Below are 54,723 nucleotides of genomic sequence, written 5' to 3'. Positions count from 1 at the left end.
AAAATGTTGCATGGACATTGTCGTGGTAACTTTTGCCAAATTCTACCCTAGCATTACCCAGATATTACCACGACACTAACAAGGCAACCCTTCTACCAGACCGCAACTCTGGTAACATTCCTTTGATACACTCGAGCTGCATGCGCAACATTGCAGACAGAGAATGACCGACATGCCACGCGTCGATCGCGTGCATGGATTATAACCACAGAGATCAGTGATTGTGTGTGCACAATCTAGATCAATAGGCGGCGCTGGCTGGTCGGTGTGATAGTCATCAGTGGACACACCCCCTTCGTTGAAACCTACCCGAGTAAGGTTTTCGGTGTGTGTCTGTTAAAACGGTACCCCTTGCTCTCCCCTGCGGTTTTATAATGAACTTTTGGAGGAATTTTGTTCTCCGGACGTTGTCGCGACGTTGCCACGGTAAGGTCTCTTAAAACAGGGCTTTGAGTTGTATGAACCCGACAGTATGTGAATCCCCCCTAAATATTGTGTGTGTGGAAAATCACTTCTTTCAGAATTGCCCAAGTGAAGTATCCCACAGCGCAAGTTCTGCTGATGTTTGGTGTTTTCAGACACTAAAATATTACAAGACGCCATGGATATTACTGTAACCTGGTAACTGCCTGCAACATCTTGTTATTCCAAGGGAAATAAAGCATGGAGCAATCATAAATGAAATCGGTTGTGTGCCTTGTCTTCCTTCTTCCCGGTAGTAAGAGTTGCCTTCCATATTCACAAATAACTGTTTGCAAAATTTCAAATATGGAATATAGAATGTATGTATGAACCTCTGGCACTGAGTTAGTTTAAAGCTAGCTTGAACTGGTTGAAGCACTCTAAAAATCAAAATACACTGTACAATTCAATGCCATATTCATACTGATTTGAACAAGTACGGTGAAATTAAACATGCAAGAGTAAAAATTTCTTCAAAATTGGACTTACAATAAGAAACTTTTAGAATCTTAAAAATTCTCATTATATTTACCAAATGCATGTACTAATGTAATGATACATGTATTTGTCACAACCACACATGCCAATGAGCTTAGATGAAGTAATCACCTTGCAACTACAGCGCACTCCCGTTATAACGAACACGGTTATAACGAAATTCTGGTTACAACGAAGTAAAATTTAGGGCCACAACATTGTCAACTCTATGTATTTTTGTTTATTCATTCGGTTATAACGAAATTTCGATTAAACGAAAGAAAATAGCCGGTCCCGAGGACTTCGTTATAACGGGAGTCCACTGTATCCCATTACATAGTCTAAGAACAAGGAATATACATGATATGTATTAACAAAAAAAAAAAAAAAAAAAAAAAATTGGTTTACACAGCATTGTAGTTGATGATTAAGCAACTACACACTGCTCACCCATAGAAATCATCGCTTGTGCTTGTTGCCACACATCCAAAATTTGATGCATAGGGATATGTGTGTGTTCTTGTTTTCCTTTTTATTTCAATATTGTAGCCATTTAAAGTTATTAAAGACGTGTGTAGGTTAGTGGCAACTTGTGAGACTGTATTTAGGAGACGGCCTGTCCACAACCAATCATATCTTATCATCACTTTGGCAGCCTGGCATGTTATACAACTTGCAAGACAGTATGAGACAGAACACACCTCCTCACACAAAAGCACACGGCTAGGCGACTGAACACAAAGAACAAAGCTGGGCAGCTCAACACAAAATGATACGAAGAAAGAGAGAGAGCGCATTCTCATTATGGTTGTCAGAGTGTATGTTTGCTTTATTATATCATACATACAGTTCAGTGGCAAGCATTTCAAAGGACTTTTACATGGCACTCTGAAGTATGTGAAACAGTACCATTTTTAAACGTTTCATATGGCAAAACTTCCCTCAGATACCAAATTAACCCGTTGAAGACGAGTCCAGACAATATCCGAGCAGGCCTCTATGGGAAATGCATGTTATAGTAAAATCAGTCCATCCTCAACTGGTCAACTGGTTAATATGGCCTCGTCAAGAGTTGGAAAGCAATTAGTGTCTTTGATTCATGGGCAATGGATAGTCCCATTCATTTAGCCCCCCCCCCCCCCCCCAAAAAAAAAAAAGTAACCACGATGAAATTGAATAAACACTGCAGAAGGGAATGCATTGCTATTACACAGACTACTACATGATAACTTCTTCAACTATTGCATGAAGAAACACTACGAAAACGTTGGTCAATGCACTATTTCAGAGGGACATTCGCATATCTTCAGTTTACACTGGCAATTGACTACGTCGGAAAGTGTTTTATAGTATTAGCTGACACAATAGGGTACTTCATACTGGTCGAGTAACAATTTTGCAATTCACAGCCGGGTTTAGACTGTACAATGGCTCAAAACAGCTTCATACTGATGTAGTTTAATGACCACTCCAGTCCCTGATATCAACATACACCACCATGGACTCCCTAGATGCAATGAGGCATTGTCGTTTTCATTGATACTTGTTGAAACACACATTGCACACTTCTTCATGTTTTAGTACAGAAATTCAACTGATATTCTATAACGCTGCCTCAACACACATGCAGACATGGGTGTGGGAAAGAATCAGAGGATATTTCCTAGCATTAATCCTCTTATGACACCATTACAGTGCACTCCACGAACATGATTATTGTAACGAAACTCTCGTTTACAACAAAGTGAAAATTCAGGTCCCTAAACTATTGTCTGTATATCTATACTTTATTGTATTGTCTCTTTATCTTTACATAATTTATTGTTATGCCGTAATAAAATCCCAGTATAATGAAAGAAAACTGCCTGTCCAGAGGATTTCGTTACAACGGGAGTCGCCTGTACCTTACAAAAGTACCCCCAAATCTTACTCAGTGAAGTAATAACAAGAGTCAGCAGAGAAAGTAAAGCCTTGCCACTGCACATACTGGCACTTTATGATCTTGATAAACAACCAGACCTGTCAAATGTCCACTTTCATTTCTTCAATGTGTAAGCTTCATCCATATTATCCAGATCCATTCTTTAATCACTGTTCTCTTACTCATCGCACGGGAACGCCCTTAATTCAGTGACGCCATTATGCACAGTGGCATTTCTACACATGGAATGCAGATTGCACATTTCAGTTGTCGCTTGCACACACGGACACACCCAGATGAAATGTCTTTGATCATGCATTAGGGTTTGCAGATTATAGCTACATTGTGAATACACTCAAGAAACAACCTAATGATGGCTATAAATGTGATTGCCCCTAATTTGATTTAGACAGCATAAATCTACAAATATCTTGCCTATATTTTTTTTTTCAATTCTTAATGGCATTTACGTGCAGGACTACCAGCGTCAAAATAGGAAATGAATGTGTGCTACCTGCATTTCAACATGTGATAGTAAGTACAAAATACATGAAGGGCTTTGGCATTCCTTTGTCAGGACACCTAGAGATCATCAATTTTTTAGAGAGCATCCGACAGAATCGGGGGAAATATTGCAGCTGTGCATTGAGTATTATTCAAAAAAGTTGTTTTGCATTTAGTTTCAACACCACAATCCAGTAAAATACAGCTTGTATCATGAGCAAAAATTATACATTTTTCACAAAGTCTATTCCCACACACACAGTTTGAAATCCACGCACCATTCATGGAATTCTAACGGCGTCTGTGTTAATCATGACTCTCCCTCATCTGAAGTGTTCCAGCTAGTTTGTGCCATTATTTTGAATATTTTTTTTTTACTCCAGTTTAAAGTGTAATACCACTCTGTGTTCAAATTTTAACTAAAAGAATCACACAAACAAATTGGCAGAGGTCTCATTAAAATCAGACACAAAGACATTGTGGAATTTGAAACTCAACGTGTTTCAAAAAAAAAGTGACATCTGCTACAACCACATTAATTAATACAAATTCAAAAGAGTGATGTCACAACCCCAGTATTCTTCCTTTGGCTTGTACATAATAACATATATCAGAAATCATGTTGTTTAAGGCTTGAAGTCAGCAACTGCATACCCTACCCCTAATATCATTATTGCTTCAGATATGTGACAATTCTGTAATCATTCATAATGGATGTAATACACTAATTTTTATTTTACTGCCAAAAAATAAAAAATAAAAAGATCATGTAGTGAAGGTTAGTGTGCAGGTCAGAGGAAAGTGAGAAAATGACATCATCATTTTACTCTAATCTGCGTAATCTGTGTAATTTTAATCTAATCAGCACGATGTGACCATGAAAGACATTATCGTTTCAAGAAAGTGTGTCAAACTTCAAAGTTCTTTACACTTTTGTATTCAAACTCCAATTCTAATCAAACCAACCATCACCATTATGTTTGTGTGATTCCTTGTTTTTTGTTTTTGTTTTTGCTTTTTGACTTATCTATTGAATGAAATTTGAACATGGAGTGGCATTCAATCAAAGTACACCATATGATATATGAACTATGAAAAAGTAGAATAGAATAAACGTGATAGAATCTCATATGTTCCATATACTTGGATTTCTCTTGGTTATGTACAAAACACACATGCTCCTAACACTCTTGAGCCACATAAAATAAGGTTATAGAATGCTATACAGTGCTATAGATACAGGAAAAATTTCATGTTCTGAAAATATTTCGAGATCGTACAAGACGGACATGTACAATATCTACAACATGCAAAACAATAAATAACTTTAGGCTTTTCAAACAGAGGGTACAGAACATTCCAGAATACAGAGATTACAATGTTTGGACATGTTCTCGATATCACATTTAAAACGAAGGGAACAAATCTACCCTAAACCTACTATACAAGTCCACCTTTTGGGTCTACTGTTATCAAAACTAGTTTTTGCTCTCCTGTGTGGGCAAGAACGTCAGAACATCATCATTTTTAAATAACTGCAGACATATAACAATCTGATAAATGTATGCAGACTGCAAGAGAAAACTAGCATGATTAAATCATAAAAATTCTAGATGTGTAAACAATGGCATTTGCAAATATCAGTAATGTCTCTACCTTATTCTCATATATTTTTAAATGTCGCTATTGATGAACAGATATTTCATGGTCCAATTTGAGCAGGTAAGTGGGACAAACAAGACTTCTATGATGAGCACATCAAAATGCAGGGCCAGAACATTTGGCAACTAAGACAGCAGTTATGCACATGACTGGATCATCATCATCATCATCATCATCATCATCATCATCAAAATCACCATCATCATAATCCTGCTCATCAACATCAGTAGCACGCAAGGTGCTGAAAGCTCACTTTCACGAGCTGGATCGCAGTGAGTGGAAGGTGAACAAAGTTTTATAGAGATGATTCAAATCCTACCAGTCCTGCCAGAACTAATGTTAACAGGAGGACATTCCTCCATTGAGCCGATACCACGACGACGGGCGACACCTTGCGAGAGACCCACCTCGGTCTGCAAGAGTCAGCTGCTGCCTTCGGCGTGATGTTGCCCTCGTGTGCAGCACAGTGGCGCCTTACTTGCTGGAGAGAGGGGGGACGAGCCCCCTGAGCTGCTTCAGCACCGTGTCCATCAATTTCTTCCGGTCCCGCTCGTTCTTCTTGAAGGTTGTGAAGAGATTCTTCTTCTTGTCCGTATCTCTCATTCTACAGTATTGGAAGAATGGAAGAAACATCGGACATTGTCACTTCTTAATCTTTTGAACCGTCATACTCTTTCCCTATGTCGAGATAGCTGCTTCAGTTTAATATCAACAAACGTTACAATCAAGGCTTGGTCATAGACACCCATGATTCAGAATGCAGTCAATGACTCGACTTTTTTTTTACAACTCATTCTTAACCCGTTGAAGACTAGTCCCGAGTATACTTGGGCAGGTGTCTATGGGAAATGCGTGCTGTAGCAAAATCAGCCCGTCCTCAACGGGTTAAGGGAGTATTCAGACAATGAAATATGGGAAGTTTAGCTTTAAGGATCTTGGCCGTCTCAAGTTAATTTGTGAAAATTATCTTGCGTCAGCAAATCATTCTTCATTGATCAGAATGCGCTAGATAATGGTATATGTTATGTATGGATACAACTTTATGACTATGAGTTTCTTTAACTATATTGGGTTATGCTATTCTAGTTTCTATATATACTACAAGTACTTCTCATCAGAGGCTCAAGTAATGCAATGTGTGCTCACATTTCTTTCATAGGCCTGGCATCTCCATAATACATCTTTATGATTTCAAACTTTGGAAATAATTAAAGATTTCAAACTTTTGAAAAAGTGATTATCATAGAGTGTCATCATCCACAATGGTACACAGGAAATATATAAGTAACAATAATAATGATAGAAGCGTGAGTATCATTCTTATTTAATATCAACATCACTGCTCATCTGATATTTTAAGGTAATACGCATAAAGATGTAATATTATATTCCCGACATATTTTGCATGAATGAAATGCTCCGATGCTATCAATGCTATCAATGCTATCTACATGCAACACAACACTGCACAACACTCACTTCTCAAGAACGGTGATGGCCGTCTGTGCATTGACCCTGTAGTACTTCCCAGTGGACTGTCCATAGTCGGCAAAGTAGGATGACCAGTCCCAGGCCATGAAGAGGTCCAGCAGCTGACGCAGTTCCAGGAACACCATCTGGAGGGCACCATCCCGGAAGCCTGGTACAGGTTCCGAGTTGGCAAATTCTGTTGTTGTTATTTTTTTTTTTTTTTGGGGGGGGGGATAAAAAAACGGATCAGATAAAGTGAGATGTCAGCAAAATCAGAACTCTGACGACTTTGACAGCCGTGGCATTGATCCTGATGATGATAAGGAATAAATGGGTGATGATGAGAACAAAGAATGCATTGGTGACCATTATAACAATGATGACGGTGGGACTGATAATCTTGATGATGATGAGAATGACAAATGAATCTCTGATGATGATGACGATGAAAAAAGGTGGAGAAGGGACAGACTGATGACAATGATGATGATGAAAATGACAAATGAATCAATGATGATGATGATGATGATGATGGTGATGATGATGAAGGAGGAGGAAGAGAGGACTAACATTGACAGTGATGCTGACATTTAATGACAATGACGATAATAATACGCGATGATGGTAATTAAGAAGGGACTTGTGATGGTATAGATGATGATGCTGATGATGATAGTCAGACTGATGATAAAGATAATAAGAATGATAATGACAATGATGGTCATAGGTGTGCATGTGTGATGATAATGCTGTTTAATGATATTGAAACTACCCTGCTGGCATTCATTGCAACAGTGATGGAGACGATGAGCTATGCACTCACGGCACTTATATAGCTTGATCATATTTCCCGAAAAATATCTCAGTAATGAAATGTGTTTGAAAACAAAACACTCACGTTCACACTGTATGACGTCAAGACTAAACTGCTGCAACGCTCCCATGGAAATGAAGCGAATGTTGGTGTCCAGTAAGAAGTTCATCATAGCCGAAGCCAGGTGCTTGCAGGTGGACATACAGGCTGTCTGTGCTACCTTGCCCTGTGGGATGAAATAAGATTACAAAAAGGGGGGGGGTGGGGGTTACACTCCGGTTCTAACTCAGCATTTGAATTGATGCCTGGATTGCATTAGGGAGCTAACAATTTTGGCAAGCTTTAATAATTGACGTTTACCACAACTGGAATACTTGCATCTGACCGGTTCTTGCTCAGCAGTGGCTATGGATTCTGTAACTACAGTATACTTCATGCCACAATCTTTAAATCCACTCTGTACAATGGCAAACAGACATTGCAATATAAAGCACTCTCTCAGACCTGTCTTGGCACAAAATTGTTCCCACTCGTAACATCTCTGCTACGGGAAGTTACCCCCCCCAAAAAAAAAAAAAATAATAATAATAAATGTTTTGAGCTGGATGTAAGACACGTTAGAACTGACTGAATAAGAGAATTGTATCATTACATGTTTACGTCACCAAAGCCCTGTTGGAATCTGTGCAGTTTGACACAGATTTGGTAATAATTCTTATGGTTAAAAAATATATTTACAGCTACACAACAAATCATCTTGCTTTAAAGTGGTCTAGTCTGTCTCATATTTCAGTTTATACAGTCACATTAATGCTGTCACTGATTTGTCCATGACTGAAAGAACACTATTCTTCAAGATAAAAAAAAAGCTCTGCAAACTAAAATCATTAGCACAATGCCCTCAGCATTATTTCTTTACTCCTTTCTGAATACATATGATTGTCACAAAACATACTTTTTAGTATACAAACATCAAATATTGTGCAACTCTTGATCTACAAGATACAATTTTCCTCAAAGTCTTTGCAGAAGCAAGGGCACACTGCACTTTCTACAGCTCAATACACGAATTCATAATGCAAAACTGACAATTTTTACAGGGCTATGGACATCCCATTATTCATCCATGGTCAGGTACTCAAATAGAAAGGGTCAGTCCACTTCCACTTTAAATACCACCAATGCCAGTACTCTGTGTATAAGTCACACAAAATGACCACATCATCTTAATTTTTAAACTCGGTAGAGAAAGCATTCCAGAGGTATTTCATACTTACTGTTGATATACATACGTATTTCACATGATGATATTTTCTTTTCTTTTGAGGGCTTACACAAAAAAAAAGAGGAAATTTTTAGCACATGCCCCTTTTGACTCAGGAGCTCATCTTGTGGATACAAGGCATGTTACAGAGTAACTTGTCTTACAGTGAAGTCGCTTCCATTAAAAAAAAAAAAAACAGAACAGCAACCAAAAGCCTCCTACAATGTAATCCCATCTATGTTTCAGGAAAGCGCAAGTACACAGGAATGGCATTTGGTACATGATGGCATGGGTTGGGGGATCATTTGCCATTTACTGGCAAGAAGCAGGCATTAGATTCCACATTGAGGAAAATAATCTGAAATTAGTGTCTTGCGCTTTTGTGAATCTACATCAATTGCCACTGCTTCCTTGTTGCAATATCATCATATTCAAAACCAGAGTATGGTGTTCAGATATGACCACTTCCAATTTTCTTTACAATCAATCAAAACAAGATAATGTCCGGACAAAAATGGAGCAAATAAAGATTGTTGTTTAAAAACCACTTCTGTTATGATATTCATTCAATTTTGACCCCCCCCCCCAAAAAAAAAAAAAAAAAAAAAAAAGAGAGAGAGAGAGAAGAAAATATTCTAGGGCAAGTCCAAGATAACGCGCACGTTACGTATGGGACATTCAGAGACTTTTATGACCTGAAAAATAGTGTTAATGGCCTTTGATCATATTGAACTTCATCATGGTGATTGATATCTAGAAGAAGTATAATCATGTAAAAAATTGAGAAAAATGACCTTGACAATTATATTCTAGAAGAGAAAATATGTGCCGTTACGTATGGGACCAGAAAAATTTTGTTTTTTTGAACATTTTTTTCAACCTCAAAACTCTCTGAAAGTATATCATTCTACAACTTGTAACTCATTGTGATGAAAGTCACAACACTCAAGATTATCACAGGTAAGTTTCATGTCATTAGACAAAAAGCTCTAATTACAGGTTCTAATTAAAGACAGACATGACATGTTACGTATGGGACAGTTACGTATGGGACAGTTTGTCCCCCATTCATTTAGTGTGTGAAGAACCATGTTTATGGGTATTTTGCATAATTATTGAAGTAAAATCAGTTGAACTACTCAAATACTGATCCAGATTGTCAAGGAAACAATATTTCTCAAATATTCACCATCTTAATCATATTCAACCATATTTTTATATTTTTATGACCAACCTGGGTATGCATGCCCTTTGTCCCCCATTCGTTTAGTGTGTGGAGAACCATGTTTATGGGTATTTTGCAAAATGATTTTGCAAAATGCCCATAAACAAATTTTTGCATAATTATTGAGGTGGAATCAGTTGAAATTACTCAAATACTGATCCAGATTGACAAGGGGACAATATTCCCCAGATATTTACCATCATATTCACATTCAATCATATTCTATATTTTTTATGACCAACCTGAGTATGTATGCCCTATTTTCATCAGGATAGTTACTACTGAAAAATTGAATAGTTTAAAGTGTTTACTTCCATTGATGAAGGGCTGTTTGCCATTTAGTTTCAATAAAAAACAACTTGACACAAGAAATATTAAGTTAATAAATAAGCAATTACCTGCTGCGTGGAACCCCAGTGATCGAGTAGATATATGATGTCTGTCTAGCAGTCAGGTCATTGATTCGAGTCACACCTCAGTATGTATAATACCCATGAATTTTGTTGTGGCTACTACTGAAAACTTTTGTGTATCACTTGCAATTAAAAAAAAAAATCATTTTACTTTATTTTTTTCTATATATATCACAACCATTTCAAATTGGATCTCCATCACATAAACTTTGAATTCCTCTAGTCTTAGGATTTTATGCTCTTAAGTAATTCATATAATTGGTTTCAAATCATCTCTTTAAATGTTGAAAACTGAATCCCCATTTCCACAAAAAACTATACCATCCCTTTAATGCTGATTTTTCATTGTGTATTTTGCCAATTTTCCCTCCCCCTTTCTGAAAATTGTTCAGTCAAGTTCATGTATTGTTTCAAGTGTCTATAAATCAAAAATTAGCTACAATGTTGGGATGCTTTCTTCAGGATAATTGACCATTTGTGTACTGAGAGACCTTCCCAGCTAGCTACATGCATTCACATGCAATATGTATGAGGATGTCCCATACGTAACGCATTTGTCCCATACATAACATTATTTCAATGCCTAATAAAAAATGTTTCCTTTACTTTTTTTTCTTTTTTCTCTGGTATTTAATTTCTCTAAACAATAAATTAGAACTTTCCAAAAGGGCATTAAAATAACCTTAGCAATTTCAGAAAAAACCTAAAAAAATGACCTCATTTTGTTACGTATGGGACATCTCATGATAGGACACGAGCTAATTTGCATAATCATTTGCATAATCCCTAAATTTTCATACCAAGTTAAACTATGTGATGAACTTCTTATGTCCACATATTAATCAAATATCATTTGCTTTCCTTTGAATTAATATGAATTTTTATAAATGTCCCATACGTAACGCTGTGTTTCACATTTATGCAAATGAAGCCCTTGAAATTTGCATAAATTTACATAATATCATTTTTTCCTCCATGGAAATCAAAACTTCAACTCATAAGCTTCAAAATGATACCAAACATGTCAACATTGAGCAAAGATGAAATTTTGCCTTCTGAGGGGACCTTATCTTGGACTTGCCCTCTAGTCCTCCCTAAAGAACATATTGTACTTGTTATCATAGTCTTCAGGAAAGTTTTAATTTCCCAAATTTCGACTCCAAAGAAGTGCATGGAAAAATTGACCAAAATAGCCACTTGAATGAAAATTTGACCAGAGTGACCTGAAATAGAAATTTTTATGTATGTTACCCAAACTACAGTGGGTATTTGACATGACTGAAAAGCATGAACAGCACACAATACATGATACATTGTAGGTGAGTATATCCCGCAACCTTATTATCTGCACACACACACAGATGTGTTCTCAGCATTAAGGGTGGGATTTCACGGAGCACGCGAACGATTTGCGAAGGACGCGAATGACAAAATCCAACATTCGGAAAAGTTTTTCTCCGAATGTTTTCCGACAATGAAGCCGAAAACTATTCTTGCGCAATTTGTGCGAAGTTTCCACGACGTATGTGCGAATGTCGTGTGTATCATTGCTAAAGTACAGCATGTTACGTCCACGAAGAACACGCGAAGGAAATGCGAACAACGAAAAATTTTCAATAATCATGGGAGAAAATGTACCCAAGGAGAGGTGGAAGCTGTCTTGAGTTAAATTTTTTCTTTCCTCTATTTCTCCTTTCTTTTTCTCTAATTTTTCTATTGTGTGCTTGCCTACATTTTTTTCCTAGGACGTATATCTCCACTAGTAAAGCATAATAACGATTTTTTTTTGCAGTTCCTCCAACACATAATCTCTATACTTCAAATGAAATTTGACATACTTTAGATTAATTTTAACTGTATTCTGCGATTCTTTTTTTTTGTATATCAAACATTTCTTTCTCTTTGCTAGTCTTTAATTTCTTTTGTTACTATAGTTGTTGATAATTGTTTGATGTTTAGGTGTATGCTACGATTTTTATTTGTAGAAAACGTATATGTCATACATTCCCCAAACGTGCGCTAAACGTTCGCGAAAATGCCTCAAAAGGTACACGAACAGTTTGCGATTACGTCGTAAAATGATCGGAAAAACTTCGCAGATTTCGCGTAACATTCGCGAGACATTCTCCAAAGTTTCGGAGTCTGTTTGGGGTTTCACGAACATTTTGCGAACATCGCGCGTGTCTTGCGAAGGTCTTGCGCATATGACGAGGCTTTAAAGACACTTTCGAGAACAATTCACGCGCAAATCACGACCAAGTGTGCGGAAAAGGTTCGCAGAAAATTTCAAACTTTTTTGAAATTCTCGCCGAAGTAAAAACGACATTCGCGAACAATTGACGACGCTTCCGAACCCTCACGTACGTTTGGCGATCTTTTGCAGACCAAAATGCGAATGCTGGATTTTGCCATTCGCGTCCTTCGCAAATCGTTCGCGTGCTCCGTGAAATCCCACCCTAAGTGAGCTAGTTGTACAAGGAGAGATTGACAGAGTCAGTGAGATACCAAACTACATGTATGGTGTGCGGACACAGAAGTGGAGTGTAGTTTTAGTTCGTGAGCACGAGTATCACCAGTTACAGTAGTGTATCCATTTAAGGAGAAGATGACCAACTGGAAAAACTCTTTTAGAAGCTAACATATTATAGGTATTGTTCAAATAATGTATATGCCATATGTTTTGCAAAGTTTTTATTCTCATGAATTTTGTGAGTCGGATATTATTCCTAAATTCAAATTGAACAACACACAAAATGTTGACTCCGATCACGACATGACTATAACATACACACCTACAAATTTATGTTCATTACTGATTACATATTTAACAATTTGCAAAATTGCTGGGAAGTCTCAATTCAAGAAAACTTTGACTCGCTAAACATATGGCATATATACATGTACAGTATGGGATTTAACAATGTTCTTCTTATGATCTTTACAAATTTCAAAGAAATGAGCAAAAACATTTCAGATAAGAGGACATCACAAGATTACCTAAGCAGACACCACATTTTGTATCACACAGTGATGTAAAGTTTTAGTTCTTAGCAGCTTCTGAAATTTAAATGCATCCATAGCTTGTGCCATCAAATGCAAAAGGTTTCAGCAAAGAGCATTACCACTACATGGGGAAGAGCTGAATTGCATCTAGTTGTGGCAAAGCAAGGATATCTTTAAAGGGGAAGGCTAGTAACTGATCAGTGGGAATCAGTGGAAATGCTGGGAGATGAGTGTTCCAATCCTTACGGGATTCATTCAAGAGTTCATTGTATATCAATTGTTGTGTGAAAATGATTTGCTTCAGAACGGTCTCATATTCAAGTAATGTGCAGATTAATGCTCCGTCACTGACCAGGGACGCTAACCTGGAAGCATTAAACTGCACATTACTTGAATATGAGACCATTCTGAAGCAAATCATTTTCACACAACAATAGATATACAATGAACTCTTGAATGAATCCCATAAGGGTTGGAACAATCATCTCCCAGCATTTCCACTGATTCCCACTGATCAGTTACTAGCCTTCCCCTTTAAAGTCTTGTTTCAAAGACAATGACTATTGACTATCCAGATTTCTCTGCTTCTGCAGCTGTACACAATATCTTCACGGCAGTGATCTATGAGGGGCTGGCTGGGGTTGAGGTTGCAGTTCAGCAGTTGGGAGCACGTATGGATGATTTGTACAAACTGTACACATACATATGACCTCAAATTATTATCATTATTTTTTTTTAATGGTGACTTTTCATGGGAACGCTATAATAATGATTGTGAGAAACAATGGAAAATGACAATGCATATATTTTGCAATGACAAACGGCAAAGGCAGAAATTCATTACATAATATGATTGTATGAATGCTTTTTCACACATGATAATCCTTTATAGCGCACACAAAGTCATGGGTGCTAATCAGTAGTGATGATGATGATAACGAGGATTAATTGAAACAAGGGAAACATTTCTGTCAGAATCAAAGTAACGATCTGTCATAATAAACTGATGATGATTATGACATATTTCCAGAAAAGAAGGTTTGTTTGTTTACTCTTCCCTTCAGACAGACAGACAGACAGACATACAATGAAATGAGAGGACATCAGGGGAAACTGTAGTTGTTGTTTTTTAATTAGTATTTGTCTGCTAAGTTCAGGGCAGATGTGTTATTCACAACTTTAAATACATGACTGTGCTTTTGCTCCACAAGTTACCTGCATGACTTTCTAAGTAAGTAAAGAGAGTTGGTTGGGGTGTGGGTGTGGGTTTAATATTAAGCATGACTGATCCTACTGAAGCTAATATACCTTAAAGATTGCTCACAGTTTGCATTTACAACAATGCATTTACATCTCTAAAGAATCATCAGAAAAAAATCTTTATGCAATGAAATTTCAAGAGCTGCACTCTGAGATGTCTCTCAATTAATTGGATATATACATTTTTGCAACTAATTCCAGGAAAGATACGTTAGGCTTGACTCATTCTATTGTGGACTATTACATCATTATCAGAATAGAACATTTTACTACGGCAAGCAAAAAGTAAGATAGCCTCATATCAAATGTATCGCCTAATGTGTGTAGTCATCTGTGATCTCATACATTATGATCTACTCATCACTTTAATAGGTTAAGTATAAAAGCTACAATATACAAAGCTAGCTCAGTTTGTTCCTATATAAAATTCATTGTCTCAACTGCTCTACCATTGGGTACATAAGAGTTCTTAAGCTTTGTGATGAAAATGGGTTGGTAGAAAAATTAACATGGCATTAGGAAAACTAGACCATCAGCATATATTTCACAATAAGAAATTTTCTACTTCTGTTACAGAACAGGGTGGTGCATGTGAAAGAAAAGATCGTATTTTGGCACTCAATGCACAAGGAAGACCCGGTTTGGCTGTTATAGTGACCTGGCCCACTTGCAAGAGTGTGTAATACTGTGTTTTAGAGCACCTTCTAGCAGGACAGACAGGTGGAGACGATGTTACGAGACAGAGAGACGGACAAGACAGACATACCACACAGACGAGTACCACGGCAGACTGAAGGTGATCATGTGCTTGAGTGTATGTCACCATGTCAACAGTTGTACCTCCTTTAGAATAAAGGGGTACTGCTCCAAAGCACTTATGTACCAGTTTGCAGGTATTGGAGTTGATGGAGTGCTCATCAAAACATGGCTTTATGACTGCAGATGCAAATATCGCCCTTTGCAGAGGCACTAGCCCTTTAGAACATGCCTTTTCAATTCTTTTTTTTCACACTTGCTATATGAGTACAAAGAGTATGTACAAGGTATTAATAAATAAACTTTCTTGGTGAGAGGCAAAAAATTGCATTCAAAGCTCAGTTTAGTTTCACTTTCCTTTGAAACTGAAGACAGGTCCAAATGAAACAGGATGGTAACGACTAATTTCTTACTTTTAATGTGCATGTGTGCCTGATATGATGGTATAGTGAAAAGATACACATATACCTTCTAACAAAAATTTATGCCAAGTTTCAAAGTTACAAAGCATATACTTGTACCACACTGCATTCTCAAGCAACACATATTACACCTAGATTTTCTGATATGATGGCCACATATATCAATTCTACACAAGAAAAAAAAATGCACCCTTTACCTGCACATTAGTACATGATATGATACAGAGCTATATAACTGTGATGAGAATGAGGTCCACCATGTGTGTGTTGTTGGTTCTTTTTTAACCAGTACGTTCCCAGTTATGCGTAGACTAAAGAATGTCAGAAACCGTTGACTGAAGATGAATACTAAAGACCAGTCCCGGCTGTAGTGTGTTATTTGACTCAACCTTCGGCTAATCACACAGAAGTGAAAGAGATAGGAAAAAAAAAAAATGTGCTGGTGAGGGACACTGAAAAAAAAAAAAAATATGCAGGTAGCAGTTCTGTCTGTGTTAGAACAACATCTAAAGCAATCAGAGAGATTTTTGCCTGTACAGCAGACGGGTGAAGATGACTGAGAAGAGAGAACAGCGATTAAAAAAAAAAATTGCAAAACTCACCACAAAGTCCATAATAGACGAAGAGTCACTTCTCTGCAGAGTAGTCAAAAAAAGTATGTGTGATCATAAAAAAAAATGTATATATACATATTTTATCACAGTTACAATAACTTGTGCTATCTATTTAGATCAGAAGAATCGCAGCTTACTGCAGAGCATTTGTGTTCCCCATCAGCATCAGGTATGCAACTGCCTATTTACAACACAAAGTTGCACTTGACAAGGCCTTTCTTTTTGCTGCAACTGACCGTGTATGTCTTCTTGTCAATGCAAAGTTTTGAGGGTAGGTAATCATCCTTCATGGTTATGCTCAAAGGTGTCTTAGTATACATAATAGCAAGTAGCTAGTGTTCCACGCTCTATGTCACACCTGATGTCCTCAGAGAAACCTGCATGGAAAGGTGGCTTACAAACATTACTCACCATGATATGTTAATTATTCACAAAGTCTTATCAGTGTTAGCCAAAAGGTTATTTGATTTGCTTTCTTTTTTTCCTTGATTTCTTATTTTTTTCAATCTAATGAATTAATACCATTGATTCCTTAAAAACAATTTTAGCATTTCTTTCCACAAATACTGAACTCTTGCAATAGTAAAAGTATCATCCTTTTTTTTTTTTTTTTTTTTGACAAAACATCATAGTTTACTGTACAGGGGTGTATGAGATCATATAAGGACAAGGGTGACCTACCACCACGGAAGTCTGATAACATTGCCAAACATTACATTTTTCTGATTAGGGAATCATTCAATTCTCAGTACTTCATGCTTTCAGAAGCTGATATTTGAATAGTATTTCAATATACCTATGACTCAACTGGTTAGGGAGCCAGCTATCAGATGTTCAAGGGTGCCAAAAATTTGCTTTGAAATTTATATGCATCATGCAGGCAGTGGATTTTGTAGCCATGTAAACACACTGCGTACACAACGCTGTACTAGCATGCTTCATGAAGATGAAATAGATTTGAGTTTCAAAGTATCCCTAGATTTTGAAATTCACATCGAAAGTAGCAAAGATATTACACTTTTGCTTTTTGGAACAAATATCACATCTAATGTGTTTCAGCTAAATTACTCAATTCTGCACTTTTCTCAGATTATGACTTAACCAGAACAAAGTGGTGGTGGGTCACAATTAAGACACACAAAGATTTATGAGTGCATTATTCAGTCAGTTTCACATCAAGCACAAGTGTGGAAGTGAGGTTCGACAGCTCTCCTCTGCCGGATTCACGGCAAGTATGGCCGAAAGATTCCTGTTGGTTGACACAAACCGACTTCTTGCCATCATGCGCGCATCACCTACGCACGGGAGACCTCTCCCTCCCCGCGGCAAAGATACGAGTGAAACACAACGAGCCCTCATTTGCATTATCAAATGTGTAAAGATTGAAATTACAACTTTGAAAACTGGCTCGCTGACTTGTCACAATTACACACTCCATGCCAAAGCATAGCCAGGAATTTTGGTAGCAGCTATATATATTAGTCTTTAAAATTCCACATCGTGTACATAAATGCTGTATATATCACAGCACTAAAACAAACTGAAGGTCAATTTTATCTGATAGCCAGTATTTAAATGACTTGACACCAAATGCCAAAAGCACCGAATCGTCAGACGTTCAGAACAAAAATAGCATTACAATGAGAGTCTCTTGTACAGTCTTAATGCCCTTCTGGTTCTGAGCTGATAGAATCATTCTTGATGGAGAGATTTGCAAATGAGGGCTCCCAGATATTACAAGGAAGATACAGAGATGATTTACTAGTATATATAGGGGTTAGACTTCTATAGAAAAGGATATGTGACATCCCATATATCATGGAGTATAACAGATACACTTAAGCTGTATGCACCATAAATGTAGCAATCACCAATATGGGAGATCAAATTGGTTCCTTTATCTACCATTAATAATGCAATCATGAATTACAAAATACAGACAAAAGGCTAACAGAAAAAAAAAAACAATCCTCATGTTTGTTTGTTGGTGTGTGTCTGTGTTCCTTTTTACAAGAATTAATGTCAAATATATTACAAGTTTGGCATAAAGCTATTTAATGAGACAATGTGATTTGTCTGGCAGAGTAAAAATTAACAGCTACGACGTATTGAAGAAGGACATCTGTCGTTAAAGGGTACTGTGTATCATGTTCAGATTTCTCAAGTACATATGAACACATAGGTTCTTTACAATGCAAATAAGGCCACAGCTCCAATCAAATCTAATTAATTCACAATCTAAACTATTAGGTGTGGTCATTTCCCTGCCAAACAAAGCAAACCGTGTAGAAACTTCTCTAAACAAGCATGGTCTGAAACACGCACACACACAAACACACTAGCTAAAGACACAAGAACACCGCTACTTCTATCATAAATCCTAAGACATATTTTGGTGGTTGTTTGTTCATTTGTTTGTTTGTTTATTCGTCTTTTGCAGGGGGATGGGTGGGGGTTGCTTTTATATTTCTTTAAAAATCTCCCACAGTCCTACTGAATTTCCACATTGACACTGGTATCTGCTGTCTCCTCTCTGTTTTTGTTGTGTGATACTTACTTATAATCCAGTTTATATGAAACAGAGGAGCATAGCATAATAATCTAACATAAACCTTATACCCAGATGGAAAAGTATCAGTATATGAGCAAGCAAAAGAGCTTTGATATCTTTGCATAAATCATGTACGTATCTCTGCTGTTCTGCCCATAATATTGTCCTCTGCATCATTATTGTGCTAAAACTTGAGATAATGGGCAATACCCATTTAACATGACACTGCTGTCAGATTGAATGTGAGGACAATTCAGATGATACAGATAAAGATAATGCTTCTAACATGGTACCTGTAAAAGCTACTCCCAGCGAAATGATTACAAACATTCCTCTGCACTGCATGTTGAGAAGCTTACCATGAACTTGCATAACCTAGATGTCACACCATTACAGATTAGAATGTAGATAAAAGTATTAGTGCTCATTAGTATCCAAACAATCCAGACGGCAGCAAGAAATAAGATAGCAGAGTAATAATCTCATGAGATTCGGAGAGGGAAAAACGAAATTCAAATGTTGTCTTCAGTCCCACCTTACTAAATGGTGCTGTAACTCTAGTTCCACACTACATTGAAAAACAAATAAATAATAAAAGGAAAATGAACTAGTGGTTAAGTCTATCATAAAGTCAGTATTCAAGCAATCATAACAGACAAGAGATATTGCACTCTCCTGGAGCAACATTCGAATGCATAAGAAAACTAAGCGTGCTCGGAATCATAGAAAAGGCCATAGAGTAGTAGCTTTTGACACCACATTTAAGAGACATTTTTGCATACCTTCTCTTCCAAAAAGAATGACATAACATGACAGAGGTACATGCAATATGGGAGATAAAGCCACCCCAGATCAGAACAAGGTGAAAGAGAATTAGGAATCAAATATTAAAATTGAGGTGTCACTAAAATCTGGTGTGTGTCTACAGGGTTAACAGAAATTTGTTGCTGACTTTTTTATTGCAGTGAGCTGTGAAAGTTAAGACACAAGCTTTGAGGAGTCACTGTTTTCAAGAGATTCAACAGGTGTAAACATTTGACATCAGTTGTAACACTAATCAACAGACATGCTCAGCTTGCAGATTTGGAAAGATCACAAGACTCCCATGAAATACGCCTGACAATGCAAGAATCTCAGTCCACAGTACATGATCATAAATTTGTGCCGCCTTTCACATCCAGTTAAGAGTCAAGTGAAGCCCAAAGAAATCAATGTTCTTGATAGATAAAAAGTAAGTGTGTAATTTTGACAGAAGAATACCTGACAGCCATATTATAATTGGTGACTCATACGTTTACACCATTACACCGATATGAGAAGTTAGCTGTCAAAAAAAGAAGAAGAAAAAAAGAGGTATATTTCTTGACTTCCAAGAGCTGAAAAATTCAATCAAGCATCTGTTGCAAACATCTCCAAAATTGTGTTATTGTACAGAAAGTTATTTCAAGTGGGCAGCAAGCTACGCTACCACAACACAGATGCAATGTTTGACACAATGGTCCAGATTGAACACTTGATTCCTTCCACATAAATGTCTTGACATGAGGCCTATCTATGTTGCAACAGTATTTTCTGCTTTGTCCCTTCACATTAGCAACATTCAATAAAGATGATTCACACACAATTTGAAATGACAACACTGTCAATGTTATATGCAACAAGACATGCATACTTCAAGGAAATATTTTGCACAACATATGCAGCAACCACATAATACATTTCTACTGCACTGATGTTTTGACATAGTTTACACATTTTGGAATCATTAACGAAAAGCGCTGGTTTGCTTTTTAATTGCGCAACAATAAGTTCATGACTGAACAATCCATCTACTGCATGAATGTGAGAGGATAGACAAACGACGTAACAATAGAAAAGCAAGCACAGCTCCTTCCCGGAATCCTCCAGACATTTTACAGTGAGAATTGGTGCATGATTTTTTTTTTTTTTTTTTAAAATGGGGGGGGGGGGGGGGGGGGGATGGGGGAACTCACCGGTAGATGGTTAAATGCCTTGAAGCTGCCCTCCAAGAAACGGATGATGTCCATAATGTAGCCACTGGCGTGACCCTGAGACTCATCGAGGGACCAGTCATAGGATGCCAGCTCCAAGAACTCGTCAACCTTTGGGGTGAGGAGAGAGAAATATTATAGAGAGAGGAGAAAGAGAGGAGGGGGGGGGGGGAGAAGAAAGAATAAAGTCACATACTGTAAAACACGATAAATTCGCGGCATGAAATTTTCGCGAATTGGAGCTGAAGGCTTTCTTCGTGGCATGAAATTTTCACGAATTGCCACTGGCATTCAATGCATGTAGTGTAGGCAAGAACTTTCACATGCATTCTAATTTCGCGAATCTTGGCTCTCGCGAAATGCGCGAAATTAAAATGCAAGCGAAACGTTCCTCATTTTACAGCAGCCTTGTCTCAATGGCATGGAAACCTACCTGTAAGAGACCCTACCCCACAAGGTCCAGTAAAGTCAGCCCTGTCTGTGAACACCCTTCCAGGGCAACCAACTTATGACCTTTCTGGACAGAAGGCCTATCTAGACAGATGACCTTTTGTATACTTTTGTATAGTGCACAAATACAATCTCATGAAAACCATGTCGTAAAGTTTTACATACAGGTAGCTGCTTTTGAATACACACACTGACTGAAATAGTCCCTATGACATTTTCCTACATATGTCAAAACATACATTTTTTTTTTTTTTGTGACCAGATGACTTCATCCATTCTGGCTTCAATAACAATGCTACAGCTGCAGCTGACATTCTACGCCACTGCATAATTTGTCAATATTCATACAAACTTTGTACACAACAGTATATCTTGATATATCCAAAAAATTGAAGTGACACATCCCAACTTAGGTATTTTTATGTATAAACTTTCCTCAAAAGATCTTCCTGGTGTCTTTTTACAGATGTTCATAAGAAACAATTCTGTCCACCACTATCCAACTCGCCAGAGTGACGCTTATCACCTTCCACGAACTCGAACAGTTTTCGCTAAAAACACAATTATGTATACAGGTCCTAAATATTGGAATGATCTCCCAACAGAGGTTAAAAGCTGCTTGTCATTATCATTCTTTAAGCGTAAACTCAGACAGCATGTATTGAATAGCTACAACACACAAGTGCACTAAAATTCCTTTTTATTATGCTGATGGCTGCTCTGTTATACTACTCGGTTGTTGCCATGTGAACAGACTCATGCATATACATTTTAGTTGCATGCTCTCTCAAATTCCTTCCCATCGGTGTTTTTCCTTCCACTTCTAGTAAGACCATGGTCGTGTCGCATAGTTTCCCCTCCTTTCTTTCTTTCCTTTCTTTTATGCATCATTGCAGCTGGCTGGTATATCACATATAGGAATTGCAATTGATTCATGTTCTCCATTTTTTAAATCTTTCCCCGTGTCTATGGAAGCCGGAATGTTTAAACCCTAATAGTACTTAAGTATTCACGTCATTATCACTCCCATGTCTAAATTGCTATGAGAGCAACTGCTATAGTGTGCAGCATGTGGTTACTTGTTCTCATTTTATCACACACATAAATGCATGTGAGAAGAATCTTCTGAGCCCCGAGTACTAGTCATTCTCTTTTGTTTATCATTACTTTTGGTCTTAATTGTACCCGTGCTCCTCATCCTGTTCCCCTTACTAGGCTTTTGTTGGGACCTACACTCAACAAGCTTTGCTTTTTAGTAGGTTCCATCGTATTTCTCTTCGCATCTTTTACTTTGATTGAAAATGACACATCGACCGTTATGTATTACTTTTGTATTCCTATTTCTTCATGTATATATCCAAGCTGGACATTCTGTATTATATTTTGTTATATACCATGTATTTTCCATCGAGAAATACGAAAATAAATTGAAATTGAAATTGAAATTGAACTTCAGAACATCAGAGAAATTTCACCATTGCATAACCTGTGGTAAAAATCTTATGTACAGGATAACATGATTCAAAGGCAACTTTTTGTTTTTGTTTTTCAGATCCATATGTGATCAATTTCAGGTTAAGTCACTGCTTTTGAATGTGAGCAAATGGTTTAGTGTACGCTAGCTTTCATAGAAAACCAACCAACCTTCTCGTTGAGTCTGCGGTAGATTTCTTGCTCTGCCTCACTCCTGGCATCCCGGAAGATGTTTGTGCTCTGCAGACCAGCTGCATGGATGTTATCTCCCGTCGTCCTGCCAGGTCACAATCCGATCAAAAGATAAGAGAGGGGCAACATTTTGGAGAGCAAAAGAAACTCATTAGGCTTATTAAACTAAGCACATTAATTGCAATGATTACATAATCACAGCAAAACATATATTGCCAACTACAGTATATTGCCCACTTCATTATATTACCCACTTCATTATATTACCCACTTCATTATATTACCCACTTCATTATATTGCCCACAACAGGAGGAATCACCTCCTTCCTCATGGTTTCCAAAATAGACACTTTCAATACAATTTATTTCCAAAATAGACACTTCCAATATTTGTTTAAGTTAGAACTAATTTTGCTTGCAGATGCTCAGTGACTGACATTACACATTGACATGTAGATTGATTACTCTTTACAGATTATTTGACAGTATGCACAAGCAGCTTTTACAATGACAATTAGAAAAACAAACAAAAAAAATATTGACCATCTCAAGGGGAACAAAGAAGTTGATATCTGACAAAAAGGGCAACAAAATAGAAAAGATCAACTTAAAAACATGAAAACAGGGCATGGCCTTTTTCAGCTACTTTCTTCGGTTGTCACATTTGAACTTTGCCATTTTGTACTCGACAACGCACGAAAAGGAAACCAATGGTGCTCTCTAATTAAACCACCTTCCCAGCCACAAGGAACGTCCTGACCCACCATCAAACTACATCCCAGCATCTATGGCTTTATCACCATGGTGACCGTTTCCCAACTCACCTTGTTATGTTTGAGATGAAATCTTCCAGGTACTTGCAGGCATTCTCTAAGTGAATTGTGTTGACTGTAACTTGCACTAGCTGAAGCACGGACATAAGAAAATGAATTTTCAGAAATTTATAAGGGCATGGAAATTGTGAATCATCAGTACACTAATACAAACATATTTGCTCATTCTACTGATGAATTTTGTGAGCACAGGCATTGTTAACCATCAGTAGATCAGTTCAATAACATATTCACGTTTGTGTACACCTGCTTGGCAAACTTATTCATAACAACCTATAGTATCTCTTGAGGCTGATCTGATCATACACTAAATAAAAATTGTGAATCTGATTTGAACATAACCAATGGGAATAAAAAGCCCCTGCAACAAATGTCACAAATGAAACAGTACAAGCATCAAATCAATAACTCTTGAAATACCTCTAGTACACGTAGACTGGCTTACAACAGATATAAAGTAAAATGTATCAGGGCAATAACCCCCTGGCAAATTACTGGTTAGAGATAAGGTTAGAGGAAAGGTAAGGGTTAGGATTAGGTTCAGGATTAGGATCAGGGTTACGTTCAGAGGAAGGGTCTGGGGTAATTGCCCTAAAACCAAGTAAAAAAGTATCAAAGAAAAAACAAATTACCCACGCATCTAAAGCAGGCCGACGCAGAAGATGATTTTAACAGTCTTATGAAAGTATATTTCTTTTTAACTTGACGATGGATTAGGCTTTGTGCTGTATGTCAAAGTTTTATCATTTCTCATCTTAACTTATTTCCTCTTCTTTAATGTCTATTTTCCCTTATTTCTGTAATTTCCTTCCTTCATGTGCATAGAGACTTTAATCTTATTTTTTGTGATATGCACTGTATAATCATGGTTTATCATTATTATCATTATTACAAACAGAGACAAAAAAAAAATTGTGAACGTCTACCGTGAGTTTCAAACACGCTCACCTCAGTCAGGCCCAGGCAGCGCTTGCGTATGAGAGCGTTGAGGCAGCCGCTGAGGGTGCGGGTGAGGAGGACGTTGGTGGACTTGCGGATCATGTCGTCCCGCTCCGTCTGGGTTAGATGGAGGTCCTGGGAGAACTTGTGGCAGGCATAGATGAACTCCTTGATCTGCCGGTACACCTTGGGCACGAACTCAGAGAAGGGCAGCCGCTTCGGGTAGGGCGCCTGAACAGACATGGAAGGGTGGGGTAGAATGCTACTGTCTATTGCATTCAATGAGAGTATGGTACAACTCAGTCTGATGCGGATACTAACCGGTACTGAGCTCTAACTGGCCATTTAAATCTGTTGTTGCCATTGCTTCATGTTGGAGGCAGAAGGCCAATATTTCCACAGAATTCAGCATGGAAATTATTTCAATTGTAATTTATCTACCCTCATCTAAAAGTGATTATTCATGTCAAAATGAACAGGCTACTACAATCTTGTCAAAGCAGAGAGATATAATGTACAATGAAGGAACATACTTTACAAAGATTTTGGCAAAATCGGGACAAAAGATAAGTATTTAGTGTTCCAGTAATCAAAAAGCAAACATAATGATCTTACAAAGATAAAATATCAAAAAACAATTTTTAAACAGAATCCAAAGCATTTTCTTTCAATTCTTCTCAGGCAGTTTTTACCACAACCATAAAATTTGTGTACACTTCACCCACATTTACAATGCTTGTCTGCGCTTTAAAGTAATAGTGCTCAAATAAAATTAAAATGGATATCACAAAAGTATCCTTCTTGCATTATTACTGTCTTCCCCAGATGACTATTGAATGATAGGATTCATATTGCGCTGACTTCCTATACTGTATACGCCATATATTTTGAGAGTCTAAATTTTCGCGAATCGAGACTTCCCGACGATTTCGCGAGTGGTTAAATTCGCGACCGTGGAATCCTTTACTGAACGCAGAAATGTGTACGCGTACATCCCATTCATATCTGGATCAGAGTCAATATTTTCGCATGTCTTTAATTTCGCGAATTGCAGCTGACTCACGAAATTCGCGAAAATAAAAACCTCGCGAAATATTCGGCGTATACAGTAGTTTACCTTGTCTATCTTCTCATCCCTGAGCGGGAAAGACCTGATGAGTTCATGGTACTCTGTCTCTGATTGGACGGCCATGGCTGTGTAGTTATCCTCATCAAAGATGTCGCTGCACGTCAAATGAAAAACAGGACATCCTGACATTTAAAAAGGCTAAGGACAGAGTTCATGTATCCCAATTCCGTTGAAATAACCAATAATATCTACATGATATTTCAATACTGGTTTTACACACCCAACATTTAAGAAATAGATCAACATTAAAGTCATTAAACCAGATAGATAGATTATGGATGAAATACAGACATGGACAAGGATACAGATGCAGATACTACTGCAGATGTGGAGTAAGATGCAAATATGGATACAGATATGATCATATGGATATGGATACTGATCTGGATATGGATATGGATACTGACATGGATCTGGATCTGGATTTGGATATGAATATAGATATGGATATGGATATGAATATTAAAATGGATATCGAACAGATACACGTATGGATAGGGATATGAATATGAAAATCGATATCGAACGGATGCATGTATGGATATGGATGTGGATGCGAATGCAGATGTGTATATGGATGTAAATGTAGCAACAGATGGGGCTACAGATACAGATATATGAGTGGATACAGATATGAATACAGATATACACATAGATGTGAGCTTAAATCAAACTTTTGTGCATTACTGTGTCTTCTCTTGATGGGAAATATGTAAAGCTGGTTTTTCTCCTACCTGAAGACTTGGACCCATTTCTTCATGAGAATCTCGTTGTATTGATCCTTGAGATCCAGCAGGAACTCTGTGAGAGGCCCTGTGTTGAAACCATAACTCTGTGGAAGAGAGAGAGGATTGGAGGAAACAATTATCAATGCTGGGGGGCGTTTCATCAACGAGTTCGTCGGAGGTTTTCACCGACAAATTTGCTATCAGCCAATCAGACGCAAGGATTTCAGTAGCTTTTAACAGTTGTCAGTGTAAATCACTGACAAAAAGTTTCATGAAACGGTCCCCTGGAGATTTTCAACGAGCACAAATATAGGGTGACAGGACGTTACACAGTTCCTTCCACCCACGTGCCGAAATGGGCTGCCAGGCAGGGGACTTGTACCAATAACAACTAACAGGCTAGTTCTGTTTGTACAACTTGCCGAACAATTGTTTCAATTTGCCCTGGAAAAGTGGGCCTGAGAGCTAGTAGTACTCTGGGGGAGTATGACAGTGTATAAATGTGTAAATCTTAGGAATGGGCTTCAAAACGCAATTCTGTTCTAGGACTATTCCATTTGCAGATCACTTGCCATTTACATATGGTCACAAAAATACCATCTATATCTCACCAGAAGTGTTCTTGACCTATATCCTTTGCTTTGGACACGATCAAGGTCGATAAATGCCTTCTCGTTAAGAACATCATATGCACAAGCCACTCAAGCCTTTGTGCGTGTTCAGAAGCATTGGCTTTCCATATAGGCACATAGAATGTGTTCTATTAGAGCCGTCAATCTCAAATTTCATGTCAAAGTTATGGTGTGAAAGTTATCAGAGAGGTTAGTGAAGACAGTGCCTTAAATGAAAATAATGATATGAGACTGGTGAACATTTTCTACCAGACAGCAATATGTTGGACATGTGTGACACACGATCAAAATCTAGTGGGTGACAAAGATGCCACAAAGCATTAATGCTGTGCTTAAATTCTGAATCTTCACTTGGATGTGAACAATATACAAATGACTTTATGGTACGTTGAGCATTGTACTCACATTTACAGTTTGTACAAAGAGAACTACCAGGTTCTTGATCCGTAGGAGCAGCGTTGCATCCGTGCAGTATGCCTGTGGTTAACACAAGAAGTGCATCAATGGTTTGAACTGTGTTTGTACAAACATTTCTTTATCATCATAAATATACATGTATTAATGAACTACAATTATCATTTGCAGCAATACTGCTTGCAGTAGTAATAGCTGCAGCTCTAATTTAATATTATTGTTTTATCATAATGGTATTACTATCACAGAGTTATGGAATTACATAGTTTTAGAAGCTTTTCCTGAAAAAACAAAACAAAACAAAACAAAACTTGTGTTTAAAGGGACTGTACAGTACTGGTTGAGGTGGGGATTCATGTTTTGAACATGAATTAAGTGAGATAATGAGAAACCTCTTACGAAATATGAAAGAGCACATGTAATTTTAAGAAAGATTCGACATTTATTTGATGAAAATTGGTTTTCAAATGGCCGAGATATCCAAAAAAGTGATAATAATAAAAGGCGACAGGCCACACCTTTTATTAGGATCTCTTTGTTTAACCTTGTTTTGGATATCTCGGCCATTTCAAAACCAATTTTCATCAAATAAACTGTTGATACCCCTTAGAATTGCATGCTCTTTGACATCTCATAGAGTGGTTTCTGAATATCTTGCAAAACGTTAAAAGCTAAATCCTCACCTCAACCAGAACCGTACACACCCTTTAAGACAAGAAGAGATGTAAAGAGCAACTCACTGAATTGTTTCTAAGCGTGCTACCGATCTTGGACAGAGCCGTGTTCCACAGGTCGTCCAGGTACTCTCTCGTTACGAGTCCTTCTGTTGTGTTGAGGACGTGGTCCTCCAGAACGAAAAATCTGAACACAAACACACACATGGGCACACAATCAAACTTACAATGAATGCATCAAGTGATATCCTATTTTTATAATCATAGTTAAACTTCTACCGATAGTGCGTTATGAAATATAAATGTTCCCTATGCACTTTACAGTTATCTATTTTACACACACACATTCAAAAAAAAAAATTATAAGCATATCATATATATTATATTACATTATTATCATACAGAGTATTCACCGACGCAATCCACAAAGCAATACTCAGATTTGTTAGTGTGATGGTAAATGTATCAAGATTTGTTTTGTGTGAATAGTAAAAGTTCTAAAAATCACAGGCCATATGTAAACACCTTCATACATGTGACAGTTGTCATTCACCATCATAATGCATCTAAACACTCCACACACACATCACAACACATATTACATTTGCATTCAATATTGCAATGCCCTCTCAGCCAATCACTCAGCCATATTACAAATGAATCATACTCACCCTAATATCTGATGAAAGTACTTCTTGTAGTGATCTAATGATTCATACTGCAACAGGAAGAAAACGAACATAACAATTTATAAATACATGAAGAACACTGAAGTCTAAATATTAAATTAAATACTAAATACTTTTAACCAAAACAAGTCTAATCATCACTGAACACTGAAAGTAGAAATACCGAAATAATGCATACGAAGTAGGATTGTTTGTCATCAAATGATTGGCCACTAGACCTGTGTTGCCACAATGGCATTATATTACCAATCTTTCAGTCACAAATTCTACTCTTTTATCATTTCGATGATTTTGTTTCATATCTGAGATAATGTCATTGGAAGTGACAACAGCTTACTTTTCACTTCAGATTAAGGCATGCTATGCAATTGAAGTGGCCGATGTAAAATTTCAATACTTCATCATGACATATTCAATGGTCTTGGGCATATTTACATCTCATAGTCATATGATTTCATAACAGTTTCAAAAGTCTTTTAGAACTCCTTTATTGGTGGTCATTGGTCACAGGTATGTGCAGTATGTCTGCCCCTTACATCAACCATCTCCACCTATACATTAAGAACACCAAATCTATCACTACAAATTTAAGCTTTGTTCAACCATTACATTTGAGTGATATAATGGCGTTCTTGGAGCTTAAATTTGTGTTACTGGTAACAGACATCTACAGCAATCTTGCCCATTACTCCAACCACTTTAATCCACAGATTACGACCACCAAACTTGTCACAGCAATATCAAGCTTCAACCAACCTTTATATTTGACTGACACAAAGGTATGTTTAGCTTAAATTTATTTTAATATACATCTTTTCCCAACCAATGAAAGCTTTTTGCAGCATCAAATTCTGTTTCCTTTCAGAACATTATCCATGTAAAAACATCTGCATTAATAAAGACAACCCACCAAAGAGGTTCCCTCTCTTTGCTCCCTTGAATATCATTATTAACAGGTTTCACAGTGTATAAAGTGGAAATGAATTGTTCTTTCATCAGCACAACTCACCGTGTTGCCCTGAGGTTGTATGGCCAGCTTGGACTGCTTCGTGCGCTGCTTGCGGTAGTAGTTCTCGAAAACCTCCCTCTCGCCCAGCACGGAGTAGATGTGAAGGCATCGGTAGACGGGCGAGAAGTCCACCTTGTCCTGCGGGCTGACCTCCTGTTAAATACAGGGAGGAGGTCAAGTGTGGCAACAGAGAATGTACGTCAAAGGCTGTCATGTCTGTCCTGTGGTATTCACCCCTTCATGAGGAAACACGGTTGTTTATGGAGGACATTCCATCTCCCCCCCCCCCCACCACCCCCAAGAAAGATGTTGTTGAAATAAGCAAATTCAAAGCAACAGACCAGTGCATGTTTGGTATGCTATGGAGACATCGCAATGGTTGCCGTTTTCAACTTCCTGACTGTGAATTTTTCATTGGTGTGACCTCCAAAATTCAAAAACAGGACTTTTGTGCAAAGCTATTTCAAAAGGCATAAACTTCCTTTATCATGAAAAATTTTCCACGAACAAGTAGCCCTTGACATACAATGATCCCAGTAGTGAAGAAAACATGGCTTTAAGAAAAACTGTGAATAACTGAGAAATAAATCAGAACAGAAATGATAATCATAGCCAAAATGACATTGCAGAAAAGGAAATGTAACCATGGTAAGTTAACCGAAGAGTTAAAAAGTTCAATCATGCTAAGAGTTTAATCAAGTGAGAGCATCCAAAGCAAACTGAGAGAATATGTGGACAAAATTTGCTCAATTCATCCATCCATCCATCTGACATTGTTGACATAATCTCTCAACATGTCACTTGCTACATTCTACTCACAAACCAGAGACATCTACAAGGAGAAGAATTGTTTTGTTATAACAGACATCTGTTGCAATGAATCAGCAGTTCACAATGCAATACTTGAAGAGTTCAACAAACTTTAGGAAAGAAAAGATGGCCACACCTCCACATGATTCTAAATGGCTAGTGGCTGCAGCTCCATCTGCCATCAGCCAATGGCACGCCTCTATTTCCCCTGTCAGTCACTTGGCCACACCCTCGCAGCACATGTTTGCATTGTGATCACCAGATACCCTGTACTCACTTCCTCTTCCTCCAGCATGAACTCTCCCACGGAGTCCTTGTCTGCCTCAGTGAGGGGTGACTCCGCCTTCACGGTCCGGTGCCTCGCCCGCATGAAGGCTGACGTCTCAAGTGTGCTGCGCTTCTGGACCTGTGGGAAGAAGTCAAGAGCATATAATTCTTGACAAAAAATGCTAAACATATATGGAAGAAATGTGTAGAGTATTTTTAGTTTAAATATTCATCTGGCCGGTGTTTCACACTAAGATGAATTTACATGTACTTATACTAACTTTCAAGCAAAGCCTTCCACACACCACTCAGAGTTTTTTTGGTTAGGAAACAAACCTGCTTCCTAGCTTCTCTCCCGATACTGTCAAGTTACATCTATGAAAGTCCACACATCGTATGACAGACTAACAAATGAACACTCTACTCAGCCCTTGCCTTGTTACACCCAACCTTCCCTCAAGTTGAACTCTCATCCCCTTTCCAATATTGTCTCACTCAAGGCTGACCTCCCTCTTAACCTCATCCCTGGTGAGGAAATGTTGGCATCATTTGCGCTCTACTGAAATGGCATCAAACTAAGAGCACACTAATATTTTGGGGGGAAAAATCAGAAAATGCACTAATAATTAATAAATTCCCTCAGTTGCAAAATCACCAAGCAGCTGATGTTCACTGAAATTGGCCTAACATGAAAACTTGACCAGAAGTCAGAGTACCTGCATGGATCTCTCCAGGTGGTATCAGATGCTCCTACCATATTACCATTTCCGTTCCACTTTCCCCTATTTACCCCGGGCCCCCTCTGTAAATATGACATTAACCCGTTGAAGACTAGTCCTGGGTTTCCATGGCAGGTGTCTATGGGAAATGCGTGTTGTAGCAAAATCAGCCCGTCCTCAATGGGTTAATCAGAAAGAATGATGCACCTGTTTCATAGCTTCCTCCCCGATCCAGTCGGAGTGCTTGCGGATGCTCTCGAGGAAGTCCTTGAGGTCGCTCATGGAGGCCTCCTTGATGCTCTCCCGGATGCGCGGGATGTTGTCCGCCATCCGCTCGCAGAACCGGTACCGCCTGACTCGGGGCAGGTATGTGTGTTCCAGCTGTTCCAAAGTCTTAAGGGCGGGGTAGTACCTGCATCCCACGGTTACGGACGGTAATTTGAATAGACAGAGAATGATGAGGAATAGGGGCAAGGTGCATACACACATGATGAAAGCGGAACATTACAAAAAGTGGGTCACACAAATTTGGTACTTTTAAAATCCCTACTTCAGTTTCATATTTTATGAAAAGTATGCATCCCCTCCCCTTTATACTGACATATGTTTAGGGTAATATGATTCCCTCTGTTTTCTGAAAGAGGTAAGGCAAGTGCTCTTTCATTATGCTAGAAAAAAGCAAGTATGTTTCATTCTTCAATTGTCTAAGTGTGATGCCATGAAATGTTGTAGTCTTTTCATCCAGCAATGGTGGCACCAAAATTCAAAAACTCATATCAGCTGATATTAACAGATTGGCTGATTTTCCTCAAACTCCACTCATGTGTTCTACTAATACATTGTCCTGCTGCATTCACTCAATCCAGGTTTGTATAGTTTGGGATTTCATTCTCCTTTAAAGTGAGCGTGAGTATTCCTACAAATCAGCTTCTTTCTAATCAATCACAAACTGCATATTCCAGTACGTGGCTTTATACACATACATAAGCTGTAGGTCTTACTGTATATAAAACACACAAGAAAATAATGCCATATAAATCAATGCCTATCTACAGAAATTTCCCAGTCACAGAAAATTCTCACCACATACACATGTAGAGCAAAGTTCAGTAATTTCTCAATGCAAAATGTCTTGTTCGCTGTGTAAATAACTTCTTTCTTCATTATTCCTTATTTCTGACTGTACATGGAAGAGTGAGTGCAGTAGACAGAACATAATGCTTGACTGGGAGAGGGGCCCACCTCTTTCTTTCATTTGTGTTAACACTGAGCAGGCTGAGTATTTACAATAGATGTACATGCACACAGACTTTCAATGATGTGAAATGTCTCACCGTTTGCTTTCTATTTGATCGTTGAGCTTGCAGTACATTTCCAGCACTGTGGGCAGAAAAAACAGAAAAACGATGCAAAGGGGGAAAAAAAATGAGCTGATCCTTTGCCTAAACCATGTACCTCATTTAAAGCACACTGTTGGCAAAAGACTACCTCGAAATAAAATCAAATAAGACATTACATGATGCAAATAATTGTTTTTGACTTGTCACGCTATTGAACCATGTTTACGTGACAAGTGCTGCTTCCATAACGCAGGCAGGACACTAGAAATTATGATTAAAATAGAATCATCTCCCTTCAATGGTGCTACTGTATTTCTTTCATATAGAAAATGGCCAGACTTCCCAAAATATTGTGCCAAAATATGGTTGTAGTTTTTAATACAAAATTTGCACTCGGCAACCACAGCATGACTAGGAAATTTGAGGGTTTTTTACCTTCTTTCTATCTTTTTTGTTGTTTGTTTGTTTGTTTGTTTCCGTCTCTTAAGCAAATTATCAGAAATGCATTTTGCTTCAGTTTACACGTCAGGCTGATCTTCTATATCATACATACTGTATCATTAAGAGAACTTATCAAAGTACAGGTAAACAAACTTTATTGCTAATCTTCACAAAGAAAGACTTTTTTCTCCCTTCTTCTTTAATCATATTGACACATGTTTTTATTCACTTCTTAAAGAAGAAATATCATCTGTGATTGAAGATGGTCACCAAGACTACAAATATTCCTCACTGTGTTTACAAATGTACATCAAAAGTTGGTACATTTCATAACAAACATGAAGAGCTCATTATGCATCTATTAGTATGGAATACAATACACACTTAACTTCAACAGTGACTTGAATTCTCGGGCAAACATTGACACAGAGACCCATGTTTACAATCAACTTATCATTTTGTCATATTGCCATTCATCTTGGTATGTGAAAGCATACTCCATGTAAATCATTGACAAAATATTTCCTACAGTACAACTGAACTCCACAGGGTACAAATCATTAACCAGGGTGCCACTTCTGATTAGCAGAGCCTGGACAAATGTGTGACAATGTTTGGCTACTTTGGTTGAGTCATCACATATATTATGCCTTCAACAACTAAGATCTCGACAACAGAAAGAGAGGGAAAAAATGTACACATCAGTATGTCTGTGTTTGTGTGTGTGTGTGTGAATGCATATTTTGTGTATACAGACAAATGCAAATACCAGTTATTTTGATGGGTGCCGAGTAGCTGTACATTGTAAGTCTTTCACTCCATCAGCATGCATTACACTTTCACTGGTATCCACCAATAATATCAAAGTTTATCATTATTAACTATTCTGGATCACCAGATAAAGAATAGTACCACCATCTGGATCAAATTTTGTGATGCTATTTAATTTGTTATTAGGTTGTCCAGCATCACTCTTCTTTTTTATTCTTCTTTCTCTGTGTTGTTAGTTTGTTGTTGTTTTTTTTTTTCATTTTAATCCCTTTATTGCCCTGTTTTCTCTTTAGATCAAGGACTATACAATGAATCACTCACTGCATACAAATGCAAAAATAGCATGAAACTTCAAACTTCTTCCTTCACTGGAAAATGATAGATATTGCCAAAAGGAAAAAAAAAAATCTTGGTGTGAAAGGGTTAAAGTAATTGTCATACAGGTCTGTGCTTCTATAAAGATCTCTTTTGGGGGGGGGGGGAGGAATGAGATAACTTGTTCAGTTCAGTTCATTGCTATTACATTTTTTGATTTTAATTTATTGTAATGTTTTCAAAAACTATAATCATGCTTTTGAATAATCAAATTTCATGTCTTCCTCCTGTAAAACATTCAAGATATTTCCCCTGGATCTACGTAAACCACAACCACAAATCATCCATCATACTGTGGGAGCTGTGTGTTTGCTGAGTCATCGACACAACCTACCAAAACCTATCGCTACTTGTGTGTACAACCACAAACCTTCGTGTTTAATAAGAATTTGAGGACAATGGCTTGTGTATCCAAAGCCTTCCACCATTAATAGACTTGGAGGACATTTCCTTATCTATTCTTCAATCACAAAACGGCAAGAGCAGAGCAAAACTTTCTTATTTCCTGACATGACTGCTACACACAAAACTTAAAGGACAAGTCCACCTTCACAGACATGTGGATTGAGTAAATGCAGCAATATTAAAGGGTGTGTACAGTTCTGGTCGAAGTGTAGATTTAGCTTTTAACATTTTGCGAGATATTCAGAAACCACTCTATGAGATGTAAGGGGGACTGCAGTTCTAAGGGGTATCAAAAGTTTATTCGATGAAAATCGGTTTTGAAATGGCTGAGATATCCAAAAACAAGGTGAAACAAAGAGATCCTAATAAAGTTGTGGCATGTCGCCTTTTATTCTTAGCACTTTTTTGGATATCTCAGCCATCTGAAAACCAATTTTCATCAAATAAACGTTGAATCCTTCTTAAAATTACATGCTTTTTCATATTTCATAAGAGGCTTTTCATTATCTCACTTAGGAATGTTCAAAACATGAATCCCTATACCTCAACCAGTACTGTACAGTCCCTTTAAAGTAGAACACATCAGTGAAAGTTTGGGGAAAATTGGACAATTCGTTCAAAAGTTGTGAATTCTTAAAAGTATCTGCACAGTCACTGCTGGATTAGAAGACTACTACAGTGTATGATGTCACATGCATAGAATTATCTCGAAAATAAAGAGAATTCCACAAAATTTCTTTGTTTGTAAAAAGTACACATTCCTTCAACTTGTCACTGACATATGTTAAGGGTAATATCATACCCCATGCCTTCTGAAGAAGGCAAGTCAAGCACACTTTTATTATGCGAGAAAAGAGAAAATACAGCTGTATGTTAAATTTTCTTTATACTTCCTTCATATCATTCTACATTGTATACACGTGACATCACAAGCTGTAGTAGTCTTCTTATCCAGCGATGACGGCACTGAAACTTCAAAAATTCATAACTTTTGAACAGATAGTCCAATTATCCTCTGACTGAAGTGCTCTACTAATATTTCTGTATTCTCTCAATTTACATGTAGGTTAAGGTGACCTTGTCCTTTAATGTTAAGAGACTACTGAGCACAATGGCTTCTGTATCCAAGGTCTTCTACCGTTAAAAAACCTAGAGGATTTTTCCTTATTTATTTAATCACACAATGACAAGAGCAAAGCAAAACTCTCGTTTCCCGATAAAACGGCTACACTGTACATGGAAAACTCAAAGTTAATTTCCTAAAACTTTTGAACAAAAAGAGACTGCCACCGCTGCAAGAGAGACACTCGATATGTCAGACAAATCGGGAACCATTGCTACTCACAGGGGAAGGGTGAGTCATGGAGGTTTACACACATGATCGCAGCGATAAGGCACGGCCAACAGGAAAGTGAATCAGAAATCAAGTTTTCGTCTTTTTTTTCTCCAGAACAGGCCACTCTGTAATGGCCATAGTGCTGTCATACATGTACTTGTAGCGTAATCCTAACCAGAACTGACTGTGAACTGTACATATACATGTCAGTGACAGTATCATATGCAAAGAATTTATACAGCAAGGTGCACTGTATTTAAGGTCAGGCCAATATCGTGTGTATCTCTCACAGTAATTCCTAATATCAGCATTTTAAGTATGTCTTTGCCTTTATGAATGCCTCAAGATTTTTAAAAGGAATCAATTGGCAGACACCGTGTATCTACAAATTTGTACAGTGTATGATTGAGTTAATCTTTATTCGCTGGCCACCATGGTATGTTCGATAACCACAACAAGTTCAGGTCTGGTAGTATAGAATTGTGCTACAGTGAATATGTGCACCGACATATAAATAACGGTATGTATCCTGCAGTGTATGCATGGATTATTAGCAGACTGGACAAAAGAAGTCCATATATAACCAATCAATAATCTTTTCAGAACTTGGCTGCTTGCGACAGCCTGTTGTCTGTCAACATTTTCCAAAGATGTATCATGGATTCCCGAGTCTGGCCAACCTTTGCATACATACATGTACAGTACATGTACAACGTAGTTTCCCCACACGTACACACAAGCACAATGGCTGTATATCACTGAACAAAATACAGCAGCATCAATGTCCATGTAATACAAAATGTACAAGGCCCAGGGAGGTGCCTTGGAACATTATCATACATGTATCTTAGGTATAATACTCACATATATTGTATTTATTAGGCCAAGTAAAAAAAGATAGCAGTTTCTCGTCCGGGTTTTTTGAGCAAGGCGATGAGGGAGGTCCTTACTATTTGATATCTTACTATTTTTTCGAAAATTGTCAAAATGAAAGTAATATGTGTTTCTCGTCCGGTAATTCTGAGAAAGGTAACGAGAGAGGGCTTTAATATTTTCTATATCCAATTTATGAAATGAAATATCACTCTGGTAGCTGTGTTATGAGAGACCAGGTCCCAAGTGTATGTCTTGCCTGCACTCTGTGCATTTTCAAACAAATAGATTATGTACCATACTTGAAATGAAACTTCATGCATGCAGAAATACATTTGCTTTTTCTTTCCACTACAGATGTCAAGGGAAAATGACCATCTTAATACTGGTATTTAGTGTTGTAATGGCATTTCTGATACCAGTTTACTTGCAATTCTGATGTATTGTGCTATAAAATGAAACAGGTATAAAACCTGTCTTTCAACAAAGAATGTACGACTGAAATAAATTCCATGATATTCAAAACACTGCTTTATTCATCATTGGTGTTTGTGACTTTTTGTGTCCACACATCAGCTGGTATGTGTAGAACTGCATTTCTTCACAGTACAATAATGTAGCACATTCAACTGGAAACTGGCTTGTACAATTGCAGATGGATGTCAAGATAATACTGATATGGCATTATAGCATTAAACATTTAAAGATGTTTCTTCATGTTCTAAAAAGACATTTGATAATCACTCATCATTTGGATGATGAATGATTGTATACCACACTGCAGATGATACGACTCACGGCCGTGTCCATGAATTTACATCGTAAAGAAAAGTATCCCGCAGAAATACGAGACAAACCAGAATCCGTGGAAAAGTTATTTATTTTGTAGATACACCCATTTGATAATTCTACTCTCTCTAAAAAAAGATCGAGTGAAAATATTCACTCTTAAAAGAGTGAATACAAAAAAGAGTGAATTTAGAGTGAAATTGGAGTGAATTTTGAGTGAAAATGTTCATTTTCACTCAATTTAGAATGACCTCAGGGATCACTCCTAAATCTTCGTGTGATCCCTGAGGTCACTCCAAAATGAGTGAAAATGAACATTTTCACTCAAAATTCTCTCCAATTTCACTCTAAATTCACTCTTTTTTGTATTCACTCTTTTAAGAGTGAATATTTTCACTCGATCTTTTTTTTTAGAGAGTACATTTGCTGGAAAAGCGCATTTATTTTCTCTTCAAAATAGAACAATACATCGCCGTCAGATGCAACGTTTATACAGAGCAGAGTGTACGGGCTTCTACACATTCGAATGTGTTCATACGTGCGTGCAGACAGCTGACAGACCAGGGGATGGTACCGGTGACCGACCCTGGACAGCTAGCTACAGTACAGACACGCGTACGCACACTTTGCCAATACGGTGCGGCGTGCGGCACGGCCACTGCACCGGCACCGTACCTTCCGACACTGCACACACATGCACAATCACATAGTCACAATGACATGAAAATGTATACAAACTCGATACAATCCTCACAAGCATTTGTACAGTACAATTCATCCGCTTGAAATATGAGAAACGGGAAAATACGAACAATGCGCGAAATATGCGTGGAATATCAGCGATTGATCGCAAAAATGTTGCCGCTATCGCGTTCACGACGTACCGAGTGCGCTGTACATCACAGCTAGCTCAGGCCCGCCCGCGCGCGCCCATCCAACTGCAGTTCGACAGCTTTGTGGGTCATTCCTTCTTGCCGGCATGCCGAGCTCGACCAAATCGCAGTGTGAAATGCATGCGTTATTACATACGCACTACAGAAGCTACAGCTGTCCTGTACAGCTAAGTAGAGGACGCAAGGCGTAATTAGAAATGAGACATCACGATTGGTAGGTGAATTGACGATTTTTTTTTTTTTTCCCGGCGGCCGAAAAAAAAGTAAATATCAAAAAAGTCGATGCGGCAATTAAAAATCAATGCGGGCGGGGAGCGGGCTGGGACCAGAATTATGAATTTTTGGTATTTTCAGCGCCATTTTGAAAATAGTAAATAGTAAAAAAATCGATGCGGCGGCCAAAATCGATGCGCGCGAGGACGAGAAACTGGTTTCTTTTTTTACTTGGCCTTACAACATCAGAAAACAGGGTGCCTACAACTGTATGTTGTCTGAATGTACAAGTGTTCACAGTATACATAATGCATAAATGGAGGTCATTACACTTTGAATGGTTACACTCTTGTGTGGCGGTGTAGTCTACAGTTGTGTACAGTTGTCTTAAGACAGTTGTCGTAAGATGCAACTATTTTTTTGTACTTGTGGCAACCACAGGGGGACTAGATGAGGACTAATACAGGAGGGACCAAATCAATGATCAGTTTTCATACATTTAACTTGAACGTCATGTATGACAGTAAGCTAAATGATCTTCACACAATGGTGAATAATCTGTCACACTAAGTTCAAATGGAAATTTGTGTACAACCATATCAACCGTTCTGGTATTCTTGTGTTGTCTGTCATACAGAGATGACATCTTTTCACCAAAATCATTCTTCATATTCATTGGCTACATTAAACTCATGGCAAAACTATTTGTTTACAGGGCCCATACTAATACTATATGGAATATTGCATACTGATCCCATAAGTAATACTCATACTCAACACTCTCCAGGTAGATGGACAATCTTTCTTAGAACTTATCTAATACAGCATGATCGTTATTAGATTTTTGAATACATTGTGATCAGTTTATATTCCATGCATATTGTAAAAGGTTTGAACTCAAGGGAATATGAATATAATGTGCATATACATGTATTGTATGTAGTTGGTGGGTTGTTTTTACTGTACCTACTGCACAAGGCATGCTGCAATCAATTAGTTTGCAACATGTACACATAACCCAGGCATTCATTGCATTATTCTATCAGATTCAAACAATTTGTAATTTTCATTCCAAAGCATCATACACAAAATTACAGCATAAATCTCCTACGAATATATTCTACAGATGAAAAGGCAATACTCAAACTGATTTTGGTTCACAAGGGGCACTCTGAAATTTTATGAAAAAAAAAAAATGTTAAGAAATACATATCAAAAAGTGGACTAACAATGGTTTATATTCTACATTGTTTATACTTTATGTACAAAGTAACTCACGCACACACATACACAGTGAAAGAAGGCCTACCATAACTAGATATATCTTGGTGACATACGATTGGTAGACAAATAAAAAAATAACACAAACAACACACAGCATGCAATGCAGTTTAAGACAAACATTGTATACACAAAATTGTGTTAAAGACTGAAATTTCAAAAAGAGAGGAAAAAGTGAATTGTTATGGAAAAACAAATCATTCTTTCTTGTTCATTGTAAAATAGCACATACATGTACTGCAAGCGGCATTAGAGCACGGACAAAAGCGGTAATTTTTTTTTTTTTTTTTTTTTTTTTGCTGTGGTCATACCTGGTAGGCAGGTCTGGAGATGGTCAATGGTGGCCATGATATTCCGCAGCTTGCTCCTGGTCATTTGTAACTCTTCCGCCTTCTCGATGACCGGCTGGCCAGATTTCTGCAGTGCCTGGTTGGTTGTGAGCACACCATCCTGGAACAGACAGGCCATTTTAAGATGTCAAATTACATGAATCACTTTTTCTTTTGAAGGATGAGACATTATCAATTTGATGTTGCGACGCACTGTTTGGGTGAACCACTTTCTGTTCATGTTGATTGGTGTGCAGCTTTCGTATTTGTATGGAACACTAGCTGCAGTCACACTGGTAAAATTTCACAAATTTTAAGTTCTTGAAGTTTTGCCAGTGTGATCACAAACTTCCTGAAAAAATACAATGAAACCTCTCGCAAAATTTCCCGCTAAAAGAAGACTTGTATTTTCCCAAAACCCTACAAATCTTCTCGAAGTTTGCGCAGTCTGGAAGGATGCAACTGAAATTTCGTGAAATTTGTCACATGACCTGCCCATTGTAGTGCCTCTGAAGCAAGCGCTCAATGGGATGTACATGTGTGCACTATATTGTTCTGTCACAATCAGAGGTTGTCAGATGGCATGCACTCTCTTCTATGTCGAGTTTTGGCACCAGTGACCCAAACTACGCGAACTGAAACTTCAAGAAGTTTGGGTGCCAGTGTGAATGGACAAGCAAATTCTGCAAAGAGTTCTCAACATTGAAATTCAAAAAGATTTGCCAGTGTGAACGTGGCAAGTGTGTCTTGCTTTTATTTGTACAGAGAGGCACAACACACAATTTTTAATGTGTAGACGTTGACGCACCATCAATATTCATATTTTCATGCATGGATAAAATTGCTGGAACTTGTTTCTATTCCAGAGGACTGCAAATTACTCATGCATGGGACAAGAGAGTGCATTCATATATACTGTACATACCTTCAGCCTCTTTGCATGAGCTCTGACTTGTAGGAGCTCGCCGACACTGTCCACAAAGCCCTGGTAGTGGAAATTGCACATCCGCTCGATGTCGCGGTCGTGGTCGGCGATGCGGGCCTTGAGGTGCTCGCCAAACTCCTGCTGCCCTTTGCCATCTTGGATGGCTCTGGGGAGATACAGCAAGGGATTGCAGATGGTATCAATCACCGTTTACTCCCCCACAATCCAAAGACTCACATGAACACATAGGCAACTCATATGAACTGGGTGCAAAACAAGCTGGTCTGTACAGTTTATGTGACAGCAAAAAATAAATTTATAAATAGATAAATAAATAAATAAATAAAATAAAATGAACAAATAAAATGGCGATTTGTTCAAGGAATGCAACTGAATGTCACTCTGACTAAAACCACTGACTTCTGAACAAAATCACATTCAATAATACAATAAGTAACATTTTCTTGGAAATCCCTCGCTTTCAACTACTGTGTATTTCCTTTTTATTTCTATTTGGTCATTTGAGACTACTCTCAGTCAACCCTGGGGAATTCTATGACTTTTATCGATGAAAACAATGAAACTGATATCATCATGGATAGGATAGGAGAATGACACGTAATACAAAGTCTGGGTGCTTTTTATAACACTTGAGGATTCTTGAAGGTATGCAGTCAAACAAACAATGAACAATAATATGCTTAAATAGTGAAAGAAATGAAATGAAACGAAAGCTTTTCTTTACTCTCCCTTATAGAACACTAATGACAAATAGTAAAGAAATTAAATTACAAAAAGATACATCATAGTGCAATAGCAATAAAGTTTCTGGGAATTAATACAGTTGTAGATTAACACCTTTGCCAAAGATAAAATAATGGAAATTTGCTGACACCCTTTCATCAACTTTAAGTCACACATTTAATAGCACATTATCAAATGTCTGGGTGCCACTTCCTAATTAATGCTTCCTAAACACTCTCACTTTCATCAAACAAATGCATTGAATAAAACAAAACACACACACACACACACACACACTGCATACAATCATGTGTACGTGGCTCTGAACCAAATGACAGAAATACTGAATTGCAAACCTGTCTCAACTCTCACTCTAGAGTCATTACTGTGCAACACTCAAATAAATTGCTCTACCACAGATGTTTATCACTCACCACACCTTCCAAAGACCATGAAACAGTCTTTGCATTACAATGTTTGAATATCAAGTATTACATGTACATTGTTCTTTCCAGAAACATTTCCTCCCTATTTATCCCCCCCCCCCACCCAACACACAAACACATTTAACACTGCCTATACTGTCGCTACAAGCCACACTAACTTTGATTCACAAAATTGGAATGTAAAAATGGGTCAGTGAAATATCATGATCGGTGTTTGTCAAATATCATCAATTTTAATATTATGCCTATCATCCAGCTTTCTATCACAATACCATTCTGATTCAGCTTGGAACGAAGTGCAAGATTACTAGCTACCAGGTAATTATTTGTTGCTTTGTAGCAAAATACACAATACAGCCATTTGAATTCACAAGGTGTCATGCTAAAATTACTGACATTTGACATGCTCATCACATGCTCATCTCCCATACCATACATTTTCACAGATCGGGGGGGGGGGGGCATTTCATCAAGTGTTTTGTCGGTGATTTTCACTGACAAATTTGCTCTCAGCCAGTCATATGCAAGGATTTCAGAAGCTGAAAACAATTGTCGGTGACTGACAAGTTTCATGACATGCTGCCCTGTTGTTCATCGATGAAATAAAAACAAAAACTGCCTCATTGGGCAAAATTCCCATTTTTATACAAATCTTGCACAGAGTTTCACTTTAACAGTACATACCAGTAAGTAGATACATGTAATGTGTGGCTGATACATACAGGAATGAAGTCCAGTACTTGTGAATCAATTGTATTGTGCTCTGGTGTTAAAGGCATAATTTACGATTTGCAGATGAAACAAAAACCCAGCATTAGTGCTTTCAAATAGTTCTAAAATGTGAGTTAGGGATAGAAACAACCAATGTAAAAATTTGAACCAGTATAATCGATGTTAAAGGGATTGTACAGTTCTGGTTGCGACCTAATCTCAGGTTTCTAACATTTTTTGGTGAGATAATGAGAAACCTCTTATAAAATATGAAAGAGCATGTAATTCTATGAGGAATTCAACGTTTATTTGATGAAAATTGGTTTTGAAATGGCTGAGATATCCAAAAAAGAGCGATTCTAATAAAGTGTGGGACCCACACTTTATTACGATCACTTTGTTTTACTTTTTTGGATGTTTCAGTTATTCCAAACCCGATTTTCATCAAATCAACTTTGAATTCCTCTTTAATAAACTGGTATGCTCTGTACTATATAATACATGTTTTCTTATTATCTCGCAAAAAGTTAACAGCCCAATTCTCATCTCCACAATACTGTACCATCCCTTTAAGTATTGTTAAATATACAAATGTGAACAATACACTGTAGTTATAATAAAAACGTATCCAGACTAAACCATCTACAGTTATGGTTTAATGAGAAAAATAGTGATATCTCCTTATATTTTAGGCTTTATCGCAAAAATTTCATATGATAGGATGTTTTGTGATATACATACAACTGACCTATGTGATACACATGCATCAAAAGTGATATCTTGAACATTTTTTAAATCACTGCTCCAAAAGGTAAACAGGACCTTTAAGATCTAAATTCTATAATGGTTACATTTGTACTTTATCTAACAGTACCTTTAACTTGTGTTTGGTCCTGGCATCATCTGTTGCTGGACCTACAGGTGTATTAACATATCCTCATAATTAAACAGAGTCAAGATTGAACCATCTAAAACCTACTGATATCAAAATCTGCCTGAAATACGACAACAAAACTGATGCAAGCACTTTTTTTGTGTGAGTAAATACTGAGTTCAAACAAGTTTTGCCTATTTCAATATTTTCTGTTTTTATTAGAACAGATCAAATGCCATTTGAGTTTTCCCTCCTTTTTTAGTCTTATCACCTACTACAGTAAATTTTCTTATGAAAGAGTAAGGAAGGTATACAAGTCTAAAATCATTGTTAAAGCATTTCCACTGGAAATGCACTTCTATCACTCAGTTAAAGATGTGCCAAGAGTGAACCAAATTTGCAATTTGCAAACAACTGAATTCATAATATTCTTAAAATCTTCCAGAATGCAGACTCACTATCATTCTCGATAAAATGTGATACATCATGACATCTTGTACCCTCATATCAGATTTACCAGTCGTACAAACATGCAAAGCTTACAGCTGGTTTCTCCAGTACCTCAGTAGATTTTTTGCTTCACTCTCTCCACATACAAGTTAGAGATTATTTCAACAACCACATTCTTCATGAAATACAAATCCCTATTTCTACTGCTCGAACATTGTTATCATCACTCTAGTATAGTAATGCTTTCTTTGAGTGGAGATCTCATAGATAAATTTGCGGAAAAAACAAACAAACAAAAACATGTTTAACATCATATCAAAATCATACTTTTTGAAGATAACATCCAATGTAATTTCATAAGAGCAGCAGAAAAAAAGGAAGGATAATGGCAAGATGTCAAGACTTATTGTCTGGACAATTCTGGCATGGAGGTAGAACGTTCTCTTTTCTACCTCCATGATTCTGGAAAGGTCAACAATACACATTGATACTTCTCTTATTGTCGGGGGGGGGGGGGGGGGGGAACTTCAGCATTTGTCACTTTTATCTGTACATTAAACCTTTATACCTGCATAATGTATACCTATAACTATGAATGAAAATAACATCATCAGCATCCAATATCTTCAAAGGCAAATTCATCCAAAAGCTGAACCAAACAAATACTAAACTACAAAACATTGTACTTCAGCTGGAAATCTATTTCACATGGGCTTCTACTACACAGGAGTCCTCATACCTGCGAATGGTTTGTATGAATATCCACTCCTCTGCCCGAAGCACATACTCTGGATGTGTGACATGTTTAAAAGCACATGATATCCAATACCTGAGATCAGCAATCATTTTTGGACCGCTTTTGAAAATTTCACGCTGAGTAACTATTTGATCGATCTTTGCACGCCACATATGACCGATTGCAGACTTGCGGTACAGGCTCATTCTTGAGGTGGGGATGCTTTACCAGTTTACAATGTATAATGAGAAAAGTTGTATATTTGTCCGAGCTGTCCTGATTACAGCATCTTTGTCGACAGCAAGATCATAAGTCCACAGTCCTCACTTTGTAAGAGTGGCAATTTGAATGAGTATTCAGTGCGTGCTGACAGAAAAGGCAGACAACTGCACAACAAGTGTATAATTCTTGGCTTGGCCAATTTCAATATGGCACGACAAGTGTAAAATTCTTGGCTTGGCCTATATCAGCGTGGCTAGCATGTTAGATATTGTTAGAGGAAACTTTCTGGCCCTATGCCTGATTTGAATTCCAGATTGATCTTGTTTACTCAAACATCATGGCCATCCATCTTGATTGTTTCTTGTAACTAAGTCAGAGAACTTCTCAGACTATCAAAATATCATCTTACCCATACCACTTTGTCATGCTTTGTGAATGACCTTGTGTAAACACAGAGCTTGGTTAGACTTGCACAAGAATAAATCCTCACAAGTTTATCTGCTATTAGAGCATTAGGCTCTTTGGTGATATAGGGATTAGACAGATCTCCAGAGGGATTCAGCGTCAGATTTTCTTCCACAATGAATATATTGATGTAGCATATTACTGCATTATACAACATACGCTACAAGATCAATTACTGTTTTGACAGTCAGTCTGGCGAGCAGACATCTGGCTCTATCAAATGACACAATCAAATCACTAGCCCGACCAGACGCGGTGTGAAGTACAATGTACGTACGGAGACAGGGCTGTGTACAGTTAATAAATCACAGAAATTAATTCATATCTTGGACATGACTTTCTATCGAATCAGGGGAGAAAAAAATAACAGCAAGGCTGAGCAATTGGTGTTAAATTGTAGGTTGATCGCAAATCAGGAAAACAGCTGGTATGATTCTGAATGATAGTGTCACAGACTCCTGAGAAAAAAAAAATGCATGATATAGAAAAACATCTGGCAAACATTTCAATGTGAGCTTCGATCTTGGCAGAAGAAAAAACACAATTCACATCAGATCATGCTACAGTCACATCAAGCAAAGCCATGCAATGCAAATTTGGATTCTGACCCTTGACCAAACTGGCTCATTAATTCATTGGCTTTAGCACTTGATATCGAATCTGACAGTGTATTGCACCAGTGTGCAGTGGCACAGCCGTGGTCGTGGATGTATCGTAGGTGAAAGTGCACTGACGAACAGGGTCTATACTGTAATTGCTACACGATTGAGTCTAGCCCAATGAAGATTCCCATCAGAATAATGAATAATTATATACGCCATCATTTCGTACATACCGGACTAACAATGCAGCAGCTGTGCTGTATACCGCAGTTTGGCTAAACAGCATATTGCTCGTGTACCCCAGCGAGTTGAATCTAATGATTTTTCTGCCTTACACACATTCTCTCAAACATACAGAGCCCACGCTCCTGTATATCGCACGATCACAGCTTGCGATAATCCTTAGACCCACACACACATACTCTCATCAGGCGGCACTGAGTCAGAAATTTATCCAGCACTTCCGCTGCCTTGGTTCATTTTACCACACACTCTTCAACGACAGGAAGGACTTAAACCTGAAAATCTGGCCGACTGAAGTCGAATCAGAGTCTTCGATGATGCGAATAAGCCGCTCGAAGTCTTGTTTCGGCTCCTCCAGCGAGCCTTTCATCCTTTGGTCTCCGCCAGCCATCATACACACAGCAGCGGTAGCCAGCTAGCCAGCGTACACTACGCCTCTTTACGTCTACGTACGGGTACCACCGAACCCCGCCTGTATACATGGCCGATATTACTCAGGAGAACCCCTCGCGGATTTCTCGTACGATTTGTGCGTGAACAGCAATAACCCCACACAGAATTTCGAAATGACCCGTAGAAAACTCATCATTTATTCATAAGGTTAGGGGAAAGGGGTAGGACCTATGAGAGCTCCCCGTTCATCAGCCAGCGGCAGATGGAAACTTGAACTTTGCTTCTTGCCAAATGTTAGTTTCAAGAAATAAAGTTACTTTGAAGATTGATGATGTATCATGTCTCAGTGTAAGATTCATAACACAAAAACGAATTTCGAGTGTGTAATACACACGCATTATACTCAAATCACTGCAGGGCTGATTGGTACGCGTGCATTTCAGTGGCGCCAGCGGAACCACTTGTTGGTTACACAAAAACATATAAAACAAAATTGGTATGCACCTGTAAACAAACACACATAAAACAATTAGAAACGAAAAGGAAAGATGATACACATTTCAGACATTGTTTCAGTATAAGTAGAGCAATAAAAACAGAAAAACGTTCGGTTTTATTTAAGCGTGTATGAGACATAGTATAGGCTATGTAGCATTACATAATGGTAGTAGAAGGTGGAGGCATCTATACGACTGTATATACCTTATGATCGGAGCTATCAACTCATCCGAGTTCTCGATATCCTGGATGACAGTCTGAGTATGAGTTGCTGCCGCATCGACGCTCACCATGGTCGCAAATGACACGGCCAGGCCCACTTTTCTCCATCGCTCTTCCGCCATCGTGGCCATGGCTGCCGCCAGAAAACCTTACACCAACAACGAAGACACACCTCTTTGTGTACCCTTTGGCAGCCGAGCCGTGTTTGCATTCCGTAAAGAGAGTTTATATTTACACAAGAACGCTATCGGAATCGCGAGGAAAAGGGCACAAAAGACCTACTGGTACGTGTAGCCAGCAATCACAGATCCCATGGACGGAGGTATATAGACACATAAGAGAGATTTCCCTCTCTCTCGAATTCCACCGAACAAAAGATTAGTCAACCATAAAAACAGGGCAAAACGCCACTTGCGGTGTAACAGATGGTGGCATTCCCTCAGATCTACTGAGGGAATATCTTTAACATGTCGATAAACACATGGGAGAATAATGTTCATAATGTTTGTTTGTTTGTTATTTTTCTGTATTACGCCAAAAATTGTTATTGCCTTAAAAAAAAAAAAGTTTCGTTATTTGCTCGTCTTGTGTTTCCTGCTGGCGCATTCACTATTGTCATTTGAAAATCGAAAAAATGCAATGTATACTTTAATATTTGATATGCAAAACAAAATGAAATATCTCATTATGTCGGCATAATGATCGGATCATTTGACGGTCCTGTTGTACTCCAAGGAAAGCTTGGAAAAGAGCATATTATTTAATACAAACAAAAATATTTGCATTACTATACCCAAAAATGCTCATGATATTCCGCCATCCATTCCGCCAGCTCATTGACCAATGATTTGTTGTTGTTGTTGTTGTTATGCTTTGATGTTTGTTTGTTTGTTTATTTGTTTGTTTGGTTGGTTGGTTGGTTGGTTGGTTGGTTGGTTGGTTGGTTGGTTGGTTCCATGTGAACCTATAATAATTATGTAGTAATGAAGGTGTTGCTATGATACTGAATTCATTTGAACGTAGATTGGCAAGTATCAGACAAGATTTCTGGTCACGTTATAAACAACCATGGGATCAGTATGGATTTGGAATGTCACCATAAACATTGAAGTGTTCACGGCATAAGCGCAAAGAAAGTATGCAAATCTTTCGATGAAAAGTAATTTGATTTAGCAGCAATTGCTGAATGTGTTGTTCCTGTTAAAACAAATACAAGAGTAATGGCGATTGTTCATTGTTTTTGCTTATTTCGGGATATTCAACGAAAACACGAAATTTAGTATGAAATAACGATGGATGATTGTAAGTACTATATAAGTGTGTAGTTAATGAAATAAATCAGTGCTCTTGCTCAATGCATCAAAGTACTCACAAAATATCTACCTAAAGGTAGTTTATAGGATTTGTAGACTCTTAAACTGTACCATAATACTATGTCAAAAAATACAACCGGACTTTCTGCAACGACAACTTTAGAAATGTAACATAATATCGCGTAACATAGGTGTTATAAATAGAGTGAAATTTCATATTCAACAAAAAACATTACTTATGTTATATTCGTCGTTAAAGGGATCGTACAGTTTTGGTTGAGACCTAATTTCGTGTTTCTAACTTTTTTGGTGAAATATGAAAGAGCATGTAATTCTATGAGGAATTCAACGTTTATTTGATGAAAATTGGTTTTGAAAAGGCTGAGATATCAAAAAAAAGCGATTCTAATAAAGTGTGGGACCCACACTTTATTACGATCGCTTTGTTTTACTTTGTTTTTGGATGTTTCAAGTCATTCCAAACCCGATTTTCATGAAACAAACTTTGAATTCCTCTTAAAATGGTATGCTCTGTACTATGTCATAAGTGTTTTCTTGGTATCTCGCAAAAAGTTAAAAGCACAATTTTCATCTCCACCAATACTGTACCATCCCTTTAATATTGCCTCATTTGAACTATGGAGTTTTAGTTTGGGGCAACACGCATCAGAATTTACGTGAAAGAGTGTCCCTCTTGCGAAAGAAAGCCCTCCGCGTTATATGCCATTCCCCTGTTAATACGCTCTCATACAAATACGTTGTTTGCCTCTTAGCTAACAAGCTCTTAAAGATTAAAAATCTGTTTCAGTATAATTTATGGCAATTTATGTACAAATATAGCAACAATTTGCTTCCGTCCATTTTTGATTCTATGTTCCTAAAAAATCAGTCATTTCATGAATATCCCACAAGGCGTTCCAATGAATTTCATTTACCCCTTTTACGAACGATCCTTGCTAAGAACACACTTATACAGGCCCAAATTATTGGAATTTTTTGAATCATGATATAAAAAACGCCCCATCCATATATTCTTTCAGGAGGAGACTGAAGTCCTTTCTATTGCAATCGTATGACTATGCACCACTGAACTATAACCATTTGGTCTTCTTTCTCACATACTGACTTACTCACTTTTTCTCCTCTTTGTAGAATAGATTGTAATCTTTGGATGTCTGTTGTCATCTATGCTATTGCTCAAAGAGTTGAATTTTCATCTGTTACTCCTGTTGATACGTTCCTCTATTTCATTGTCTTTCTCTTTTCGGGCATTACAATATCACGAGTTTTTTTTTCACAACTATCATCTCTTTCTCTTGGCATGCTTCTGCCGAAGATCGCTGTCTCCGTTGTGCGTTTTTGTTTGCTATTTTGTCTTCTGTCTGTTAGTCTTGTCCAATCCGTTTTGTCCCGTACAGCCTTTTCTTCAGTAGTTGTTTTGCTGTCTAGTCTTGTTTCATGCTTGTTCGCGTTTGTTAGTCTTGTCCATTCCGTTTTGTCCCGTACAGCCTTTTCTTCAGCAGTTGCTTTGTTGTCTAGTCTTGTTTCATGTTTGTTCGCGTCTATAGATTATAATATTATGAAAGTAAGTGTATTCATCTGTGAATCTAATTCTTGGTGGGCTTCCAGATTTCTTCCTCTTCTTCCTTCTTTCCTTTTGTATTTATGATGCTCCAATTAATCTTCCCATCGATGTTTTTTTTTTTTTTTTCCAGAGGGGCCCACATTCTACAAGCTCTGTCTTTTTAGTGGTCTCTCCATTTTTCGCACTTTAAGCAAGGTTATACATGTACTTCATTCCGACCACTTCTGGGGTTTTTTCTACAATGCATAATTACTATATTAAGGTCCTCAATTATTGTACAGTCTTTTCATTGCATAATGTTCTGTTTACCTTATTCTCTGTTGTCAAAAGAAGTGTAATATAATTATATGCTTTGTTGAAAAATGAAATAAACTTTGAATTGTATTGAATTGAATTGAATTGAATTGAATTGAATTGAATAGTGAATCATTAAGATGTAATTTCATGATATCAAACTATATCACATAGAAATGAAGATCTCTGTAAAGCATGTCAAAAGTCATTTCCCTCCAAGTCTTGTAAGGAAATGCGTTGTCCATTGTGTTCCCACCTTACAAATATAAAGTTGTTCATTGTGTTCTCGCACAAAAAAAAAGTGTCTTTCGAAAAAGTTAATGCTTGTTTCTTTTTATTTTCAAGTAACAAAATAAAATTGAATAATTATATATCATCAGGAAGAAGATTTCCGAGTTTTGCAAACGTTGGTAAAGTGTAAAAATGAATGATTAAAGAAAGATATCAAACTATTAAACTGTAAGTTATTACCTTCATCTTACAGAAACCCTTGGTGTATGCATCAATGATTTAGGTAGGGTTCCCCCCCCCCCCCCTCTCTCTCTCTCTCTCCCTCTTCCTCTTCTCCCTATTTTCTGTTCCCTTTTTTCACACTTTTGCTTTCTTCTTTTTTCCTTTTCCCGATTTCCCCAGTCTCCCACACTCTTTTGTAGTTGTAAGCTTTTCACCCCCTTATTTCCCCCTTCCCTTAAAGGTACCCTCATGATACAAGCATCGTCTTTTGAGTGGGTACCTCCACTTTTTTCACAGAGTGATAAATACGATTGTATGTTTCTTTTTTGTACTGACCATGTAGACATGGACATGTTGTTATCCCTGGCTGGCTATGTAATATTCTCAACGACACGCATGTCAGATTTATCAAATTTCTTTGTACATTCTGTTGATAAAAAGTGAAAATAAAGTTTGAATTTGAATTTGAATATGAATTAACTCATGGAAGACCGGATTGAGCTCTTTCTCCTTTACGGCTTTCTATTTGTGTAATTATTGTGAAAGTTTTCAATGCGGAAAGTCCAATCGGATAATCTGTTTTTGAGACAAACTGTATATGTGGGTTAACATATGGGAACAGCAAAGACTATGTATGAATAAAACCGTTTAATTTTTACAGTGTTTGAACAATTAACCGAAGCTCATGAGAAGAAATATTAACTGGTATAAGCCACTTAGTAATTAGGTCACGTGCACATTGATTTAAAAAAATGACATTTCTTTTTTCTCAGTTGCAATGGTCGGGCACTTCACCCGTTTTCAAAGCGACATTTTTATAGGCCTTATGCATAAGCTTGGAATTCATGTCCAGAGAATGAACTTTCGCGTCGGATATGTTATAGAGCAGGTAACCAGAATGGTCCGTCAGTTAACATTTGGGAAAGCTATTCATTTATTGTTTTGCATTGAATGCATGCATGAACAAACTTTTCTTGTAATATTGCCGAATTCTATAGGCTTTAATCGACACCTTGTCGCTGTCAGATGTATGAATAATGCTGGGAAGCACTATTTATAAGGATTCATTATATGAATAATCATTACATTGCAGACGCTTAATTAGTGCATTTAAAAGTCAACATATTGGGTGCCTCTCCTGATAGTATACAAATTACCTTTTTTCTTCTCTTGCGTAAAGTGAAACTATGAATAGGCTCATAAATTGACCTCCGCTATAATACATTTATGGAGAGGATATAAATCAACACAATTACAAAGAAACAGAAAACAAACAAAAAGCTATAACGCATGGATATGACGCATAAAGAGGAAGGCGAGTATTTACATGTGTATGGAACTGAATTATGGTCTCAACGTGAGCTGCAGTTTCATAGTTCTGATAGTGATGATAATGATGTCACAGAACGCAAATAATAAATTAGCAAACAAGCTCACTAATAAGATGCAATCATTCCACAGAGATTCCACAAATTACGGATTTTTTCCTATCACATTCACCCGGTGGAAGGCAGTCTAAAATTAAAGTGTTTAACGCTGCAGAATATTGATTAAAATTCATAGATCTTTTTTTTTTTTTTTTGTTAGGAGGCAACTATCATTAAGATGATCAAACCAAAAAGTTCTCCATTCACTGTTTTCCCTGTAGATCATTACATGATAATTATCTCAATTGCAAATGGAAACCAGACTCTGAATGAATTATTGTTACAATTTTGTTTCAGCAAATTTACGTTGAACAATCCATTTAAAACTTATCCTGTAGTGTTGTTAGAAAGAAGTATTTTCATGAATATTTACATAATGAATATTACGTGGTATATGTAAATTGGTCTGTTGGATAAGCTGCAGTATCGACAATTACAGTTCCATTCAGATTGCATTGATTTCACCAAAACATTGAAAGATTGATATCTTATGAACGGATTGTCTGATTTCCTCAAATTTACAAATGTGTACTTCTTGTATTTTCTGCATTTGAGATGATTACTAACCATGCACGAAATCATCCTCACAACGTCGGATTGATGGGCAATGCGCCCTCTGCGTCAGGAGATGACTATTCACTTCAGGGGCGCGGCCCGTTGCATGAAACTTACCGTTGAATTTCAATGATAACTACCATTAAAATTAGGCATCACAGCCAATCAGCATCAAGGATTCTAAAATTCACTGGCGTAGCCAGGGGGGGGGGGGGGGGGCGATGGGGGCGATCGCCCCCCCCCCCCCCTAAGATTTGGACCGGGGATTTGGGAGGCGGAAAAAAAAATGCGTGTATACTGTATGCATGCACATGAAGCGGGTCTCCTTTGCAACCTTTCATCAAATAAGATATTTTTTTGAATATTTCACTCAAAGTGTGCACCAGATCGTTGAATTTCAATTCAAAATATGCAAAATTTCTCGTGCTTGGGAGGGGGATACCCCCTCCCAAACCCTCCCCCTCTGTGCCTCTTTCCCTAGCTTAGTACACTTTTTATATTTACACAAAAAAATGAATAATTCTGAGTGCACAAGCCTTATCACTTATATTCCGAAAACTCAAGGTTCCCTCATGTATAAGGGGAATTTCCCCTTTTAATCGACACTTTCCTCCCTCAGTCCCCCCAATCAGTTTGTGTGTGTGTGTGTGTGTGTGTGTGTGTGTCATTTCCCAAATGTTGACTCCATCAAATATGCGTAGACGAGATATCTCAATTTCAACCTTAAAAAG

At 37.6% G+C, this 54,723-nt stretch overlaps 1 protein-coding gene across 3 annotated transcripts; it reads right to left on the bottom strand.

Moving 5' to 3' along the window:
- Positions 1-3,564: 3,564 nt before the first annotated feature.
- LOC139745036 (exocyst complex component 6B-like) lies at positions 3,565-48,487 on the bottom strand. 3 transcript variants are annotated; one of them, XM_071655448.1, is made up of 21 exons: positions 48,348-48,487; positions 41,760-41,925; positions 40,817-40,955; positions 33,123-33,168; positions 31,996-32,200; positions 31,080-31,208; positions 29,993-30,145; positions 28,966-29,012; positions 28,361-28,481; positions 27,612-27,683; positions 26,581-26,678; positions 25,835-25,940; positions 24,727-24,948; positions 23,770-23,849; positions 22,925-23,030; positions 20,813-20,941; positions 19,354-19,386; positions 16,256-16,288; positions 7,395-7,536; positions 6,506-6,692; positions 3,565-5,630 (listed from the first exon to the last, which is right to left on the bottom strand). In XM_071655448.1, exons 1-21 carry the CDS (start codon positions 48,485-48,487, stop codon positions 5,501-5,503), a joined length of 2,484 nt encoding a protein of 827 aa, XP_071511549.1. In that variant the 3' UTR covers positions 3,565-5,500. The 3 variants fall into 3 exon arrangements, with proteins under 3 accessions (XP_071511549.1, XP_071511547.1, XP_071511548.1); XM_071655446.1 differs by lacking the exons at positions 3,565-5,630; positions 6,506-6,692; positions 7,395-7,536; positions 19,354-19,386 and having other exon boundaries at positions 14,683-16,288; XM_071655447.1 differs by lacking the exons at positions 3,565-5,630; positions 6,506-6,692; positions 7,395-7,536; positions 19,354-19,386; positions 48,348-48,487 and adding an exon at positions 47,528-47,653 and having other exon boundaries at positions 14,683-16,288.
- Between the last annotated feature and the right edge of the window lie 6,236 nt (positions 48,488-54,723).

The sequence above is a fragment of the Diadema antillarum genome, unplaced genomic scaffold (assembly GCF_040938485.1).
Source record: "Diadema antillarum isolate AM-2024a unplaced genomic scaffold, OU_Dant_1.0 seq00001230_RagTag, whole genome shotgun sequence".
In the NCBI taxonomy this organism is placed as follows: domain Eukaryota; kingdom Metazoa; phylum Echinodermata; class Echinoidea; order Diadematoida; family Diadematidae; genus Diadema; species Diadema antillarum.
This window is presented reverse-complemented; position numbering and strand designations above follow the sequence as displayed.

Excerpts from the sequence above, each read along its gene's own strand:
- LOC139745036 (XM_071655448.1), bottom strand. The coding sequence starts at position 48,487 with ATGGCGGAAGAGCGATGGAGAAAAGTGGGCCTGGCCGTGTCATTTGCG. Across the intron at positions 19,387-20,812 it reads AGGCATTTAACCATCTACCG|TGTGGAACTAGAGTTACAGC; the intron begins GTGAGTTCCCCC and ends TTTTCAATGTAG. Across the intron at positions 7,537-16,255 it reads CGTCTATTATGGACTTTGTG|GGCAAGGTAGCACAGACAGC; the intron begins GTGAGTTTTGCA and ends TTCATCCCACAG.